The sequence below is a fragment of the Tubulanus polymorphus genome, chromosome 4 (assembly GCF_964204645.1).
Source record: "Tubulanus polymorphus chromosome 4, tnTubPoly1.2, whole genome shotgun sequence".
In the NCBI taxonomy this organism is placed as follows: Eukaryota; Metazoa; Nemertea; class Palaeonemertea; order Tubulaniformes; family Tubulanidae; genus Tubulanus; species Tubulanus polymorphus.
Genome location: NC_134028.1, coordinates 19689979 through 19759713, shown reverse-complemented (window position 1 = coordinate 19759713; position 69735 = coordinate 19689979). Strand labels below are relative to the sequence as shown.

The following is a 69735-nucleotide window of genomic DNA, read 5'->3' as shown; positions in this document are numbered from 1 at the left end:
GATCGCAAAAAATCGTATATGCTCGTAAAAACGCCTCAGGTCGAGCGAATCACTATACTTTGGTGGCACTATGCCCCATCGAGGAACTATCAAGGGCATGTTTAGGATGGCTTTGAAGAAGGGGTCCAGATATTTGGAATGGGTTAATTAATTTGGGGCAGATTTCGAGTGGTTCTGCTGGCCCTCCAACAGAAAATTCAAGATAAAAGATGGCTTCTCATGCCCTTGATAGGGCACATTTGGATTTGGATCTCATTAGATCTGCGGGCTCAACATTTCACCGAAAAACAATGTTTCAGATTTACCTGCAATCCCCTTACGAATGAAATGGTCCTAAGAGTACGCAATGTCCGCAGGGCGCGTAAGACTCTTAACCCTTCCAGACCACTGGTTCCAGATGAATCTAATATCACCTGAATATAGCTGAGAACCAATACAACAAAATCAAACAGATCAAAACTACTCTTCCAATACCCAATCGGCTCGGCGTAAAGTTTCATCAAGAATTCGACCGTATAGATGGCAAGAAATGTTTCATCCATGTAGAAAAATGCGTCTCTCCAGCGATATTTCAAATCTTCATTTGTTTCTAAAGCCATTTCGAGAGAATTCAAACCGATCGTGAACATGATAAATCCGTTGAAGAATATGGAATCGGTGATCGTTTTGATGTATCTGTGAAAATTAGCATCGAATCTAACTTTACGTTTCTTTTCATTTTCATCGAAATCTTCGAATTCCAGACCGTCGCCATTAAGTCCCGGTTCCATGTTTGATGGGATTAAATTACAAACCGATCGACTAAAGAGTTGCTCAGCAACTTAACAACAGTGACAAACAGTGAAAATTCAAAAATGAACTCTAGCATAAATACACTTCACTATGACACATCTTTTAACCAACTGCTTTCCAAAACCCGAGTAAAATTCGCCAAACTTCGCCTTGGTATTGATATGGTCGTCGGTTCGGCTCAACTCTGCGTTCTGGTTAAGTAGTTCAGGCGGCAAACAACAGTACAGATTAATACGCCAAGGGCATTGTCGAAGAAATATCGGATCAAGTATGAAATATGGTAATATAATGCCTCATTGCGAAAGCTCAAGATAAAATGAATAAACGCTTCATTGTTCTGTATTTGAATTATAGCATCGGTAATCCCGACATTCCGACACTCCCGACGAACCGGCAATCCGACATAGGCTACCCGACAATCCCGACATTCCGACATACCGGCAATCCGACATACCCGACAATCCCGACATACCAGCAATCCAACATAGGTCTACCCGACAATCCCGACACACCGGTAATCCGATCCCAGGACCTCTCTACAAGGCATTATAAGGAACCGAACGCCCCGCGATCCCGGCACCTCTCTACAGGGAATTATTAGGAACCGAACGCCCCACAATCCCAGCACCTCTATACAGGGGAATACTAGGAACCAAACACCCCACGATCCCTGCACCTCTGTACAGGGGAACATTAGGAACCAAACACCCCGCGATCCCGGCACCTTTGTAGATGGGAATAGGCCTATTAGGAACCGAACGCCCCACGATCCCAGCACCTCTATACAGGGGAATATTAGGAACCAAACACCCCACGATAACAGTGTTTCTCGACAGGCGATTATTAGGAACTGAACGCTCCATGATCTCAGCACCACTCTACAAGGGAATATTAAGAACCGAACGCTCCAACCTTTCAAATAAATATTTTCAAAACAACTGACCCGGTTGAATATTTAAGTTTATTAATTTTCTAGTTGAATCTATTCAAATTATAAAGTAATGTAGTTTCTAACTAGAAATATTAGATTTTGAATAGAATTCAATTAGAAAATCAATAACTTAAATAGCTAGTTAGTTTATTAATAATTTATTAGAATTCTATTCAAAATCTAATATTTCTAGTTAGAAACTATATCACTTTATAATTTGAATAGATTCAACTAGAAAATTAATAAACTTACAAGCTAGTATCATTCTAGTACTACGTAAAGAATTATAAAGAATATGATATTTATCTAATAGATTCATCATATTACTGTTTCAATAATGATGAAAATTAGAAATCTATATATATATATATATATATATATATATATATATATATATATATATATATATATATATATATATATATATATATAATAGTCTTCATGTCTTTAGTAGTCTTAGCACTTCTCACTTCTCGTACATAAAGAATATAAAAGTAGTTTGAAATAAAACAAATAAGAAAAAATAACTTATATATTATATCTATATTCATTTAAGACTAATAAAAGAATAGGTCTTATATGTAATATTTAATTATCTGATAGATTTATATATATCTAATACCTGATAGAATCTTACGAAATTAGGCTTTTGGGACGTACGGACATACCGACATACCGACATACAGATTAACCGACATACCGACAAACCCGTGCGTGGATTTCCCTTATATAAAGTGGCTGGCATCGAGAAGGGCTGTGTGACGCGTGGATTACCTTATCTAAAGTGGCTAGGATCGAGGGGTTGTGTGGTGCGAGGATTACCCTTTTATAAAGTGACTGGGATCAAGGTGCCGGGTATGCGCGTGGATTACCCTAGAAGTGGCGATGATCGAGGGACAGGGTTTTCCGTGGATTACCCGTGGCTGGATCGAGGGACTATGGGTATGTCGGTTTGTCGGTGTGTCGGTATGTCATAAGAAAAATGCAAAGTTCGTAGCCAAATTACCCCTTGAAAGATTTTTTTTTGTTATATGCCAGTTTGTCGGTATGTCGGTTTGTCTGTTTGTTGGTATGTCGGTTTGTCGTTATGTTAGTACGTAGAAAACTGGCTCGAGTCCAGTATACGGTAAAATAGTCCCTAAGACTGCATTACACTTAGAAATAATTTCTATATTCTTCCGCGCATATCTTGCGTAGTTCTACTAATTCTTCGAGAATCAATATATCCTTCATAGTATCCCACCCATATCTTACAACAGACACTTACATGACAATCCCGACATACCCGGAACTCCCGACATACCCGACAATCCCGACATCCCCCCGACATTCCCGAAACTCCCGACATTCCCGACATACCCGGTACTCCCTACTCTCCCGGGATAGTGAAGTATAGGGGTGCTGGGTGCTGGGATAGTGAGGTATAGAGGTGCTGGGATAGTGAGGTATAGAGGTGCTGGGATAGTGAGGTATAGGGGTGCTGGGATAGTGAGGTATAGAGGTGCTGGGATAGTGAGGTATAGAGGTGCTGGGATAGTGAGGTATAGAGGTGCTGGGATAGTGAGGTATAGGGGTGTTGGGATAGTGAGGTATAGAGGTGCTGGGATAGTGTGTATAGAGGTGCTGGGATAGTGAGATATAGAGGTGCTGGGATAGTGAGGTATTGAGGTTTTGGGATAGTGAGGTATGGAGGTGCCGGGATCGTGAGTTATAGAGGTGCCGGGAGAGTGAGTTATAGAGGTGCTGGGCTAGTGAGGTATAGAGGTGCCGGGATAGTGAGGTATAGGTGTGCCGGGATAGTGAGGTATAGACGTGCTGGGATAGTGAGGTATGGAGGTGCCGGGATAGTGAGGTATTGAGGTGCCGGGATATTGAGTTATAGAGGTGCCGGGAGAGTGAGATATAGAGGTGCTGGGATAGTGAGGTATAGAGGTGATGCGATAGTGAGGTATTGAGGTGCCGGGATATTGAGTTATAGAGGTGCCGGGAGAGTGAGATATAGAGGTGCTGGGATAGTGAGGTATAGAGGTGCTGGGATAGTGAGGCATAGATGTGCCGGGATAGTGAGGTATATACGTGATGGGATAGTGAGGTATAGAGGTGCTGGGATAGTGAGGTATAGATGTGCTGGGATAGTGAGGTATAGATGTGCTGGGATAATGGGGTAAAGAGGTACTGGGATAGTGAGGTAGGGAGGTGATGGGATAGTGAGATATAGATGTGCCGGGATAGTGAGGTATATACGTGCTGGGATAGTGGGGCATGGAGGTGATGGGATAGTGAGATATAGATGTGCCGGGATAGTGAGGTATATACGTGCTGGGATAGTGGGGCATGGAGGTGATGGGATAGTGAGATATAGATGTGCCGGGATAGTGAGGTATATACGTGCTGGGATAGTGGGGCATGGAGGTGATGGGATAGTGAGGTATAGATGTGCCGGGATAGTAAGGTATGGAGGTAATGGAATAGTGAGGTATAGAGGTGATGGTATATTGCGGTATAGATGAAGTATAGAGGTGTTGGGAGTGTCGGGTATGTCGGGATTGCCGGGTATGTCGGGATTGCCGGGTATGTCGGGAATGCCGGGTATGTTGGGGGTGCCGGGTATGTTGGGAGTGTCGGGTATGTCAGGAGTGCTGGGTATGTTGGGAGTGTCGGGTATGTCGAATATGTCGAGCATGTCAGCAATGCCATGAGTGCCGGATAAGCATGACCGAATCACACATCTCCAAAATTAGTACAACTACATCTACGCACTATTTCACCAGATACTTGACTTGATATACTTCTTCTAATAATACATGTACGTAGATTTTTGTCAATGATTCACCAGCCTGACGAAGTGTAGGTTTTATATCAGTTATATCGGGCATATACAGTCACGTCATTGATTTCCAGATAAACTATATTTTATATTTACAGCAGATTTTATACGGTGTACACTCGATCGAGAAGCACGTGATACACTACGGTATCTACTCTATAGTAGTACTGTCTCTGATAGCCGGGTCTAGTAACAACGGTATGTAGTCGCACATGAAAATGATGTCAATTTTTTTTCAGTAAAGGTGTCATTTTGGACGCCTGTACGGTATCTCCTTTTAGGATAGTAGACCACTCCCCCAGTCTGGACTGGCTCCTTATATGGATAGGAGACCACTCTGCAAGTCTGGACAGTGTCTCTCCCAGTCAGCTCCTACAAAACAGTTTCACATGCCAGGGCCACTTTTGCATTGATTAATGACTTTGCGTTACTTATTCAGAATCCAAAATGGCACAGAACACATATGACGTACTGACCCCTATCGTCGACGCCAGTACGGAATTCGCCGTCGAATTCTACCTGCAACAAATGAAAGCTAATTCGGGTAACTTACTACTGTCGCCGGTAAGTATATCAGCGGCACTGGCTCTGTGTTATCTGGGCGCTAGGGGCGACACAGCAGACGAGATGGCCGAGACGATGCACATCCGGGACATAGATGATATTCACGAGTGGTTTAGAAAATTTCTGGCAACTTTGAAAAGATCGTCCGGTGCTGATTCAGCGTACCAGCTGAATACTGCTAATAAACTATTCGGGGCGGAGAGGTACAACTTCCTCGAGGAATACCTCGCTGATAGTTTGAAATATTTCGGCGCTGATTTGGAGCGGTTGAATTTCGCTGACGAGTTGAAATCGAGAAACGTCATCAATAAATGGGTCGAAGATAAAACGTCCGGTAAAATCAAGGACCTTATCCCGCCCGGTACGCTGTCTGAATTAACTAGACTCGTACTGGTGAACGCCATCTATTTCAAAGGTAATTGGGACAAAAAATTCGATGTCAAGGCTACGCGTAAGGGCGAGTTCAAGGTCAACGAAACCGAATGGAAAGTAGTCGATATGATGCATCAACAAGATCGATTTCCGTTCGGATTCGATCGAGAATCCGGCTGCGAAATACTTGCTTTACCTTACGTGAAAGAGGAGCTGAGCATGTTTATCGTTTTACCTACGCGAAAGGGCGGCCTTGCCGAGGTCGAGCGCCGCCTATCGGTCGAATTCTTGGACAGGTTGACGAAGGGCGTCGATGTGGGGAAAACGAACGTGATGGTCTCGCTGCCGAAATTCAAATTCGAGAAGACGGTTGAGTTGAATGATGCGCTGGAGGCTATGGGGATCAGGAAGTTGTTCACGGAGGGAGTTGCCGATCTGAGCGGTATGGACGGTACTAGGGAACTGTACGTCAGTCGTGGCATTCATAAAGCATTCATTGAAGTGAACGAAGAAGGTACGGAGGCCGCGGCGGCCACCGGAATTATGGTGGTTAGTTATTGCATGCCGCCTGAATTCAGAGCTGATCGTCCGTTCATGTTTTTCATTCGTGACAATCGTACGAAGGCCTTACTGTTTCTTGGAAGGGTGACTGATCCGACTTCCTAAAAAATATTCAAACGACAAACTCCTAACCAAAAATCTATCAGCCAGTTCCATATTCAAAATGAACACAGTGTTCTATCAAAGCTTTGATAAGACCTATAATAAAATCGTGCCAAAATAATTGATAAGACGAAGTCAATATCACGGGTCTGATTTTGGGGGAGGGGCCTGACTGGCAAAAATTTGATTGACACGTATTATGTAATAGTGAAAGACCTGGGCCCAGTTTCCCAAAAAAGTTTAACGAGTGTAATTGCTATTGGTTACTTAATGTTTTCAATGAGGACAACAATTCAAACGTAACCGTTTTTTGCTTACAATTTTTCGTGAAACTGGGCCCAGGGGCTAAGCCAGCCTGTTATCCTGAGTTTGAAGACATCATCAGGACCTGGGGAGTGTGGAGGTCCCCCCTCCCAGAGAACTTAAGGTTTTTACAAGCTCCAGATGCGTTTTGAGCCGCACTGATCCATAATATTTCGAAAAAAAATATGCTCTGGTGTTGTGTGGTATAGGCTGTTTCCGCACCTGGAGACGTCCTCTGGCAGGCGAGCATGTGACAATTAGTGCACTATACTGAGATCGGTCGAGCCACAGTTACGACTGTGTGGGTTTAATTTGACTCTTATTAAAGTCGATTATTCTGGAGTCAAATTTGAACTCATAACCGTTGAACTGGGGTTCGGCTAGTTCCCATAAACTGACTGTGTATAGTTCAATTGAAAAAATAGCCACCATTTTAAGAGAAAATAACAGAGCATATCGACGTTTCATGAGCGATTTTGAGTTGAAACGTCTGAATATTCTTTATGTTTTTCTCATGATTGTGGTTGTTTTTGGCTCTAGATGTTTTTGCTTATTACTGGTAATTGTATCGATTTATACGTATATGACTAATTATTGTTTCATTCTAAATAGATTCAAATCATTTTTGTTTTACATCAATATTGAAAAGAAAATATAGTGTCTGATTGTAACCAATAAAGCATTTCATAAAAATTGTGCGTTAGAAAATTTTAGTTTTTGATTTGGGGATTTTTGAACAAAACATTAGGACAGCAGCAGCAAAAATGGAAAAAAACAGCTCTTGAGTTAAGAATAATCTTTAGATTCATGTTTTTTTTTCAATTGTTCCTCCCAGGACATTTTTACGAGTAATTCGCTAATTACATGTGTTTAGGTATACCATGAAACCGAAATTAAGTTTCAGGGTTAGGCCACTTATCGTTTCGTTCCAGAGTAGAACCTCGTTATAACAGCCTTGGATATAGCGGTTTCTACACACCCTTGAAAATTTCATCCAAAATCGGACAATTTTAATAATTTCATACTGAACATAACGAACTATCGGTTATAACAAGCAGATTTTCTGGTGCCCTGAAGTTCGCTTTAACGAGGTTTCACTGTATATAGAACTATCGGTTATAACGAACTGATTTTCTAGTGTCCTGGAGTTCGTTGCCCTCATTTACGATGTCGTCCAACCCGATTCTAATGAGGTGTCTTGCGGGTTTTTCGTGACCTGAAAAAACAAACGCAAAAAAATGAGGCACTGGCTTCACTACTACGGCAAGCGAAGATTACGTGAGGATCACCAGATGTCGCTAGTGGTTAAACAAAACGACTAACTGTAGACTGGCAACTGGTCGTCCGCAGTTGGATGTTCTTACTTCTAATTTAATTATCATCCTTTTCAAAGCTTTCCAACACCACCATGCGACTTAACTATTTTTTACAATTGTCACGAGCCGAGCTATAGGTAGCCAGTGCCTGGAACAGTTTCAAACTCTTAGCCCCGTATTTCAGAGCTCAAACTACTATTCCAAATTCTTCTATATCCTAAAGTAAAAACACGGAATTCAAGGGTTTATTTCATATAACCGCGTAAATCCAGGGGAAATCCAGCTACGTACGTATTGCAGTAGTTTTCGCCCACCCAACCCTACGAGCAATTATCTAAACGTTTAGATAATTGCTCGTAGCCCAAGCTAACTTATACCCTAACTTTTGAAATAATAAAACTTTTATACATTAGGAGCATTCCAGTGTCAGGTATACCAGTACATTGAAGCCGAATTGCACAGGGTCCCCACCGTGTCTAGTGCTATCACTCCAGGGAAAATAGTTCCAAGAAATCCTCGATTTCATTATCAATCTGTCTCTCAGTACCCAGAGATTTCATACATATAACAGGTAGGCCTAACCGTCATTTATTCTATTTGTGTAACCATGGCAACTTATATGGGAGCCCTACTGTTGATTTGAGGTACTACTTTCGGGGTCCTGTTCTACGCGTCTCGAGGCATACTGACCTAATAATTGTGGTCTCATACCTTCACCCAATCGGGAAATTCACAAACGATTGGACAACAAATGTAAAGTCGATTAACGATATAGAAATTACAGTCATACCCACCTTAATCAGGATCGGCTTGATCCGGATTTTGGTCTTATCCGGACAATATTTGCAGTCCAATTGTTCATTAATAAACAACGAAAATGATTTTTTGTCAGAATTTCCGTAAAGCGGATGAATTTTAGACCTAATATTTGAACGATTCTAAATTTTGTCGAGGCACTTTTGGGCGAGTGCCAAATCTTCTTCCAGTTTTTTTTTCAATATCGATCTTATTTCGGGATTTGGTTCTTCTTCGTGGAATCGTTATTTCATCGGGTCGATTTTAACGCCTCGGTGATGATGATCCGGGCTTTTTCTTCGCGTTGTCCTTTTTGCTGAGTAACATGTTCTGGTTAGTATTCGATTTTAAGTCGCCACACGAGAGCTTGGACCGCGAGGAACCACCTGAATTACTGCAGACATTCCATTTTTAAGGTGTTTTTTCACCAGACCGACGAAGTGTCTAGGTTCTACAGGTATCCCAGAAATGACTACAAAATAAAGAATTGCTCTCCCTACTTTCATTTTTAAGATAGATACACCAAACTTATACCAGACATTGGTGAAAGTGGTAAGTCTTTTTTTTTTGTTAATCAACAATCATTTTATTTCAGACGATTTACAAGATATGCTCAATATGTGATCCCTGTAGATTTTTTACTACAACTTCTTTTAACAAAATTGTCCACCACATTTCTCAATACATCGACCCCTATGGTTGCTATTTCCTGCCGAATGTTTATTTTCAAAAGGTCAATAGTTGTTGGTGCGCCTTTATAGATATTGTTTTTGAGATATCCAAAAAATATAATCAAGGGGATTCAGATCTGGTGAATAGGGGGACCAGCCATTCACTCTTTCCAAAATTGGCTGGCGTAGAACATCTAATGTCAGTTTTGCAGTATGGGCTGTGGCCCATCTTGTTGAAAGCCTGCATGCATTTTTAATGTTGTTCCCTAAAAGACGCCTGGGCTTCTGAATGAAGAATTTAGTTAGCATACTCCTATAGCGTGCTCCATTTATGGTAACAGCTTCTCCATTCTGCTCATAAAAATTGGGTCCTTTAGCCATTTATGACCTGGTGAACCAGTTGCTTCAAACTTTTTCACCAGGTCATGAATGGCTTTCTAGAAAAGAGGTTTGGATGTGAAACAAATTATCAACTTTGAAGGGCCTAATGATGCTAGTTTCACTCTGGGAATTTTTTTTGAAATTTATCACTTAAGGGTAACAATAGATTGTTGTCAAGGAGACATCAATCTGGTCACCAGGGCAACAGAAAAATTTACTGATGCACCTTCTGACCAAGTATCAAAATGATTGATCAATGTTTGTAGATTCTAGATTCTTTATTTTATAGTAATTTCTGGGACACCCTAAAGCCGGGCGTATAGGTCGACCTTGTGACGCGACGTAATCGTCGGTTGCGTCACAAGTAGGGGCGTAAGTCGGTTGCGATGTGATTTCCAGCGACTGTGTGCGACTAAGTTGCTCCCAAATGACTAGTTGAACAAAGTAGAACAAAGTTTAACAAAGTAGAACATGTGCGACTCATTGCGACTGGCGTCGCTGCGAGTCGCAACCCGTCGCTGACAGTCGCAAGGTAGCGTTGGTCAGTGAGTCGTTGCGACGCGATCGTCGCTGGCGGTCGCAGTGAATCGCGTCGTAGTGAGTCGCAAGGCCGACCTATGCCCGGCTTTAAGCTATATCAGACAGTCACGTCATTGATTTTCTGATAAACTACATTTTATATTACAGCAGGTTTTACAGCGTAGCGCTCGATCGTGAAGCAACACTAATACACCGTGGTATCAACTAGGCCTACATAGCATGCATGGTACTGTATAACAGCTAGGTCTAGCAATAACACGGTGTAGTCGCTCATGTAAATTTTTCATCGCAATTTGTGGTGGGTATTCTATGAAAAGGGATCTTTAATGCATGTGACAGGTATTTTCGATCAGCCAATTGTGACACAATTGACGGCCGTCTTAGTGTACTCATTCATACGTAGGTGGAAAAAGGTTTTTTGAGGAAAATAACAGCAGGTTAAAACTTATAGCCTTTATATTCGATTATTGTAAGCACAGTCATAGGACAAATATCTTCGCATGGAATACATGGGATCACCCAATTCTTTGTTCTTGACACCAGGGAGAGTTAGATATTGAATAATTTGTCTGCTTATAATGGTACCTATGCATATTTTGTAACTACAATCAATTGCAAACGTGTAGCTCATAGCGTGTTCTATTATATTGGTGGGTTTCAAGGTTTTTGTATATGGTCACCAGGGGGCATTGAATAGTACTACAACTTAGTATTCCCATATTATATTGGTACTACGTAGGCATATTTTGTAACCACAATCCATTGCAAAGTTGTAGCTCATAACATTTTCTATGATTATGGTGAGTTTCGAGGTATTTGTTTTTGTATATGGTCACCAGAGAGCGTTGAATAGTAGGATTAACTAGTATTCCATATTATATTGGTACCTCTGCATATTTTGTAACCACAATAGCAAAGTTGTAGCTCTTGACATATTCTACCATAATGGTGGGTTTCAATGTCATTGGTTTTTGTATATGGTCACCAAGGGGCGTTGAATATTTAAACTGTTAGAACGTTAAGCATTTGAAACCACTTCCCAAGTGGGCATGAAGAACACTCTCCCTGTCTGGATGGTGTCTCCTAATGGTTAGAATACCACTCTCCCAGTCTAGGCGGTGTCTCCTTATCAGGAGGAGATCACTTTTCCAGACTGTGTCTCCTAACGGGTCAACTCCCCTTGTCTGGACGGAAAGGAGACTAGTCTGCAGAAGTCTCTCCCAGTCAGCCCCTTCAAAACAGTCTCACATGCCAGGGACATTTCTGCATTAATTGATTTCTTTGTGTTTACCTTTACCTTTTCAGAATCCAAAATGGCAATCAACACCGTTGACGTACACGCCCCTATCGTCAAAGCCAATACGGAATTCGCCGTCGAATTCTACCTGCAACAAATGAAAGCTAATTCGGGTAACATACTATTGTCCCCGGTTTGTATATCGGCAGCACTGGCTCTGTGTAATCTGGGCGCTAGGGGTGACACGTCAAACGAGATGGCCGAGGCGATGCACATCCGGGACATCGATAATATTCACGGACGGTTTGGCGAATTTCTGGCAACGTTGAACAATTCGTCTGGTGCTGAATCAGCGTACCAGCTGAAAACTGCTAATAAACTATTCGGGGCGGAGAGGTACAACTTCCTCGAGGAATACCTCGCTGATAGTTTGAAATATTTCGGCGCTGATTTGGAGCGGTTGAATTTCGCCGACGAGTTGAAATCGAGAAACGTCATCAATAAATGGGTCGAAGATAAAACGTCCGGTAAAATCAAGGACATTATTCCGCCCGGTGTGCTGTACGAATTCACTAAACTCGTACTGGTAAACGCCATCTATTTCAAAGGTAATTGGGACAAGAAATTCGAGGTTAGGGCTACGCGTAAGGGCGAGTTCAAGGTCAACGAAACCGAATGGAAAGTAGTCGATATGATGCATCAACAAGATCGATTTCCGTTCGGATTCGATCGAGAATCCGGCTGCGAAATACTTGCTTTACCCTATGTGAAAGAGGAGCTGAGCATGTTTATCGTTTTACCGACGCGAAAGGGCGGCCTTGCCGAGGTCGAGCGCCGCCTATCGGTCGAATTCTTGGACAGGTTGACGAAGAGCGTCGGTGTGAGGAAAACGAACGTGATGGTCTCGCTGCCGAAATTCAAATTCGAGAAGACGGTTGAGTTGAATGATGTGCTGGAGGCGATGGGGATCAGGAAGTTGTTCACGGAGGGAGTTGCCGATCTGAGCGGTATGGACGGTACTAGGGAACTGTACGTCAGTCGTGGAATTCATAAAGCATTCATTGAAGTGAACGAAGAAGGTACGGAGGCCGCGGCGGCAACCGGAATTATGGTAGATAGCTATTCCATGCCGCCTGAATTCAGAGCTGATCGTCCGTTCATGTTTTTCATTCGTGACAATCGCACGATGGCCTTTCTGTTTCTTGGCCAGGTGACTGATCCGACGTCCTAAAAAGATCTAAACCACAAACTCCAAAGCATAAATTTATCAGTTTTCGGTTTTCAGTTCCATGTATAAATCACAAATACTATGAACAGTATCATATCAAAGCTTTGATAAGATCTATTATGAAATTGTGCCAAAGTAACGGATAAAGACGAAGTTAATATCACGAGTATGATTTTGGAGAGGGGCCTGACTCGCGAAAAATGATTGACACGTAATGTAACAATGTGAGACCAGGGGCTGAGCCAGTGTGGGGTCCTCCCCCACACTCCCTTATGGCCGTGTGATCAGGCGTTTGTGAGGACGCTAATTTTTCCCACATTGATCCATAATATTTCGAAGAAAAAATCTGCCTTGCCGTTTTGTATCTCACGAGAAGCCTGCCGCTCGACAAGCGGTAACGGTATAGGCTGTTCCGCACCTGGAGACCTCCTCCGGCATGCGAGCATGTGACAATATTGCACTATACTGAAATCAAGTCGAGCCACAGTTACGAATATTTGTGAGTTAGATTTGAAGGCTAGTTCCCATCATTTGACTGTTTGAATAGCCATCATTTTAAGAAAAACTTAGAAAGGCAGTGACCTTTCATGAGCCATTTTTAAAACAACTTTAAGATTTGAAAATGGCTCGGAATCGAGTTGAAACGTCAATTACTCTTTATTTTGTTTCTTTTATTTTCCTCCCAGGACATTTTACGCGCCACTCACTGAATAACTAAACTAAACTTTAACGAACAGAATTTCTGGTCTCCTGAAGTTCGTTGTAACGAAGTTCCGGAGAAAAGATCTCGGCGTTATTTTAACTCCAGTTAGAAAAGCGATACTTACAGCGATTGTTAAATGGCCCTCATTTACGATCTCGTAGAAATTGATTCTAATGTGGTGTCTTCGCGGCTTTTCGAGACCTTAGTAATAACATAAGCAAATTAGGCACCGGCACCGCTAATATAATAAGCGAGGATTACAGGAGGATCTATCAGTTGTGTTGTCGCTAGCGGCACTGGATAAGCCGGGTCCTACATTTTTCGATCCTGTGATCAAATTTTCAAACCTTCCTTTAGACAGACCTCGTAGAATATGCCCCGCTTGTAATACTTAAGGTACATTTTCTGTTTGACTTTGATGAACCCCGAAAAAACTGAGTTTGAATATCTTTCATACCCATGATATTTTGATAAAACCCAACGGTCCAATTGGCTAAATTCATTAAAACCGGCCTAGATGTAGATAGATCCCTCCAATAGTATGTATTGTAAATAGTTAATGTATATATGTTTCGTTACGTTATTCTTTACATTTTATCACTTGAGTATAGTTTTGTAAATATTTATATATGTGTAATAGGAATGGTAAGAGTGTAAATAAGATTGCAAATCGTAAAAAAGGGTCGTTCATTATAACGTACGCATTGTAGATCGTCGTCTCTATCAACAATAATAAAGTAGAAAAGGGCACTTTTTTATAAGATCAGGCAGAAAATTTTCAACAGAAAGACACCATTCTTTAGGATTTTATCTTTATTGTATGGAAACAACATGGATGTTTGCCCCTGTTTCGCTCCCGTTTGAAATTGAAAGAACGTTTTTGGCCCACTTGGGACTTTAGTCCCAGCAGGCTATTGCGTTCACTTTTCGTCCGTCATCCATCCGTTCGTCCGTTCGTCCGTACATAGACGGAATCCAGTTATTTTGGGAAGTTTTGAAGACGCTTCAATGTAATGTCTTGATATTTGGTTTAGACATGTAACTACCCTAGACACATCTTCAGCCCAAAAACTGGCCCTGTCAGAATCAAGATGGCCGACTGGCAGCCATTGTTGTTCGCCAAAATCAGCACTTTTACACGTTTTTGAAGTTTTTAAGGAAAATTTTGAAGACGCTTTGATCAATGAACTTGATCTTTCGTGTATATTTGAATCTACCAAGGGCCCATCAGCATAACAAAAAATGGGTCGATCGGACTCAAGATGGTCGTCCTATTAGGATCTTTTTAGTTTCCAAAAATGTCAATTTTGGCCGGAATTCTGGGTCCTTTAGCTTCCTACTGTGCCATTTCTCATTGCAATTTGTGATGGGTATCCTTTGGAAAGGGATGTTTTATACCTGAGACAGGTATTTTTGATCAGCCAATTATGACGCAATTGGCGGCAATCTTGGTGTCATCAGTACTCATTCGTAGGTGGGAAAAAGTTTTTCCACATTTAATTGATACATAAGCGTATTTTGTTACCACAATCAATAAGAAACTTGTAGCTCATAACGTTTTCTATGATTGTGGTGAGTTTCAAGGTCATTGGTTTTTGTATATATGGCCACCAGAGGGCGTTGAATAATACAATATCTTAGTAATATTATATTCGTATCAATGCATATTTTGTAACCACAATCAATTGCTAAGTTGTAGCTCATGACATCTTCCTATGATTTTGGTGAGTTTTAAGGACATTTTAGTTATTCTATATGGTCACCAGGGGCGTTAAATAGTAGAATAACTTAGTATTTCCGTATCAAATTGGTAACGAGGCATATTTTGTTATCACAATCAATTACAATCCTAGCTGCCATTTCTATGATTGTGGTGGGTTTTAAGGTCATTGGTTACCAGGGGGCGTTATATATTGAAATTGGTTAGATTGTTGAGCATTTGAAACCACTTCCCCAGTGGACATGGCGTCCCTGAACCCCTATTTCTCATCGTTGGTTCGGTCGTCGATTTAGGATTTTCAACCGTGCAGTTTTAAGCGGAAATTTTTATGGTACTTTATTGTCTAAACAGGAATGACAAATGGGTTTGCTATTCTATGATATCGTTAAGTTTTGTAGAATAAGAAAGGCATGGCCGTAAGGCTTTGCAGAAAAGCAAGAATCATATAGCAAATACTGCGATCGATTCAGTGTATTCTTCTTGCTATTCAGAAATATCGCGCCATTGTATTTTGGCAAAACCTTTATCTAGATAATGCAAACTGAAATCATTCAATTCAATTCAATTTCATAGATTTATTTGGATAGAATACAATATGTAAACATATATACAATCTACACAGGCCTAGCAAAGCCAGAAAGGCCGCTTAACGCTAGCACCCATACAAAAAAAAAATCATATTAGCTGTGCTGTTCGCCCCTTAAATTCCATCACCCTCGCTTGCCAGGCGTTGTGTTAGCTCCGGCGGGAAAGCGTCCTTGGCCGCCAGCGGTGAGGATTGACCATTGTGGGCTTCGCAAGCGGTATAAATTGCGACTAGTCCCGGCCGGCATTAGGGGCAGGATTTAGGGGCTGCTCGGACAGTGTCAAGACAACTAAAAAGATCTTTCCAGAAAAAGGCGAATTTTTTTTTACTTGCCTCAGAGTTGCAAAATCTATTTGCAAGTATTTATTTTGCAAGTAAATCAAATGCAGTAGGCCTGAGACCCACCCACCAACTAACTCAGTTTTCGTTAAATTTTCGAAGTCACACACGTGGCAGTGCTTTAGAGTGACATGACACATGACACGTCAAAATCCGCATCCCTGACCAAAGCCACGACGCGCGGCATTTTACAATAAAAGGCAGAATTCGCCTTACGTGACCGACGGCATTGGGCGCGTCTCCGGCCCTGGATCAAAGCCGAGTATCTTACTCATGTCAATGGCCTCACAGCGCTACAATCTATGATTTCTTTCATATTTCGATCATCAAACATATTAACTTCAAACATGCAGTTCCATTTGAATAAATTCTCTGAGGTACGTATTAACCGGCTGGGCCTCTCGTTACGCCGTGGGCCGCCGTCGGGAATCGCGAGAGTTTATGAGACAAGAGTTGGTCTCGTAATGGGCCCCGGACATTCAAAGCCTGCAGATTCGAATTTAGAACGAGAACCAATAATAGCTTATTTGTTTTTAGTATTAAACTCCCGGTTAAACTGGCCCGGGTGCCAGGCCGTGTTTCAGGCAAACTCTGGCATGTGACTTGCAGTCGCGCAACTGAGATCGGTTACGAAGGGAATGGATTTTAGGCGCGCGATTTCCGTAAAGGTTGACGCTCATATTACAAATATTGAAATTTATTCATCGTCATATCATCAATCGAAGAAGTCGGGACTAATGAAGAATGTCTGGAGGAAGATTTAAAATTCCATCATCAGAGGAAATAAATAAAACTAATTCATCACAATATCAGGTTCGTCCCTCAACCTCCCTCTACTCGAGCCAAATTCATCAGGCCGATGCGATGGATTGTCTTTTCTTCTGATTCTGAGTGAGAGTGGATCTTTTTATTAGACTTTTTGAGGGCTCCTAGGCCTATCCGAATTTCTAAAGAATTTGTTCATATGTAGGCAGGTGATATTTTTGCCAGCGAGGCAGCCATTATTCCTCATGCCGACGACTATAGAGTGTTAATTGGTAACCCTAACCCCACAGGGGTTTGACGATGGGCTTGGATTTTATTTCCGGGTTGTTGATAATCTTGCGAGAATGGCGCTAAATATGAACTGCGAATAAATTCTAAATATCACGGAAATACCTTGTGTTTATATTGTTTATTTATCCGCTATAAAGTTTCGATAAACGATTCGTCGTTAAGAATCATTATCAGACGGTCGTCAGACGGCTATATGAAATAACAAGGGATGAAACGCCAGGCCTCCGCTGTACTTAAATTTTCAGCCAGAAGGTTGGGACAGTCACGTGACATTCTGATGACGTCATCGCATTTAAAACTTCAACACGAAAAGTTAACATATTCACAGACCGATATCAATTGTCAGATTATGATTCATATGAAATAAATAACTTATAAAGAATAAATTATGATGAAATATATAATTCATAGTCAAAAAATGCATTTGAATGTAAGTTATTCTTAAATATTTTTCGTATCATAGTTTCTATCTAATATGCTTCAGGTTCGCGTTCAGTCAAATAAGAAGCGTTAAGTCACGTGACTGTCCCAACTTTCTGGCTGGCACAACTCTGAAGGCGTTTCATCCCTTGTTATTTTATATAGCCGTCTGACGACCATCTGATAATGATTCTTAACGACCAATTGTTTATCGAAACTTTATAGCGGATAAATAAACAATATAAACACAAGGTATTTCCGTGATATTTTGAATTTATTCGCAGTTCATATTTAGCGCCATTCTCGCGAGATTATCAACAACCCGGAAATAAAATCCAAGCCCATCGTCAAACCCCTGTGCCTAACCCCTAGCCTATTGTAACCCCAGTGGCGGATACCGTGAGTAGGCCCCTACGGCTTTAGTCTGAATACCAGTCGTTGTTACCGGTTCCCTACAACGTCTGACTCTGAAGTATCATATAGAGGTTAAATTCTGTTAATCGCAATGCAACAACTGATTTTAGTGTCAAATCAAACCTTTGTACTAAAATAAATAAATTAGTAACTTTGTTGACTTTGAAAACTTGTTTTATAATAATATTTTTGATGATTTAAATCGCAAACCTGAGAATTTATTGATTTGATTTGAATTGATTGCCACAATCGGGATTTCCCATACAGACTAAATGAATAAAATGTGAAAATTCAATAGGCCTTTATGTCTCCAAAATTACTCTAAATGTTATTTTTTGTTGATAAAATGCATAAATTTTGGTCAATTTTAACCTTAAGAATTTGAAACAAGAATAATATCTGCATTGGCATCAATGTCAGTCCAAGTTCAAGTCCGGATCCGTGATTTACACTCCCATCATGCACCACGAAAAGCGGCCATATTTGTTATGTTGCTTCACTTCAACTATTTTTTGAGGCGACGAGGCAAAGGTTTTGAGCTACTACGATCGTCAAAAGCTACTTAGGATTACAAATTTATGCACAAACAATAGTTAATTTCCATCTGATTATAGAACAGTTAGTTTTAGGTCAGTTGATGGTGTTTTAAGGGGTGAAATAGACGCTCAAAGCCTCGTCCTTCAAAATGAGGGACAAAAATTAACCTTATAAGAGCACTTTCGCCCTAGACTTTGTAGAACAACGGCTAGGTACTAGACTACTACGGCTTGAGCATATTCTGAATACCAGACGTTTTTTACAGTCAATGACGTACTAGACTACGCGGTACTTAAGATTTTCCCCACAACATTTTCAATGTAGTTAATATTTGCCTGCATGTAATATTTCTGTCTCCAATACTTGTCGCACGTGTGGTACCTAACTGGTAGTGAATCGGTGCACCACATACAGACACTCGAGGCATCCATCTTGCCAATTAAAAAAAATACTAATCCCTGTTTTAAAATTGCTGAAATAGCGTCTGAGAGCACCTAAAATTTCTTTGGGGAGAGAAATTATTATGGGAGAGGGGTCCCCAAATCTGCGCCAGGGGGTCGGGCCTTCGGCCAGTTACTTGCGAGACACAATATTACTTTTGAGTCATATTCAGATTTGATCCCTGGATCTGTCACTGAACCCTAACCCTTAAAGCCAATTCTATTTTATGTTTTTATATATTTTATTAATATAGTATATCCAATTATATATATATATATATATATATATATATATACATATATATATATATATATATATATATATATATATATATATATATATATATATATATATATATATATATATATATATATATATATATATATATATATAATATCAGCATAAAAATATCCACTTCCGTAGATTTAATTGAATCGATTAAAAATGAAAGGTGAACTTCTCATCTTAATTCAGCCTTCCACGTTATTCAATGCATACAAAACCGAAAAACTAACAATAGAAAAGGGCAAAAGAAGTGGTGAAGTGAAGAATGTTGAGAATGTCAGTAGTGCTGGTGGTGACGCGGTCACTGGTGACCAGCAGCAGCTGCAGCAGTCTGAGGTTCCAGCTTCATCTAATCTACTCAAAGACAGGTACAGATATCTAATTGTATGCCAACTATCGCACCATTTAACCTTTGACCGAGTGGTTAGGGCGCTCCACTCTGGGAAAGCCAGGTTGTGGGTTTGAACCCATACATTACTAACTGATGTGTCCCAGGACAAGACACTTATCCTCATTTCCTCTTTTAACCCACAAGTAAAAAGTTACCTGGTCTGATAGATGACTCCTGAGCGCCTATAAGTAGCTGCTCGGATGTGTCTTCAACTCGGGGAGAGATGACTGGATAAATGGTTAGAGTTTATAGGCTGGGGGTAATAATACCGATTTGATGGAAAGCGCCGTTGAACATTGTATCACAACAGTGAAAAGGATACTATATAAATCAAATTGAATTACTAAATCAATTAATTGATGTATTCCTGAATGTTTTTCAGTAAACAGATGAAAGCCACAATTCAAACTCCATGTAAAGTTAACCTTACAGCATCCGAAATAGTAACAGTAGCACCAGCACCTCAGAGTTCAGCAGCAGCAGCTGCTTTGGGTCACTCGAATTCGCTGTTAGTCAGTGTCAGACAGAGAGGAAATCCTTTATTAAAACATGTTAAACATGTACCGTGGTCGTTCGGGGATATAATCCCTGATTATCAGATGGGCAAATCTAACTGCGCTTTATTCCTCAGGTAATTGACCCTTCGTACCTTTATTAGTTGTTCATTCCCTATCTGAGTCTCATACAATTTATCGATTGATTTGATTAATCTTTAATTAACAGCCTGAGGTATCATAATCTAAATGGTAACTATATTCACGAGAGAATGAAGGAACTGGGTAAAAGTTATGATTTACGGATTTTACTGGTACAAGTTGACATAGTAAGTATTTTTATCTGAAATTATGGCTAGAAATGATACCTTGTCTCTCCTAATCAGCTTGGTCATTTTTAATAACATTTGAAATCACTACATTTCATAGGGGTCATTCATTTATTACATGCGCAGGGCAGTGCAATTGCGTACTGTCATGCTTAATGCATACGAAAAAATGGCCGATTTTGTGTACAGAGGGGAAGGGGGGGTTGAAAAATTCAAATTTTATGCGTACGTAATAAATGAATGATCCATAGCTATCTGTTATTGTTAGCTTGATCATGATCTTGAAAAAGTACCTGGTAGCTGGCCAGGTCAACTTTTAAGCTCAGCAGAAATAAGAAAGGAGGTATCATTTTTTAGCCTTTTCAGAATGAGATCAGTTAACTTAAACAATATACCACTGTTTTCTATTCGCAGAAAGATCCACACCATGCTTTGAAGGAATTGACTAAGATTTGTATATTGGCCGAGTATACACTGATACTGGCGTGGAGGTACAGTTTAACATGGGGGGACCCAGGTTTCAGAAAGTAACACTGGAAAATTATTTCATTTTAGAATCTAAGTGAATTAGTAAAATCTTCTATTTTCCCTGATTCTCATCTCAGCATCTGGCCAATACTGAATAATTCAAGGAATAGAAAATCTTTGATAATCGAGGGTCATCAATTTCCATGAATTTTTAAATAGCAGCTAAATTTTTAAATGTTGTGTTTGTTTGTTTGTTTCAGTTGTGAAGAAGCAGGGAAGTACATAGAAGCGTATAAAGTGTATGAACATAAACCAGCAGATTCATTGAAAGAAAAAACTGATAAGAATTTTTTATCTAGGGTTAGTGTCTGTTATTCTTAGCCACGAGCCCCCGGGGTCTGCGGGTATCTACTATTCTGAAATTCAACCGTGATTTTCCACTCTCTTTCTCTGTGTTTCAGATGACTGATTGTTTGACGAGTGTGAAATCAGTGAATAAAACGGATGCATCGACTTTAATGTCGAAATTTGGGGTTAGAAAAGACACCAACCTATCTAGGCTGTTTTTTTTTCTAATTGATTGGATTACGGATCCGTCAATGAACTTTTTTTCGATTTCTAGGTATAAAAGAAATTATTTTCATTTATTCTTTTCCCGCCGCCCCCTTATCTTCAAGCATAGATAGGAAAATAGAAGTAAATACTTGTGACTTGCAAAAAATGGCGGCATCAGGTATGTGAGGCGATAAATATACAACATTCGGATATCATTATCCATGCCGGCCATTAAGAAAATTTTTTCTTTTTAATCCCCTTTCCCAAACACTTGATTAGTAATTTATCTTAATCACGCAATTGAATCCAATGTTTTGAGAAAAAATGATTTACTGAAAAAATCTTTTTACTACTCTCCGATTGTTTGAAGTACATCAATTCCGTAATCCAACTTAATGAAAAAATGGCCCTAGCTAGTGGTGTATTTATTTATCCAATTACTGTGAATTCGTCTTTAAATCTAATACAGTAAGGGGTCATTCATTTATTATGTACGCATTAGGGGAGGGGGAGGAGTCAGTGCAATTGGGTACTGTAATGCTTAATGTTTATATATGAAAGAATGGCCGATATTGCGTACAGAGGGGAAGGGGGTTGAAGAATTCAAATTTTATGCGTACATAATAAATGAATGATCCCTTACTTCAATTTTATGTTTATTTTGTAGAATTTCAAGAATATAGCTCAATCAGACCGTGATACACTGTCAGCCTGTCCCGGGCTCGGGCCTCAAAAAGTGAGTTTTTCCTGAATTTCAATTGTATGATGAATTTCGAAATTGAAAGTAAATATTTTGAATTCATTTTTTTCAGGCTGATAGATTGTATAAAGTGTTTAATATTCCCTTCAAGAAACCGGTGAAACGATTATTACAAGTGCCCGGGTCCGGCCCGATACCGCCCCGGTGAGTTCTGACTGGGCGGTGCTGCCACCTGTACACTACACCGCGTACTGAACAAAGATGGCTGGAAGCCGGTTAGACAAAATTGGAACGATTTACTCTCGAGTTCAGGGCTTATTGCGAGCCGGTGCTCTGAAAGATGTCGACAAACCGATCTGGTTCGATGTTTACGAAGCCTTTCCGCCGAAAATCGAACCGAAATACAACCGAATTTTACCCGAAAACAAAGTGAAAAATCTGATGGTTTCCGAGGATTTCTTCCGAGCTCGATTCAACCGCGTTTACGGCAGTCCCGGAATTATAGATTTGAACGATCAGAAATCGGAAACGATCAGCGAGAGATTCGTGAATGAATGTTTCCGATTGTACGAGGACGGCATGTCGGAGACGCGATTGTTCAAAATGGTCGCCGCGAATTTAAAAACCGTTCACGGGATCGAATTGAAAACCGTCAAACAACAACAACAGGAAAAACAAGAGAAAATGAAAATCGAAATCAAAGCGAAACAGGATAAAAATATGACGAGGGGAACGCAGCGTTTCGACGAACAGAAATTCAACGTTTCGGCTCAGGATTTATTCGGTGATAAAAGGCGGCAGCCGGCTGGGTCCCGGTCTCCCCCGAGGAGTGCCGCTGATTTACAGATAGACGACGAGGATGGAGACTTTATGAGTGAAGACACAAACATTGATTCTAATCGATGAAACTTATTCATACAATATTTATAATTTCATGTATATGATGAATCGTTATTGTAATAAAAAGTAAAATAGCCACTTTGTAAAAAGTATTTGTAAGTTACCCTTGAGTTTGAACTTGATTGGGATTGTTTCACTGAAACCTATTTTCATTCAGTATCTGAAACAGTTGTTTACTCGATTTTAAAACTTTTATGACACCCTTTCAATCTGGGTGACCTGTTGTGAGAATTTAGGACACCTCGCTTGCCTTTCGTTTCAAAATCTGGCATCTTGCAGCCGTTTTTAGGTCAGAGAGAACCTCTCATTCTCAAGACTCTGGATTGGGTGAATTGTCATGCTGAAACCGAAACCCAGGACAGCCCATTGGTAGCTAGACTGTTAGAATCTAATGGGGATAACCCTTATGATTATAAGGGTAGGCGTTTTTACTAGAATCGCCAGTAGCAATGCAAGAGGACATCCCCTGTTTTTCAAGATATATGTGACATCATTACAATGCGATAGATGGCGCATTGTGATAGATGTAGCCCGTCTCAGAACAAGCGTTGGGCTAGTTTGTACTATGTCGTTTGAAATCCTATTTCTCAGAGGTTATCAAGCTAATTGGAGTATTAAATTTTAGACCAAAATTTCATAAAAGTTCGGATAGGTCTAGATTTAACGTTAGAATTTTTCTACGGCTAAAATTAACCTTGAGTTTAAGGTCGTTTACCAACAACAACCATATGAGTCATTCTGCAGATTTTCCAGAACCTACCCTGAGAGGCCACCGAGGCCAGATGGCTTCTCAGGGCAGGGACCTGCCCTGAGAGGCCAGTGGTTTGAATCAATAGAAAATGAAAACCCATTCAACAGAGTGAGCTGAAATGGTGGCAAGGTGATCGGGATATTCAGATTCAAACTAAAGTTTTCGATCATACAATAGAAGACTACGCTGTATTCTATAGAAATAAATTGAGAAATACAAATGCTTTTAATCATATTAAGCTAAAACAGTTAAAAATTCAAGACGATAGGGAAACAAAAGTTACCTAAAATCAAAACATGAATTTTTGTTGAAATATATAAGAAAATATAATTAAAATTGGTATTTTTCAGAAACAAATTAAAAAATACTAATATTTTTCATAGAAATAAAGAAATGAAAAAACTTTTCTCTGTGGGAACATTTCTTATCAAAACTTCATAAAAAAATTTCATCTATAACTTAATGAAGAAGAAAATCACAATTATTCTCAGGAATAGAATTTTGCTGCTATGTTAGGTAATTAATGATAACGATGATACAAGTTTTTGTAAAAATTAAATAATATGATTCCAAGCGGCGCTGTTTTTATCTGTAATCTATAATTTACGATTAACGTGCTATATGTTCCTTCTAATTTCTTTGCACTTCACTTTCTTGTGTTACATTTGCATACGTATTTCTATACATTGTATGCATCAATAAATATGAATGCACTTGTGTTAAATAACAAAGTCCTTATCGCATCGTAATTAAACTGGCTATCGGCTTGCTCACACATTAATGGGTGGTGACGAAGAGATGAGGAGAGCACGCCGCAATTGCTCATTACGTCAATATAAAACATTCGACACATTTTCTAAACTCATTTTGGTAACATGCGTGAGGCCTAGCCTAGATTGCAAGTGTAGGAAAAATCTGTATTATCGAAACGAAACTGGCCTCTCAGGGCAGGTTGATATTGGAAGTTAAACTGCAGCAGCTCTCGGGGCAGGTTGATTTAGGCAAAATGAAACTGGCCTCTCAGGGCAGGTTGATTTCTGCAGAATGAAACTGGCCTCTCAGGGCAGGTTGATATCGGAAGTCAAACTGCAGCAGTTAAACTAGACTCTCAGGGCAGGTGATATCTGCAGAATGAAACTGGCCTCTCAGGGCAGGTTGATATCGGAAGTCAAACTGCAGCAGTTAAACTATACTCTCAGGGCAGGTGATATCTGCAGAGTGAAACTGGCCTCTCAGGGCAGGTGATATCAGAAGTCAAACTGCAGCAGTTGAACTGGTCTCTCAGGGCAGGTTGATTTCTGCAGAATAAAACTGGCCTCTCAGGGCAGGTGATATCAGAACTCAAACTGCAGCAGTTCAACTGGCCTCTCAGGGCAGGTCGATTTCTGCAGAATGAAACTGGCCTCTCAGGGCAGGTTGATATCGGAAGTCAAACTGCAGCAGTTGAACTGGCCTTTCAGGGCAGGTGATCTCCAGAACTCAAACTGCAGCAGTTGAACTGGCCTCCCAGGGCAGGTGATATCTGCAGAATGAAACTGGCCTCTCAGGGCAGGTTGATATCGGAAGTCAAACTGCAGCAGTTGAACTGGCCTTTCAGGGCAGGTGATATCTGCAGAATGAAACTGGCCTCTCAGGGCAGGTGATATCAGAACTCAAACAGCAGCAGTTTAACTAGCCTCTCAGGGCAGGTTGATTTCTGCAGAATGAAAGTGGCCTCTCAGGGCAGGTTGACATCGGAAGTCAATCTGCAGCTGTTGAACTGGCCTCTCAGGACAGGTTGATATCAGAAGTCAAACTGCAGCAGTTGAACTGGCCTCCCAGGGCAGGTTGATATCGGAAGTCAAACTGCAGCAGTTGAACTGGCCTCTCAGGGCAGGTGATCTGCAGAACTCAAACTGCAGCAGTTAAACTGGCCTCTCAGGGCAGGTTGATTTCTGCAGAATGAAACTGGCCTCTCAGGGCAGGTTGACGACAGTAGACTACGTCTATAATTGCACCCGCAGGGCTGATCAGATTAGATTCAATTGGGTATGCCTTATTGCATGTGGCAACTATAATTATACCATTGTCATTAGATAAAGTATAAAACTGATTAAAGTTGGCCTGCTCACAGGTAATTAACCTAACGAAATATGACATATGATCAACCAACCCTTACCCCGGAGAAGAAAAATATGATCAGCAGAATTACAATAGAGTTTCTGCAAAAGCAGTAGGAACCCTAAACTAGTATCTAGCCGTTGTTCCTGAAACAACGTCTAGGGCGAAAGTGCTCATATAAGGTTAATTTTCGTCCCTCATTTTGAGGGACGAGGCTCTGAGCGTCTATTTCACCCCTTAAAACACCATAAACTTACCTCAAACTGACTGTTCTGTAATCAGATGGAAGTTAACTATTGTTTGTGCATAAATTTGTAATCCTAAGTAGCTTTTGACGATCGTAGTAGCTCAAAACTTTTGACTAGTCGCCTCAAAAAATAGTTGAAGTGAAGCACCATAACAAATATGGCGGCTTTTCGTGGTGCATGATGGGAGTGTAAATTACGGATTCGAACTTAAACTTGGACTGACATTGATGCCAATACAGATATTATTCTTGTTTCAAATTTTTAAGGTTAAAATTGACCAAAATTTATGCGTTTTATCAACAAAAAATAACATTTAGAGTAATTTTAGAGAGACATATTGAATTTTCACATTTTATTAATTTAGTCCGTATTGGAAATCCCGATAGCGGCAATCAATTCAAATCAAATCAAATCAATAAATTCTCCGATTCGCGATTTAAATCATCAAAAAATTTATTCTAAAACACGTTTTCAAAGTCAACAAGGTAACTAATTCATTTATTTTAGTACAAAGGTTTGATTTGACACTAAAATCAGTTGTTGCATTGCAATTAACAGGAGTTAACCTCTATATGATACTTTAGTAGCGTCAAACGTTGTACGCCGTAACAACGACTGGTATTCAGACTATAGAAACCCCCGAAAAATTCACTGTTGAATTAGAATATACAGCATATTGAAACGCACTAATATCAGTGGACGACACAAATTGTTTATGTAGGCCTATAGGATATTTGAATAATTAAATTGATGCTTTGAAATTTATATAATCACCATAACTTTTGTTGTCGGTTAACTACATAACTTTTTGAAAATACATTTCTTATTATGAATGAATTTTGATTGAAATATTACTTTCATTTTATTTGTTAAGTGTCGATATATCAATACGTTTAATTTATTTCATTTTAATCCATTTAATTTCGACTCGACAATGTGCATGTCAAACATCGGCGAGAAAGTTCGCCGTTTCATCAGAATTATAGCCGAGTTTTCCATTTATACTGCTTAATTGCGCCAATGGCCTCTCAGGGCAGGTTCCTGCCCTGAGAAGCCATGTGGCCTCTCAGGGCAGGTCTGCGGATTCTTAAGAATGACCCTTCTCCCAACAACATCTGATTCAATTCAATTCAAAAATTTATTGCATCCGTATAACGACAAAATTACATAGGACAGACACGGCAATAGAATATTAATACAAAGAGACAATGACAAATGATAACATAACATAAAAGGAGAGAGACAAATTTGAGCTATTTACAAAGAACACCACTCCCCGCCGGTCACTTTTTGAACTTGAAAATACAATCTGATTGAATTGAATTGGTCTTATGACATTTGATTGGGAAAGTAAATAAATAGATGACCAGCCTCTGATGTCAGTATTTAGAGAAATGAAAGATATTTTAGATGAGAAAACTCCATTGATAACTCATAGGAGAAACAGTATTGGACTTGTAAGTGTTGATACCATTGAAATGGTCTGAGATGAGAGAGTATTTTTATTAAATCTCCTTTTGAACTGTTGAATTATTGGCACACACAAATGCGAATCCATCCAATCTGAATTAATCCACTCTGGAATACGGTTTTTCATATAATTAATTGATCAGATCAAACACCTAGAGTCCACCCCGTAAGACCAACAAGTCGCCTGCTATGCCGTGGCGCATTACCAAATAATGGACGCCAAGCCCTCAAAATGACCATAAGAATTCTGTATTAGAATTCTGAGAGAAGATTAACACCCCCCTCTGTTTGCTGGGCTTGGACGGAGCCACCACTTGCGATTCCCATCTCTGTCTGCTCTGGTGGCTTATCGGTCACAGCTGTCACTGCTCTGGGATGAACTTGTTTATAATCCCCTCATGAATAAATCTATCTAATCCAGTGCAGCACCAGTCCTGTTATTAAATATTCCCGCTGTTGTATCATAATAGTATGACTTACTCCTGGTGCTATGGTATAGTGTCTAGCGGTTGTTCCTGAAATGACTTGTATAGGCCTATTCGTAGAGTATTACGGCTATACTGCTGCTGCTGGATTCTAGCTGAACAGTTTCGATGTATTTAGCTATGACTGATTTAAAAAGAATCTCCGCACAAAATCAAACGAATCACGTGGCTGATAATAATTCTGACCCCAGAAATCAACATGGGACGCGATGGGATAACGATACCCCGCCTACTGGATCTAACTCAAATTCTAACCCCGCTCCTGCGAGGAGATCCGCCGGACTGTCTAGGAGTAATGGTGCTGATATCGGATCTTACCCTAACCCTGCTCCGCGGAGATTTATATGGAGTAGACTTTGTTGTTGCAAAACGAAGGAAGAATTAACTGAAAAATCGTATTTGATGGTGATTAATAATTATCATGATTAATTATCATATTAGTAGGCTAGTGTCTAGCCGTTGTTCCAGGGTAACCCGTACATCATCTGGTACCCGGTATTCATACTATGTTTAAAGTGTATTTCCAGGTTTTAATTTATATATATTTTGTTTTTTAGGCACACACGGTCAACTCGGGCAGTAGAAATGTAATACACCACCATGGTAACATAGAGGAGGAGCACGAGGAGGACGACGACGCTTCCGGAACCAGTTCAGAATCAACGACTCAAGAGAAACTTCTCAGTCAACAATATGAGGTTGTCCACACACACGATCCACAATCCATATACAGTAGACTCCACTCAAGTCGGAATTTTTGGGACCGCAAAAATGTGTCCGACTTGAGTAATATCCGAGTTTGATGTTGTGTATTACCGGTACATAAATACAGTGGAACCTCGTTACAGTGAACTTAACGCGACCAGAAAATCTGTTTGTTATAACCGATAGTGCGTTCATATCCAATATGAAATTAATTGAATTTTCTTACTCGGGACGAAATTCTATATTTTTTGAATCCGATGAATCGTTGTATCCGAGTTCGTTATTACGAGGTTCCATCGTAGTGTCACAAAAAATATTGAGTAGAAGGATTATTCGAGTTGATCGGAGCCGACTTGGGCGGAGTCTACTGTAGTCCTCCTTCGATATTTCACTCCATGGTCAAAAGCGTTTAACGAATTGAGGCAACAACTGGCGAACTGCGTCCTGGTTTGATTCGCTGTTATTTAATCGTTGATGATTTACATTATTTCTTTGTAGAGTTTGGATTATGATTACTGTGAAAATAGTTTGTATCAGAAAGAACAAAGGACTTCTAATTATCAGGTATGATCCCAGTACAATCCATATCTACTGTTCTCACCCGAAATTCAACTAGGCCTATACAGTGTGTCCCAGAAAATTGTTTCTCTGGAATGATTGAATATGTCAATAAAAAATATTTTGTTATGGATTAGTAATCAGTAGGATGTCTTCTTTACATTAAGGATAATGGGTCTAGTAGACCACGCCCGCCTGGTTTTCAAACACTAATTATGAAGCAACGTGCAGTCAATACGGCATAAGTCGTCGTCGAATAAGTCGTATCATCACATCTCTCGTATGATTATTTTGGTCTCAAGGGTAGATTTCAGCGATATAGGATCTACGACCGGGAACATGACGAAGCTTGCTGGAATCTGAGCATCGTGTATATCGTATTTTCACGAGTTATTCGTGGAATTCATATAAAACCACGACTTAAAGATAATTCGTAAAAATACGACTTACACATGACTCGTACATCACGTAAGTCGTAGAAAAATCGGCAGTCCCGAGAGCTACAACTTATGCAGGGTTGACTCCATTTTACTTCAAAACCAAAATTGATAAATGAAATTAGGCTTTTTACAAATAATGGTAAAAGCACCAAAACCAAGTCAATGACTCTGGCAATAAAGAAAATCTATTTCTCAAAAGAACAGTCAAAAATAGAATCTACGTAAAAGAAAATTCCAACAAGAACAAGCAAATGTCCATTTGAGTACAGTGCATGACACAATAAGTTACAGTCAATTTGAGACTTTAGGATTTCAAGGTGTTATTGTCATATGATCAATAGAAAACAATTAACAACATAATTATGTATCACTCAATTCAATTTTCCGTAAAATGGAATTTTTTGCAAACGGATACCTGCCCTTAATATATACCCGCTTTACTATTTAAACTGCCTAATTTTATTTATCAAGTTTTGTTTTGAAATAATTAGTGTTTGAAAACCAGCCAGGCGAGGTCTACATGACCCTTTATCCCTAAGATGAAAAGAAGATATCCTACTGATTGTTACTAATCCATCACAAAAATTCATCTATATAGATTAACTAGATTAATAGATTAACTAAATATTTGATCATTTCAGAGGAACCGTTTTCTGGGACACTGTATCGTAGTCCGTTTATTAATCGATGAGACCTGTTTTCTGGGATACTGCGTACTTTTTGGGGAACATACCTTATTTAGATCTTAACAGAATACCAAATCATGAAAACGATTGAATATCTGATATAACGCCTATACCAGTTCTGTACCAATTAGAAGGATTGCAATGTTCAAATTCAAGAAATTTCACAAAATGTAAAATATTTTGTGTGATTTAACTTGATTAAAAGACTTGTTGGCAATCTTTCTAATTGGTACAGAACTGGAATGACATCGCATATTCAGTGGTTGTCCGTAATTTTTGTGGTCAGGTTATGACCTAAATGAGGCACCGGGTATATACCCGAAAAAGTAAGCGAAATAGTCCCGGGAAAACAGGTTTTAAAATCATCCATTAATAAATGGACTAGGCCTAAATGTGGAGTTTATGATTGATTGATTGTGTATTGTATTCTGTATTCTAGGCAGTATTAAGGTGTCAGATGGCCCGCTGGTGGGTGGCATTTATGATTGGTGTTTTCACTGCGATGATCGCTGTTTTGATCGATGTTGTTATCACTGAATTGTCAAAATATAAATTCTCATGTATCAAATATTGTATCCTTTACTGAAATATCTGCGATTTGATTTGAGATAGTTAGTTATGTGTTATCAGAACCCTTCACTCGGTGCACCATACACAGATATTGATAAATGCGTGCACGATGGATGTTTGTCTGTACCGTTTCTCATCTGGTTTGGTATAAGCGTGATTGCGGTGGCGATTGCGTCTTGCTGTGTTGTATTCGGAGAGGTAAGTGAGTTTCAGAGAATGTTTCAGGGAGACGGTGATGCTGCTGATGCTCATTGATGTTTGTTGTTTTACAGTCAGTTGCCGCTGGAAGCGGGATTCCACAAATTAAATGTTTTCTAAACGGTGTAAAAGTGCCTCACGTCGTCCGGTTTAGAACGTTAGTGTGTAAAGTGGTCGGAGTGATGATGTCGGTAGTCGGCGGTCTAGCTGTTGGCAAGGTAGCTGTCTATATCAATTTCTATTGTTGATCGCAGTTTAGAATTTTCATTAACCAGTAGTTCATTATTGTATTTAGGAAGGTCCAATGATTCACTCAGGTGCAGTTGTTGCTGCTGGTGTCTCTCAGGGTAGAACTACTACTTTTCAATTCGATTTTAAAGTAAGTTGAAGTCTTGATCACTGATTATTCACCCATATTTGAATCTATATTTCGGATTAAATTTTTTCAGGTGTTTGAATATTTCCGCTCAGACACGGAGAAGAGAGATTTTGTATCTGCAGGTGCGTCTGCTGGAGTTGCAGCTGCATTTGGTGCACCTGTAGGTGGTGTATTATTTAGTTTAGAAGAAGGTGCTAGCTTTTGGAATCAAGCTCTAACTTGGAGAAATGTAAGAATCAGTAGTTCCAGCTGTTGTGTATAGATGGTAGCAATAGGTCCTTTTGATCATATCTTGTATTTTTTCAGTTTTTTGCATCAATGATTTCCACTTTCACCTTGAATGTTTTACTAAGCTATTATCACGGTCATCCGTGGGAACTGTCTTATCCTGGTCTTATCAATTTCGGAAAGTTTGAGGTAAGTTATGCATTGATCAGTTTAAGTCTAGTGGTTTTTAGCCCACTTTTTAGCGGGCTATTACGTTCACAATCAATTAAAAAATCGCAGCTGCTGACATGTTCTATGATTGTGGTGAGTTTCATTGGTTTTTGTATATGGTCACCAGGGGGCATTGAATATTGAAATTGTTAGATTCTTATGCATTTGAAACGACTTTCCATGTGGGCACAGTCTCCCTGGACCTCTAGTTGAAGTTTTCGAGGGAAATTTTGAAAAAACTTTGATCAATTAACTTGATTTTTCATGCATGCTTGTATATCCAAAGGGCCCATCGGTATTAGTAAAATTGGGTCAATCAGACTCAAGATAACCACCCTGTGACCTTTTTTGTGCCCAAAAATTTTTGCCCAAATTCTGAGTCTTGTAGCTTCCTACTGGTTTGCCATTTTCCACTGTTTGTATTAATGATCAGCCAATTATCACGCAATTGGGGGCTATCATAGTGTCATCAGTACTCATTCGTAGGCGGAAAAAAGTTTTTTGAGGAAAATGTCAGGTTTTCACTTACAGTCTTGATATTTGATTATTATTGTCATAAGATACATCTCACGTAGAATCAGAATCGCCCAATTCTTTGCTCTTGCCACCAGACCAGGGGCAGTTCAATATTGACTAAACAATTTGTCTATTTGTATTGGTACCTATGCATGTTTTGTAACCACAATCAATTGCAAAGTTGTAGCTCATGTTCTATTATTGTTGTGATTTTGGTATATGGTCACCAGGGGGCGCTAAATAATACAATAACTTTGTATTTCTATATTACATTGGTACTTATGCATATTTTGTTACCACAATCGATTGCACAATTGTAGCTCATGACATATTCTATGATTGTGGTGAGTTACGAGATCATTGGGTTTTGTATATGGTCACCAGGGGGTGACCATATTGAATATTGAAATTGTTAGATTGTTGGGCATTTGAAACCACTTCCCAAATGGGCATGGTGTCCCTGGACCCCTAGTTTGTAATTAAATGTGTTTTGCGTTTATTTTTTTGTAGAGTTTGAATTACAGTGGAGTCGAGATACCTATATTTATATTAATGGGAGTGATAGGTAATTGTTGATCTCAGTTTTGATCTGAGTCAAGTTTAACGGTATTAATGTCTCAGATGTTTTTATATTTCTAGGTGGCTTATTGGGAGCGTTGTTTAATCATATCAATCATAAACTGACTGTTTTTAGAATTAAGTAAGTCTCAATCATCGATATTAGTTGGGGTCATTCATTTATTACGTACGCATCAAGGGAGGGGGGAGGGGTCAGTGCAATTGCGTACTGTAATGCTTACTGTATATGAAAAAATGGCCGATTTGGCGTACAGAGGGGGAGGGGGGTTGAAAAATTCAAATTTTATGCGTACGTAATAAATGAATGATCCCTAGAGGTTGTTTCTATCATAGTCTGTTCTACAAAATTTGATATTGATTCTATGGTCTGTGCTATAATAACAATTGATGTTTATATTTTCAGACACGTTTATCATAAATGGACTCAGTTACTCGAAGCTATGATTGTGGCTGGTTTAAGTGCTACTGTAGCATTTACTTTGATTTATTTTTCGCAAGATTGTCAACCACTTGGTAAAGATGACAATGAGCATCCTATACAGGTATAGAATCATCCCCCCTCCCCCACCAACTGGTACCAGCCCCCTCCCGGTACCACCCCACACCAGTTGGTTCTAATTGTTGTATATTCTTACAGATGTTCTGTAATGATGGCGAGTATGATGCGATGTCATCACTGTTCTTTAAGACACCAGAGGGCAGTGTTCACGCATTGTTTCATGACCCTGCAGGTAAGAGAACACCTGGGGGTGATAAAAGACGCATCCTATAAACTATACTGTAAATTTTACCATGAACCGTCATCAAACCTAATGTGCTATCATTTCTACTGGTGAATTGAGCTGTAATTCTGTATTGCTGTATTCCTGTATTGTAGGATCGTTTCAGCCAGTGACTGTAGCTGTATTTTGTATTGCGTATTTTCTACTAGCCTGCTGGACGTACGGTGTATCTGTACCTAGTGGTTTATTTATACCCTGTTTACTGACCGGTGCTGCCTGGGGTCGTCTTATCGGAATACTAGTGCAATATCTCGGGCCGAATCTAGTGAGTATTACCCCCTCCCCCTCCGTCGCGCTCTAATCCAGGATTATTAATAGATTGTTGATTATAATGTGTATTTGTAGGCTTGGGCTCTCCCTGGTAAATACGCTCTATTAGGCGCTGCTGCGATGTTAGGCGGTGTTGTCAGAATGACTATCAGTTTAACTGTAATACTCATCGAGGCAACTGGAAGTATCACATTCGGTTTACCTATAATGATTATATTGATGGTTGCCAAGTGGGTCGGGGATTATTTTAATGAGGTTTGTATTATTTTAATCCTGGTTTAGTGTTTGTGTAATGACTTTATTATTCATGTTTTTTTTTTATGTAGGGTTTGTATGATATACACATACAATTGCAGAGTGTACCTCTATTACTGTGGGACGCTCCGCCGATATCTGCTAATATATCCGCTACGTAAGTGTTAAACCAGGTTAATGTAAATATTATATAAGGGAAATTCTGTCTGTAAGGAATTTTGTTGTATATCTGTAGAGAGGTGATGAGTCATCCTGTGGTCGTGTTAAGAACTGTTGAAAAAGTTGGAAGAATTGTAGACGTTTTGAAGAAAGAAACTCATAATGGTTTCCCGGTAGTCTGTGATATCGATCCTGAACAGGTATAATGTTCATGTTATTCTGCCTCTTTTGGTGCTATATGATGTTCTATGTACTGTTCTATGTTTAGAGCGCCCCCTGTGTACAGTACAATATACAGTGTACAATGTATTGTTAATGTGTTAGTGTTTACTGGCCTCGCGTATCTGCGTTAGATAGTACAATTTACTATGTTTTCTAGGCCTTCTGTGCTCCCTACATCCTCGGCAGGTATTCAAACCTGGGCATCGCCACACTCAGCCACAGCACGAACCCCTGCCACACTAGACCAGGTGTGCAGATGCATGCGTTTATAGGCCTACTGTGATATACTGTATGTTTTCCTGGCTCGCAGTTTTTCTGGATATCTGCAGTGCCACCTCTAGGCGGTACAATTTACTATGTGTTTTTATTTAGGGGATCTGTAGTGCCCCCTGTAGGCTGTACAATGTACTATGTGTTTGTGATTCGGAGTGCCCGCAGTGCTGTTGGCGCCACCACGTACTATGCGTTGTGTTTTGGGGGTTTGCTGTGCCTCCTAAACTCCGTACTTGGTACTATGTTTGATTTTTCTAGGCCCCCAATGAATCTGGGTGTTTTGGGACGTTTCAAGGTTTAATTCTCAGAAATCAACTGATTGTTCTGCTAAAGATGAAGGTACAGTTTTGACTTGATCAATCAAGCAACTATTCAAATCACTAGCGGCTCCCCTCGTCAACGATATTTATTTTGACAGGTATTTCAAGAGACTATGACCGGTCATGAGGCTGCGAAAAAATTAAAATCTAGTGATTTTAGGGAAGAATATCCGAGATTTCCATCCATTCATGTACGTATTGATCTTGTGGCTTGTTAATTCAAACATTTCGCTTGATTTCTGCTGTTTAATGTTCCATATTTCAACGTTTCAGCAAATTCATATATCTCGACATGAAAGAGAATGTTATATAGACCTGCGTCCATACATGAATCCTGCTCCTTACCTTGTATTAGAGGTATGTTTCTTACAACGTTTATCTGTATTCATATATTCATACAGTGGTCAATATGTATAGCGTGTTGATACAGGACATGTGTATTTGTTGTGTATTTCAGACAATGTCTCTGCCGCGATTGTTTAAATTATTTCGTGGTTTAGGGTTGAGGCACACTGTAGTTATTGATCATCAAAATAATGTAAGTACCATGCCTGCTAATACCCGCTCCTCTGGCCTGTGTTGAGCTTTTTTATGGGCAGTTCTATTTCAAGAGAAAGGGCACTTTTCACCATAAAAAGGAGGTCTTTCTCATTGGAAAAGGCCATATCTTGAATATGAAGTGTCCGGGAAACTGAATAAATCATTTTAGAATGGATTACTTTATAATTACAAAAAAAAATTATAATTATAGCCAAATTTCGAACTTGACCCAGATTTTTTGACACAAACTTTTTGAAGGGCACGTTTTAGGGGGTTTGTTTGCTAAAAACCTGAACCCCCCTCGGCATGGACCTGGGCACCACTGCTGTCCTTTAGCCATTTATGAGCCTCCTTTCCACCTTGCTATGTTTTCAGGTAATTGGAATTGTAACGCGTAAAGATTTAGCCCGATATCGAATCTGGACTCACCGAGGGCGGATGGGACTCGAGGAGCTACAGATATCACATGGTTAGAGGGTTACTGCAAACATTCACTGAGTTACTGCAAACATTCTGTTCATCGAAACTGGCTTTAATGTGATTTTGTAAGATACCATTGATTTGTGTAGAAATGTGTTTATAACTAATATTTAGCAACGGAGTATGAACTGCTGCTGTCTGTATAAGCATCAGTAATTCATTTAGATTATATTCAATTTTATACTATTCATTTACATTGAACAAATTTCTATATGTATACATCAATATGTATATACCAGTATATATTGTGTTCAATCGCTTTATAATAAAAGAACATTTATACACAATATTAATCAATAATACTTAGTAGGCTACATTAGAACAGAATGAGGATTCCCTCTCGAGCAGAGTGAGTTACCTGCGTAAATGTCGGGTCCTGGGAGTACTTGTGCAGAAAATCTTTGAAAATTAGATGCACAGATCATGAGCAAATTCACAACTTGGGGTGAAACTTTCAGTTTTAAAATCATTTGATTTAAAATACAGTTAGTGTGGAAGCATGTGCATCTATAGAACAAACACAAATGAAGAATTGTTACCAATGAGTGAATCTTTTGGGATCAGCGCGCAAATTTTCTCAAATCATATGGGTTGAACTTCGTCAATGAGCAATCCAACATCTCCTAAGACGCTTCCTGTGAGACCCCATTTTGCGCAACCCTTCTAAGAGACCGTGAATGGGTAACGTAACGCCAGAGAACTATCAAGCGATGAAGCCAGTGCCGACGGAGTGATTAACCCTCATAAACCAGGCAAGGTTCGGGTAGTCTTCGAAATATTTCGACCAAAAAATCTGAAAAAAATATCACAAAAATTTAGATTTAGTGCGAGAAGACAAAAATAATTTGTTTTCTCGCGTTAGATTATTGTTTTCTCGCGATGAAGTTTAGTTTTCTCGCTATAACATTTGATTTGGCAGGGTCGGGAAAACAAACGTTTGTACCGTAGTCGTTTTGATAATTGCGATGACAGCTCGGTCTACGTCGATCCCATTCTTGTGTTCCTGAGGACGATGATGGCTGAAATAATGATTAAAAGGGATACTGGTAATTTGATACGACGTAATGAAGTATACATCAAACTTCATGAATTTTCAACAACCGTTCGTACCGGTAGTTCCATTCAAGTTGGTTGACTGGCGGTCATACGGATTATCGAAATGCATCATTATTGATGCAGCCTTCATATTTACATGCTGTGGGCCTAAATATGTAGGCTGCATCTGTGTAGGGCATCATGAATGAATGCAACGTGTATTGCAATTCTTATCAATGTTTTATTAATGAAATACATGTAGTTATATCGAAAATGGCTAACTTGTGGCCATTTTGGATTAAATGAAACTTGTTCTAAACTCTGGATGCAGTTTCTTAGGCGTAGCCTTCACCGTTTTCGACCAAAATTAAATGATCCCTATCTATTTTGCTTAACATTTCTATCGGTTGACGGTGGAACCCGGTAGCTTTAGTTTCATTAATGTGAATCACGAATTATTGCCTAAATAAAGTACACCTTTGAAAAAAAAAGAACTGCCATAAAATATCAAGCTACAACTCAAGAGTAATACAAATAGTCCAATATCATGCAAATATGAATTATAGATTCTAGTTTTGCCGACATACCCTTTTTGAAAAGTCACAGCTTTTGAATTAAGAATTGCCATTTAACGGTATACATAAATGAAGGTAAATCTTATAGTTTGTATTGCCGAAAACTTACAATTGAATATTCCTAACTACCATTCCTACCAAAGAGGCCTACAGATGGTAAATTATGCATTTTAAGCGAAGTTAAGTGGCTACTTCTGACAGAAACAGTCGATAAACGCCCCGCGATATGGGCCCCACGGAGTCACAGGTGGTCGCTGGCAGGTTGATCCTCGCGCGGTTACAACAGTTACTCGTGTATTTGACAGCGACGAGACACGCGTCAAACAGATCACAACGAGTTTGAAAAACTACGTCGTGAGAAAGAATTTAACTGCGAAAATCAAAACCGAATTCATTCCGGTTTTAATTGAGACAGGTGGAATATATTATATTTAGATATATAGATATATTACAGTTATGTGTGGATTTAGATTCTATTATTCAAACTACCGATAGTTTTTATTTCTGTATTTTTGATTGTGAATCAATGTTCAACGCGTTGTGAATTCAATCTCAGCTACTGAATATTTCTTGTGTAAATAAACTAAAGAAACGAAGAAATCTAAAGAAAACGGATTTTAAACATGAGTTCGCGCAATACGAACGATTCCACAGGAATAGCGAACCTGAACCCGGATTTAACTCTAACACCTGTAGATGTCGTACATCCTGAAGATACTCGGGGTGATCTAGCGTTGGCTCCTCAGTTACTGACTGCTGACGAGAAGGGGAGGGATACCCGTAGACATTCACTAACTCTGATAGCGTCACCGCTGGAGATGAATCTAACGGCTGATCCACAGCGAGAGGCGACGAGTTTGACCAAACTGAAATCGTCGGCTCATATGACTAAAATATTCAAAGCTATCAATTACAAATGGTTGGACGAATCAGATTTAGAAAAAGAGAGATTTACAATTCATCAGGTGAGTAGAGTAGGGGTGCAGGAAGTGGGACGCGGGATAAGTGGAGAAGGGAAAAGGTGCGTAGTAGACAGTACTGTACTACTAAGGTGAATAAAAAGATCCCATACAAACCCCCTTAAATACGAAATGCCCTTTCACTGCTCAGCGGAAATATTTGTGGAGATTATAATATCATATACTAGTAAGTTTAAAACCCACTAAAAAGAATTTACAAGATTAAAATCGAATTTCATTCATCAAGAATTGAAATTACACGACGCTTCGAAATTTCGAGGTCATCTGATCGTTTCTTCACAAATACGATTTGATTTTCAATTCTGTATATAGTGGGTTTTAAACTTACTGTATGTTTTCCACGTTCGGTTGTGGCTGTTCTACTATCATATACAGTCAACCCCCGATATACTGCCCTCCCATATATCGCCAATCCCGCCTACCGCCAGGTTTTCTCAATGTACATCTCTATACAAAAACATAGTAAATCACCCCCGATAAACCACCATACTCTCTATACCGCCAAAATCGTTCCGCACCGATGTGGGCGGTATATCGGGGGTTGATCCTAGTACATTTAAAGTATAAATCGGTGACAAAGTGGGGCCGATTGATTGAATGTATATATATCAATACATTTCATCAATAACGAAATCAATTTAGACCAGTCGCGGTCTATGTATGCAGATTACGTAATAAACCATTTCGCAGTTGCTAGCCGCCATTTTGTTAGGGCACTTTCGTCCTGATCCTGTACTATCTGGTTATTTCTCTGACTTTTTTGAAAACTATTTGTGTTGCGTGTTTTATCATATTTCATTGGTCCATAGATGGATTTTGATAGCTTTAGAGCAATCTAACCGTGTGAATCTCAATTTTTCAGCAATGCCGAAAATTAATTTTTTTAATTTGCAACAAAGCGACATGAGAGCGATATAAGAAAATGTGCACGGTTTTTGCGAGTTCAGGGTGCTCAACTTTGAAGTGCGTTATTTTTAAAAATGAGTTTTTTCGAAAAACTTCAAACATTTCACGAATCAATTTTTATCAATTTATTCAAATAATTTTCAATATTTTTCAAATGTGTCATTATTTCATCAATATTTGCTCAAAAAACATTTTATTTCAGCTAAAGAAACTGACGATGAATAATTCTTATGTGTTTGTTTCTAATAATTCTAATGTCTTTTTCAAAGTTTGGGTAAGTGATAACTAAATCAATATTTATCAAAGATTTGAAATCTTATTTCCAAAAAGGTATGTAAGTATTTGCTATGCCACAATGTTCCACTTCGTTGGTGGAAAAAGTGCCTTCCTTTTCAGTACCAATGACTATGCTTGCTAGCAATGGGCCTGATCGCGCGTATTTAGAGAGTGATGGCGGGTAGTGAATAGAGTCACCACGCATGACTGATAACGGCACTGATATATGATTATGGTCACCCATTGACCAGATAAAATTTCAAACTACCTCGACCACTACTTACGTATTAGCGTATTAGCGTATTAGCATGCTCAATTGGAATGCTGGAGATACTATAGGTTTGAGTCCTGCTGAGGTTTAGCTTAATCATGAGAGCTATGAGTTAGAGTTACGGCTGATACGTTCACCCCGTTGGCTAGTCACCCTGCTGGTTGATAATACCCGGGCTGACCCCGGCGCTAGAGTTTGTGTTTCCCACGAGTCACTAAGAGCCCATTATGACTACTAACTTTAAAAGAATGAGCTGATTGTAATGAAAGGATTATTTTTCATGATTAACAGTTCGATAAAGAGTTAATGGTGGTTAATACCGATCTGTCTTTATACGTCATTCATCAGAGTCATTAACTTTTATTACTTTATTCATTGCTTTACGAGTTGATTTTGAGCGTGGGAAAATTGTTCTTATCATATATATATATATATATATATATATATATATATATATATATATATATATATATATATATATATATCATATATATATATATATATATATATATATATATATATATATATATATATATGATAAGAACAATTTTCCCACGCTCAAAATCAACTCGTAAAGCAATGAATATTAATGATATCATATATCATATATCATATATATATATATATATATATATATATATATATATATATATATATATATATATATATATATATATATATATATATATATATATATATATATATATATATATATATATATATATATATATATATATATATATATATATATATATATATATATATATATATATATATATATATATATATATATATATGATATATGATATATGATATCATTAATAGTTTAACGCTAATGGAAACCAGGGTCGTACGTTGCACATTGCGACTTATGTCCAAGTGGTCTTATATCTTAAGATTGGTCTCAGTAGTTAGATAAGCTATAGAACTAAGTTGGTCTAGACTGCTAGGTCATGACTGCGCAACTGCCCCGGGATCATCATTTATTGTTAATTAAATCCATTTAAAACTTTGATACTCTGGATTAAATGTTTGAGCACTTACTTGTTAGCTTTCGCATACTACTGTATGCCTTACAAGTAAAGTGCTCAAACATTATCCAGAGTATCAAAGTTTTAAATGGATTTAATTATTTAAAACCTGGATAGATGAATCTAAACATCAATCATTTATTGTTAGATAGTAAAACTGATAAATATACGTTTATTGCTAAAACAAAGTAGTTTATTACTAAACAATGTAAATACAAAACATTTATTACATTTCTCGAGCTGAACAAAACTCTCACCGCTAATTCGTGGTACCTTTGATAGGTCCTTACTATCGAGGAACAGCTATGTGTAGTTATGATGGTTGTAGTTTTTATTTATAACTTCTGTATTTTCGTCCTGTAGGGTCGGCAGTCAGTCCCGGTTCTACTCTACATTCGATATGTCCCCCTTATATACTGTGGTCTGTTTTGACTACAGCTGATGACCAAGTTTGAACACATTTCCCCACATTCCATTAATAATCCAAGTGTTACGTAAATACCAATCCACCCTATTTGAACAACTAATTCCTCAACTATTTCCCCAGAAACATATGTGGTCACTAAATAGAATTACGTGATCTGACGTGAGTATTACCTACGTCACATACTCACATGAACTGTCATGTGTAAATGACCCAGTGACCTAGTACCAAGTTTCAGCTTTTTACCCCAAATTCCTAATAACAATATATCTCAGTCTCCTAACACTCCCCCACATTTAATTTTTTTTCGTCCCGAAAAACCCAGTCAAGTCAGATGACCCTACAGGACATAAGTGATACATTCGCATACATTACATTATTCCAATTACATTCAATGTCACATTATTACATACCAATTATTATATTATCACACATCAGTTATTTCCATTACCTTTCAATCATTATCATTATATCTTAAAGTTCGCTTACATCTTTTCAGGTATCTAAGCTATAATTTACATAATATATTCAAACACCAATTTAATGTAAAGAAGAAAAATTTTTTTTTAAAATTTCTTTTTTATTCATTTTTTTTCAATAATCTAATAAAAGTCTTATCTTGTTCTACCATTATGGATTATTTCGTCAGATAATTCTTTTTTGTTTTATATTTAGGGATCGACTGCAACAAGTAGCATCGAATTTTCGGCTTTTTCGCACTCGCAATAATGATCGTCGAATTTTTTGCTTTTTTCTTTGCACTACCGATCGTCGACCGGCTTTTTTTCTTCTCGCTAGTACTGTAATAATGATCGACGAATTCTTGGCTTTTCTTCGCACTACCGATCGTTAAATTTTTGCTTTTCGTATACTATCACTCGCAATAACGATCTCGAACTTTCGACTTAATTCTTCGCACTATCACTCGCAATAACGATCTCGAATTTTTAGCTTTATTCTTCGCACTTTCACTCGCTATAACGATTTCGAATTTTCGGCTTTTCATTTATCATAAGTACACTAAAACTTCGTATTCTGGCTACCTGCGAAGATCACACCGCAGCTACTGTACCTACACATCTCGAACCAACACAATGTACACTCGTATTTCCTGATCTAGCTAAACGTCACCATCTTTCACATCCTCATGCGGAGTTTCGTTCACACACACGCATGCCTTGTGATGCATCCCACCAGGCTCAGTATTAGCAGTGAAGGGTGGCCTCCACAGTAGACCTAGCAACCCAAAAACTCCCCCACGAATACACCGAACGATATACGAGCAATTCCCTTTTTATATGAATTGTATAATAATGATAAAATCTATTCTAAGTAACACCCTACCCTCGTTACGTGTGTCGTTAATATAGGCTCAGTCATCATTCATAAGCCGGCAAATCGGGGTAAAGTTTGGAATCCTTCTGTAATAACGGTCTCAAAGCCATAGACCGTGTCCCGTCCGGGAAGACAGCATGGTCATCCCATCGAGGCAAAAATTTCAGACAGGAGTTTGCTTTAGGGTCTGAGATCAAAGGTGTTAAGAAGTCATAGTGTCGGACATACAACCGTAACCCGTTTGTATTTTCAAAAATTCTCTTAAAATGTTTAAATGCAGATGGACGGACAATTACTTCTTCTGGAAGGGGGAACTGATTGCATCCAGACGATACGTTGACAGCAGTAGCCCATCTAAACCTAATGCAACGTCTAAAAATGGTATTCGAAAAGCTAACTCCTTTTAGGGCAGGAGGCATAGTCAAAATAATGTCTCCTGGACATGCGCATATCTCAAGTAGAGGTAATAGTACACAATCACTCCCGTTCGATACTTCTATGACAATCGTAGATGGACAGGTTCTAAACGATTTACATGACCATAGTAGGGAACATATGTACCTAACATCATCATATATATATATAATGAACTAAACAATAAATAACCGCAACTAGCATAAACGTATCATAGAGAGGTCTATATTGATTTCTTTCAAAGTTTGACTGACTTCAGTTTTAGTACCGATAAATTCAAATGTTCTATTTGAGGAGACAACAACCGCTTTTGCCATGGGAACATTTTGAGCCATTGCAGCAGCTGCAACTGGCAAATAATTTCGGGTAGACATTCTTCTTGTACAAATTAAATACACTGACAAAATTATTGAAAGGATGGATAATATAGTCGGTATTGAAAACATCCCAACTGAAGTAGGTGAGGAAAGGTATACGGTAAAAATGTCCCGGGAAAAAATGTCCCGGAAAAAATGTCCCCGGAAAAAATGTCCCCGGAAAAATTGTCCCATTTGTGAAGTAGGAAATATAGTCTGTGAATTCGAAATCATCTCTCTGATTCTTTAACGCGTCGGCTTTTGAAGCATATAACTTATTTTTGTGAGCATGTGTCAATTTCTTAAAATCGGTAGAGAATGTTGATTCCTTTTTCGCAACCCTTTTCCCAATTTCCCTCGGTAAGTTTTAACGGAGGCACTTCTATCAAGGGGTTTTCAGAAAGTTCATTTCCTCTTACTTGTGCTAAGTCCTTTGAATTGGAAAAAAGAGTATGCAATACTGGAAGGTTTACTACATGAAGGACGGTGGTTTTCGTAGCGGCACTATCAAATGCACAACCAGTTAATTTGAAAGGAACTCTAAACGATGAAGCTATGATAGAACAAAAACAAGGAACTTTCATGACACAAAGCTTACAGGCCGTGATTGACTTTACTCTTCGGTTTGCACAATGCATTGTCCATACAGGGTCCATGGATGATAAAAGATAGCGACCATCTGCTGCTACCCTCCAGCATGGACGTATAGAACGTCCATGGTATTACCTAATACGTCACATACTCACATGAACTGTCATGTGTAAATGACCCTGTGACCTAGTACCAAGTTTCAGCTTTTTACCCCAAATTCCTAATAACAATATATCTCAGTCTCCTAACACTTTCGCAAAATATGATAAAATCAATTTCCTGATTGGAAGAGATAAATGAAATAAATGATTCGACAACAGTTAGATACATGATATGACAGTGCGCTGTTCATCAGTGTGTTGAAGCTGGCAGAAGGACTGTTCCCTATAATTCTGTTTCGTTTTCAGTTTATTGCTTGCGTATAAAGTGAATATAATGGGCACAGATAAATAGTATATTTCAAATTACAATGACAATGACAAGATGGTAGCATACATAAATAATATACAATAATATACAAAATACAGACATTTACCAACACGTACCCGTCCAGATATACATATATACATATTACACAATAATATTGATAAGTTCACATAAAACCGGCCGGCTTGTCCGATATATACTGATAACCCGTATACAAATTTCTTCACACTGAAAATTGTTTGCATGGCATATACGTATAAGCTTGGTCTGTTTAAGAAATAGCCAGGGAGATAACGTTCTCTCGTTTGGTTATCAACGTCGCGCTGGGTAATAAAATAATACTCGTCACCCAGTTTATTTCTATAGAATTTGGTGCAAATTCGACCTTCCCTGTTTATTTTGTCATAGCGACCGACCAATTTCGATTGGAAACTTATGGTTTGAGCATCTAAATGTACACGTGGAAATGAAATGACGTGATGATAAAAAAGAAAAATACTCTTCTTGGCCCCGATCTAGCTCAATATTCCCATACATCGAGCATTTGGATGGGTTGATATCGATTTGCCATTTTTGAATAAATAGGTCTTGCAGGCGACCAAGGTACTTTACACTTGGTAAATTTTGATAGATCCCGAATTCACCGAGGCCGCAATTTTCAAGAATTGATTTAGCAAAAGTCATCCATTTGGAATTATAATGTTATTTAATAAAACTTGATGAAGTTTACCAGCTACATCTCTTGTCTTGAGACTAGATTGCCCCAGAATTTTATTAACCTTACCTTGATTATTATTTCAAGCGGGAAACGACCTAATTCCCCGTATATCATAGCATTTGGGGTTGACCGTTTGAGTTTGGTATATTTGCGAAAAAGGAGATGGACTCTTTCAAAACATTGCACATATCCTCGAAACCCCAAACCTCAGCCCCAAAAGTTGAAATTGCTGCAACCATAGAGTCAAATGGCTGAAAAGCTACATCCAGATCTAGTAACTGTTCTTGCACCTTTTTAAATACAAAAAATATAATTTTCTTGGCATGTTCACACATACTTTTCTTACACTTCCTAAAAGACCAAGCGTAGTTGAATATTATCCTTATAGGTACCGAAAATCGTTTACAGTTTTTATTTCATAACCGTCTACGTAGAAAGTTGGGTGACGTTTCGAGCTTTTCGAATATCATCACTTTCGTTTATATCGGTATTGGTAATTAATTTTCTAAATTTACAATAACTAGAAGTTACATCGAGCCTCTGCTGCAGATTAGCTACACGTGCATTTCCAGATATCGAGATATCGAGAAAGTTCTACTTTCATCTAATTACGATCCAGATTTCAGCGAGACTATACATGCGATGGTCCGGTAAATATTTCTCATATCCAAATTTAAGTCTGAATATTCTATAATTAACACGTGTCACTATCTTGAAATTCTTCACTCAATGACTGAATATATCTATCTTTTAGAGGTTGTTTTACAATGTTTTTAAAAAGATCGTGGATTGATTGCCATGGTCTTGTGACACACTGATAAATATAAATATTGTCGTGAAAGGTTCGATTCGACCAGAGGGGACAGATCCGAGAGAAAGAAGCAACACGTCTGGTTACTACGAAACCTTGGAAGTGACTGATTTTATTTCACATAGATGGAGAATAAACATAAACAAGATGTCATCCACAGTAAATATATAAACACAAACCAGATGAGCGGCTTAGTAACCGAACTTTCGAAACACTCCCGGCGGCGGGAAGAAAAGATAGGATGTATAATCAATTAGGAATACCTATGAGGTTAATAAGCCTACGTAAAAAATGAGAAATTAATCAATTTCCAATTTCATATCAGAATCACTTGTAAATGCGACGTTATTCGTGCGAAAGCGGATTAATATCTGCACAAGATCATTTATTAATGAAGGACCGCTTTCGAGACAGTCGTTCAAACTAGGATTATCCCCTTGTTTACAACTACAATCATAAACAATTCTAATCGGTGTTGTGATTGATTCCTTTTTAACCGAGTGGTGGGGTATGTAATGGCCCTGGCTCTTGTCATCATTTTCTACTATCTCAATAAATTCGCGTGAAAGTTGCTCTGCTATTATCGCATTATATTTCTGCCTCAGTTCTGGAGACAAGCGTTTAACCATAGATCTAGTTCTAGCGGTACAAATATCAAAATTGGTAGGGAGCGGTGGATAATCTTCTTTCCAAGGTAAATTCGCTATATATTTACCACTGGTATCGCGTTTAAGGTAATTGTCTCGATACGTTTCAAAATTCATTGTTTCAGATTTAATCGTTTCCTTGATGCCAATTACTTCAAGATCCCAGTAGTTAGATAATTTTGAGAATTCATCGTTTGAATGTATAGTATTCAAAAGACAGGTAGTATGGAGTACCGATGTATTCGCGTTCAAATTGATGGGTCCTGATAGAAGGAACCCGAGTTTGGAACTGACAGCTGTCGGGCCAGCTCCTCTAACCACTTCATTCTCTACGATCGACCAGTAATAATCAGCACCGATTAATAGATTAATTTCACAATTGCTGGTGTTGACGTACGGTGCTAATGGTAAATTTCGAAGGTACGGGTGATTTGTCACAGCAAGTTTTACATTGTTCTGAATTGGTGGACATATTTCCGGTACAACTAATGCACGTAAACCAATTTCGCCTTTACGCGTACGAAGTTTTAAATCTATACTCCGTAGAGTACGTGCCCCAGGCGAATTGTCACCAAAGGTGGAAATATTTACATCTTGCTTTTCAAATTTGTCCAATCGGACACCTAATTCATTTACCGACTTTTTAGTGATGAATGAGCACTGCGCTCCTTCGTCAAACAAGATATTTACCGTGGTCGAATTCGAACCATAATTTATTTGACCAATAGCCGATTTCAAGAGAACAGGACTTGAAGTTGGAGCTATATTGACATGAATATTTTTTGATTCAATATGCGTATCAGTATTTCGATCTATATGAATAGCAGTGTGGTGTTTGCCTTTGCAAACCTTACAACGATATTTCGATTGGCAAGCTGTTACCATGTGATTGCCAAAACAGTTATAACACTTACGATTTGCCTTTATGATGTCTTGTCGCTTTTTTGGGTTAACGATTATATCGCATGAGAACGCCGTATGTGGACCCTTGCAGAACGCGCAACTGTTGTTTTTCGAGGCCGGATTTTTCCTCGTTTTAGTGCTTATATGAAGAGCGGATAATTTTTCATTATCGAAGTTGACGCAGCTCGCTCCTGCCTGTGTAGCTTGTATTTCCTTTCGGATCGCGTCGCGTAGTTCTTTAAGTGTCCAGGCGCGGTCTCCGTGCTCCCGTGAAATTTGTGTTTTGACGGGACTCGGTAGCTTATCGAAGACTACCGGAACGAGTATGTCACCGAACGCATCTTCCGATTTCCCGAGCGCGCGCAATCCTCGAATATATGTTTCCAAAGAATCGTAAAATTCGCGTAGACTCTCGTGATCCTGCGGTGGCTGCAAATCTAATAAAGCTCTGATGTACGCGTTCACGATCTTGTGAGGTTGACCGTATCTTTCTACTAAGATCGTCAGAGCTTCTTTGTAGTTAGCGCTAGTTATTTGCAGACCTTCTATGGTACGCGCTGCTTCGTCAGTGAGTTGTGCGACCAAATATTGAAACTTCTGGATATCGTCCAAATGCGGATCGCTATCGACGGCTGAGATGAAATTATCGTAGAAAGTAGACCATTTCAAAATGTCACCATCGAAATTTGGGAGAGCCAATTTTGGTAGATTGACTTTTTTACTGCCGGTTGAGGTAGTACTGCTTCGATTGATGGTACTTACAGATTCGTTTAGCGATTGTGGTTTTGGTATCTTCGCTAGTAGATTATCCAAGTTCAGTTTGAATCGACCGAGTTTGATTTGTATCTCAGTGAGATAATCATCTGATTCAACTATAGTGTTAGTTAACTCGGTTTCATCAGCGATTTCATCCATTAATTGTTGGTCTAATTGTCGTAAATATTCGAATTTTGTGAACAGCGCGTCGATTAAAGTGGAGAACGGTTGAACAGTTTCCAGAGTTCTTGAACTTTCATCGACGAGTAGAATCTCTGCTAGTTTTTCTTCCGTTTTTCCGAAAATCTTCGTCATTTGGCCCCGTTGGGCCCTTCTGATTGCCGTTAGCCTTCCTTCTGACCCCATCCTGGTCACGGCACCAAAATGTCGTGAAAGGTTCGATTCGACCAGAGGGGACAGATCCGAGAGAAAGAAGCAACACGTCTGGTTACTACGAAACCTTGGAAGTGACTGATTTTATTTCACATAGATGGAGAATAAACATAAACAAGATGTCATCCACAGTAAATATATAAACACAAACCAGATGAGCGGCTTAGTAACCGAACTTTCGAAACAAATATATATATATATATATATATATATATATATATATATATATATATATATATATATATATATATATATATATATATATATATATATATATATATATATATATATATATATATATATATATATATATATATATATATATTCCTTGGAATACTCAAATTTAGCCACAATCGCGCGCGGTTTATTTTCTGTCCCATTTTCTTCTTTCCAAGACGATGCGAACGCGCAAATTGAATCGAATTGACTGTCGCTTTTTCGAATTTTAGATCGGTAACGCAGTACTCGGTATCTTCCGGATCTGACCTTTTCTCAATTCCGTAGAAAATGAGGTTGTCTCTCATACTCCCCCACTGCTGTTCGAAGTAACTCATGATCTTTGGAGACGATCTCCTCGTGTTGCACCACGACTTCCTCTGGGTTTCAGACTTAGTATCTCAACATTTCGTTTTCTCTCTTTAGCTGAATTACGTCTCCGTGACAGAATTCCAGAGACTGTTTCACTTCGGTTAGATCCTTCTGGGGTACGTCTAACTGCTGCAACTTCGAGAGCTGCAACACGATAGAGTCCAATTTGCTGTACATGTCATCCTCGAATTGATTCGGCGATGAAGTCGTAGTGTTCGTGGAACCGGCCTTCGATGCTGGTACGCGGCCGATGTCGCGGGTTTTTTCTGCTCGATTATTTGTTTTAGTTGCTGCCTGCTGCTGCTGCTCGCCATGATTTTTACTAATGGATTTTTGAGTTTGAAACAGAGCGCCGAAAACACGTCCGTACTCAGCGATGTCCGGTCAGCAATTTAGCAACAGTATTTTCCAATAACTAATTACTGTTACTGTATATCTCCATATGGCGTAGATGATCAGCGCTTCAAGATCTGTCACCAAAACACAAACTCTTCTGCCGTTACGAATATAACTTTATTTCGTTCGGCAAACAAATATAGTTTTCGGCTAGCTGGTTTATCCCTGTCACGTAGGTTCCAAAACTGATATCATGAGTATCGCCACCTTAAGTCGAGATCTCAAACTAATTCTAATATAGAGTATCGCCCTCTATAGTACTGATACTGAACTGAATGACGCGTTCGCACGACGTCTTGAGCTGAAGTAAAGAAATATTTCCCGTGACCTTTATGGAACCTATTTCATTTCATTTATTGAAATCTATGTCGATTAGAAAGGATTCTTTTGTCCACAGTCTCAAGGTTTGTTTGAGAGAAAGGTAAAGTGGTTTTTGCCGTTACATTTAAATGTATTGCATATAAAGAACAGGTTCATTTGTTGTATATTCATTTGTTGAAGTGCAGTAAAATATATTAACTGAAATTCATTTAATGCACCTGTATTTAAGCAGCTGGTTCTAGACCTACTCCTGGAAATAATAGTTCGTACGCTCTCTGAAATTACTCGTGAGCTGTGGAGGGATTTAGTATTGAAAACTTGCTTAAAACATTCGTATTGTGAAAAGCTAACGTTATCAGAAACCAGCACGGATTAGAATGTTAACGTAGGGTTATTGAACAATTAAATAAATCCGCGAGTGAAGAGAAGATGAAGTCATTCGCTAAACAAGGAGCCATAGTTTTACAAGCTGTCAGGTGGCAGGGCTCCCTCAGTAAACAACAGCGCCACCTAGCGCCACTACAAGGGGATATAGTTTATAGTTTGAGAAACCATTATTTCGCTGTAAGTATTACACCGATAATCAATTTGGCTACAATAGGTAACTAAACAGCTGATACTACGCATCAGGAACTCAGGGCCGTGTTTGGTGGGGGCAGTTTCCCCCAGACATTTTGGAAAAAATGCCCGTTTTACAAATGGTTCATTCGCCAATAATCTAGTCAGATGCATGTTGCACAACTATGGAACATAATTATTACGTCATTAATAATCGGAAGTAAAAAACTTTATCAATTTATGAAAATAGATATCAAATACCACAAATACAGGTGTGTCTCCATGCATGCATATAATTATTTAGGATTCCAGGACCTTGTGCGTAGACGTCGCATGTCGCAATTTCATACTGCATGTTTCACACGGTCGGAATCCTTACTCTGACAGGGGAGGTGGGAGTGTATTTGCTCTGATTAACCCCAGCCGTTCACGTTTATCTGTATTCAAGCGGGGAATATATATCTCCTCGCTTTCTCACAAAGATAACAGATGAAATGAAGGTATCCTTGCTGTTTAGAATTATATATTACATGCACAGTTATACCTCGATTAAGAAAAACATCTTAAAAAACATCCTTTCGCAATTAAAAACTTTTTACATAATGAACATCGGGGCGCATCATCAGGAAAACATCGTAGGCTATAGAATAGGAATCAAATCACATGCGACATTTACGGTTCATACTACGATACCAATCGCTGTAGATCGATTCGTAAATAGACATCGCCATTGCACTGTACGCCGCGTTTAATGCATATATCGCCGTACGTAAATAATTGAATAATTGTCTTATTCCATCGCATGGAAAAAATGGTCAGCAATTTTTTGTTGCGATGGATCTTTATTCCTCCCATTTTTCTTTTACCGTTAACTCAATTCGTTTCGGTGTCGGTGCCATCTAATAGAATATTTTAATTACCGTGCCTTACTGGAGGGCGACACAGTGAGGCTCATCGGACCGATGAACGAAGTCTTCGGTATAGTTTTATGATGGCGAATCGTAATATGATTAAGGAACGAGTTACTCAACTTTAACGATAGCGGTAAATCGGGAAATATTGTAATAGATTATTTGGATAGGATTGTACCAGGAGATTACGTTTGCGGTGGCGGTATGCGAGGGGCGGTAAATCGGGGTTTTTTCTGTACATTTTAGATACGAATGTTCAATTTCCCATGCAATCCAGGCGGTAGGCAAGGTTGGCGGTGAAGGGGGGGCTTTAAATCGAGGTTTGACTGTAATGATAAATATTGTTACACTCTTTTAGTTTATCTATTTTTGTACGTATTGATTATGATTCATTCAGAAATAAAGTTGATAAAATGAAATGAAATGACAATTTCCAAATGTCTGGGGGTTTTACAACTTGTCGTCAAATCAATCCAAATCAACTCCGTAACGAAAAGTCTCATCGGCGCGGGAAAATATGTCTGTGACGTCATTTTGTATTGCTGTGATGCGAGGCATTCGCGGAACGATGTCTCCATTTCACATCTCGATTTGACATCAGAACGGGTAATAATAACGAATTAAACTACTTTTTAAATGGAAAGGGTCTTCCGTACGTTTATGTAAGTTCAAACCCGTAACACAGATATTTCTGTGAAATGGAACTTTAGCGCACATGTTTTTCGTTCTATCTAAAGAAAAATGAATGACGGATGTATTGTCTCATGCTCAACCCGCTGACGTCTGAGTTATTGATGCCAAAGAACTCAATAAAATACTTTTAAAATACTTTTCAACTCCATACATTCAACTCCATGGGCCGGTTGTACAGTTACGGCGTTTAGACTTAAGACTAGTCTATGGCCAATTTATTGCTATAGCCAATCTAACCACTTAAGATTGGTTTCAAGATTTAAGACCACTTTTGGACTTAAACCACGAATGTGCAACTTGCCCTTTTACGTATATATGGTACGGAGGTTTTTTTTCGTTACGGAGTTGATTGAAATGCTCCTCCCCCACTATTATTTTCTGACGGATTTTAAGAGTAACTTTGATCCAAATAAGTTTGCTCAACTGTGGGGATGATTGATATGCCCCCTCCCCTTTAAGTGATCTTAAATTCGAGCCCCATATGATCCGGTAAGTTTGTTTAACTTGAATACGCTTTATGAATTGGATTGTTAATGCTGTAGCTCACCTCATCAATGACAATTGGTTCAATATTTGCTCTAAAAGGTCTTTTAGAATGAATTGAATACATATTTCTCTTACATTTGAACAATTTTCAATTTTTGATAGAAGTTCCGTCTCAGCTCCGTAACTGGCTCAACTCCGAATGATTCAATTGCGTTTTCTCTTTCAAACAATCAAATAAACCCATGATGAAATACCCTTGAAATGTAAATAAATACTACTTTGTATATACATACCAAAATTACTATTTTTGCAAGTGAAACTAGATGCCTATTGATAAATTATAGTAAAATCATTTTGTTGCTTAGCACCATCGGTAGGGGTCATAACATCTCTAAAGTGTATGGAAACTTGACAAAATATAAGATTTTTGAATTTGGAATGAATTAAGCATAATATATTTGTGCTAGAAATACCTTATTTTCGAGAGTTTCCATTAGTAACGTTATGCCTCATGGCCGTTACGGAGTTGATGTTTAACCTGACATGTCATGAATTATGAGGATAGAAGCTGCATTAAGGCAGTTGTAAAAGCATCGCTGCTGAATTCAAAATAGCAAGGGACATTTTTCAGCCCAAAAAAAAAACAAATCTGGAGTTTTAAGGAACGAAGTCAAGTTTTCAATTCCATTCATGGAAATGACAAGATTATCGGAGAATGACCCAAATGTCATTATATCCTATACAACAGCCCTAGCTACCGCCCTTGATAGCATAATCAATTCAATTCATCTTCAGTAAGAGTAAAAAGGAAAATCATGAGTCACTCACGCCGAACTTTTACTGAGACAAATTAAGACGCTTGCCTCATCTGCCTCGCCTGCGTCACCTGCCGCGCCTGCCTCACCACCCTCGCCTGCTACATGAATGACATTTCTTTCTATCTTAAAAATAGATTAATAAAACGCATATATTCAACATATAACAGGGTCTATTATTGACTTACAGTTAGGTAACAGTTAGGTAACAGGTGATATATACATATATTCCAATGTATTTATTTCGCTTGAGAGAACTTTCGACAGAATTTCACAATACACCGGCGGTTGCCACATTTCAATTTATACATGTATTGTACATGTTTGATGTACCCCTGGGTTTTACAAATAGTACAGTAATAAGGCTAGTACTAATCTTTAACAACTGCGAGACCTACTGACTGAGCTAAAAACAGTTCTGATCATATGTACATCAGAAATATTTCTAAAAATGGCTTACGATTTATCAGACTTAGATAATCGCTGTTGGAGACAAGCTAAATACATATTTCGAGTTTCGAACAATGTTAAAAGATATAAAGTATCAGAGGATAACGCAGGACCTATACACTATGACGTCACATATGATATACGAGCCTATGATGTAAGTATCCACATAGAAGTATCCACATGTAAGTATCCAAATCAGAATGCATTTTACGCAGAAATCAGGCTTCAGGCAATATATAATAAATTCAATTATAATCAGCATTAATAAATTAATTAATTAGTTTACAAATGTTTGAGCCATGCTGCTGATGGAACGCCTTACAAATGATTGTTGGGAAGATATGATTTGTTTGTGCAAAGTCTTAGCAATGCTGTGTGAATGAATAGAATCGAATTGATTGTAAGTGTTTATGAAGAAATAGATATATGGATATATGTGAAGTTATTTCATTGTTTAAAAACCGTGATTCTGATATTCAATCATTAGAGTCCATTTCCTACATAGCGGTTATTCGTTGAAAGTAGGTTTATGAATATTATCCCAGGTGTATCATTATTACCGATCCTTACAGCTTTTAAATTCCAGGTCAAAATTTTATACCCAATGAACCCGTCAAGACGCGTACGTACTAAAACCTCGGATCAATTCATTACAGTTTCTAGTGAATATTTGAGAACAAATACATATTAGGCCTGCAATAAAATTTGAATGAATTTTTTCGAAATTCACCTGTTAGTTCAATAAGTTTAATATTTGATTTACTGAAATCACTAGACCACGAATATGTTCTTCAATGCCCATAAAGTCCTTGTGACCTTTCATTTCGCCTAAACTTGTGGTGAAACTATTAATAAATTTCCTCTGATAGTTTCACCACGGATTCAGGTTTAGTTTCAAGTAGTAAAATCGATCGTACTGCGGATCATCGCGCCATATTACAAATATATAAATACATGTAGTTCAAACGCGGTTCACGAGGCAATAAATTAGTGGGAGAAAGGGAGAGATGGAGGGGGAGAGAAATTCAGAGAAAATTCTACCCAGCTGCTACTCGAGGAAGGAGGGTGAGTTGTGAGGAAAGTATTGCTACTAATGATACCTTCATAAAACAAACACTGCAGTAACGTGAGTAAAGAGTCTCAGAGACTGCTGGAAGGGGGCTCGACGCGTTACCAGAACATCAGATCAGATCCCAGAGTGCTGGACGTTTAGCAGATATAGTCTAGTGTCTCGAATTCGGGTCGCAATTCCATATGAGATGTACAGTAAAAATGTCATTATGTTCGGAGATCTTTCAGAGGCAGATCGTTTTAAACATACATTTATCAAAGTAAGTTTATTCATTTACTGAATTAATTGCAGTTGGAATTTTTAAGAAATATCCTGAATACGGTTTTTATACATAATGCCACTGTTTCCATCCGACTCGAATGATCAGGACATAAGTAGTTATTCAAAGTGGATGGAGTCAGCTAGTTAGGCCTACATTGGCTCAAATAGTTTGATAAAGAATGAATCGACTTGATTGATTCGAAGTGTAGCTTCGTTGTCAAAGTCGAGAACTCGATATTTCATTATTCATCATTTTCCGGGTTATTTAGCGGTCGTGTGTTTTAGTATATTTTTTGTTTCAATAAATCATCGTTTTTTATACTTTTGATCAGTAAATAGTGGGTTTCATTATATCGTGCGCCCTCCACGTCGAGTGTGGCTATTCTACTACTACGTACTTCATCTTGTCTGTCGGTGGACTTTTTATCTAGATGATATAACGAAAATATGATTTGAGAGGGTCAATATGGGTTTGTGTGTATTCTTTGGTTTGATAGATATAATATATGCACATGTGTGTATGTAGTATAAGACACATTGTCCTGTAAAACACAGGTCAACCTATAAGCGTGGACATAAACTATAATCTAGTTCATGGACATATAAACTAGACGATTATAGTTTATACGTATGTATGTGAAGAAACAGTTAGCAGAAAATGGAATGGAGAAAAAATGCACTTTCTTCAGATGTTAGCATACGTCGAAAGTGTATAAAACATCAAATGAAATAGTAAACATTTCGTTGATTATTTACATTGAAGTATCTAACTCTGCGCGGTGGAATTGATTATTTGCAGGCGGCTCGTGAAGGATTATTAGATGTACTAAAATCACATATAAAAGAGAATCCAGCAGCAATAGATTCAATCGAACCACAATCTGGATTATCAGCTCTACATCATGCAGCCAGATACAATCGAGTTAAAGTTGTGGAATACCTACTCGAGAATGGAGCCAGTAAGTTATATAGGAATTGATTACTTTCATATCTCATTTTCGGTAAAGGGTATTCCAATTATTTCGATTATACATAAAATAGCCTGTACTAAGTTTGATATATTTTGAATACACAGTAGATTATGAATACTTTACTTAAGTAAATTAATGATGATTTGTTTGTGATATGTTAATTACTTTCTCTCTGTGACGTCACACGCAGACCCGGATGTTCGCGGTAATGAGAATTCGACCCCGTTGATGTTAGCTAGTAAATATGATTGCCGTGAAGTGGCGCAAATTTTATTGAAATTCAAGGCTAATGTGATGGCAGTTGATGCTAAAGGTAAAACTGCTTTTCACGTGGCAGCTAGGAGAGGTTTTCAGCGAATGGTTCAGGTATTGTATAAAAAGTCTCAGGCAGTGACTCTGTCATTTGAGATAGTTCGTAATTATTGATTTTCTAATTTGCTAGATTTTATTGGAATCCAAAGATCAGGGTATAACCAACGCTAATGTTACCGACGATGATGACAGTACGCCCCTCCACGAGGTGGCACTGCATGGTAGTCCAGAGACCTGTAAGATCCTGGTAGGTCAATCATTGATGAGCTCGTGAAGCATTACTGCTATTTGATTCACTCATGGACTCTAAATAGGAATCAGTTTTAGAGTTCATGATTCAATCTAATTGATTCACACTTCATTTATAGTTGGATAAAGGCGCTAATCCGTTGGCTAAAGATATCAATGATATGACGCCATTGATGTTAGCATCAGGTGAAGGTCATCCAGAAGTAATGAGATTATTGATCGATGCAGGTACAAACTCCCGGCCCACATAATAAAACTATAAAACCACTAAATACTATAAACGCAGTCTCAAATGTTTTTTGCTTTAAATGAACTTGAATAAGCTATTTTCATCCATCTACACACTGTCGATTCGATTCCAACGATATATATTTGCAATTCAAGTCTTTTGAAACAGCAGCCTGTTTGAATAAGCTTTTGTTCCGGATCGTGCCGTTCCTTCAAGGAGGCGCATATTTTCGTCCATGCTAGAGACATCACCATCTTACTAGAACACATAGGGGCCCTATCGAAAAGCGCATTTATTCATATATGCGAAATGTAATTATGAACAAATAAGCACAACGTTGATATAGAGAAAAATGTCATAGTTTTCCAAGGATTCATTTTTGAAGATTTTTAATTATGTTTCAGTAACTGATTCGAAAGATTATAAACCGGAGAATAAATGTTTTTATATCGGTAAAAAAGACAATGAAGGCAATACTAGTTTACATTACGCTGTACAAAACGGAAATTTAGAGGTCAGTATGCAATGTAATGTGCAAATTTCAACATCAGTTTGACCTTAGTTTTGTTGCTGTTTTTTTATTGAATCTCGCTGATGTTCCATTCCGATGATTTCGAACAAGTTCGTCCCTACATTCTGCTGATTCTATTTTGACATTACATTTTGTAGTGTGGTAGGCTACTACTGAATGAAGGTGCCGATGTTAATGTTAGAAAGGTACGCATGAAATATTCTCATTGATTTCACTCAAATTATTTGTGTTTTATTTCATTCTTAGCTTGTAGTTTTCTGGAGCTGTATTTCATTAATGCTTTATGTGTATCAGTTGTATAGTTATTGCATGTATTTACGAATGTATTCTATAGGGAAGTGATTTGGAATTAACTACTTTAAATGAAACCACGGTAAGTTTGTAAATGCTTCCGTTTTTAACCTGACAGCTGGCATCTCCTAAGCCCCTCAACAGAGTTAGTTTTGCGCACTCTCTACGGCTCATGCATATATAACTACTTTTATATCAAAGGGCAATGATTTATTCCTAACAAGATCGTTTTTACATTTTTACTACAGTAGCTGCACAATCCCCCGCTCTACATACACCCCCCCCCCCATGTCTCATCTTTACAACTACAAAAAATCCGTAAATAAGAAGATTCAAAACATCGCTGGGTTAACATCCCCCCTACTGAGAATTTGAGGCAGGGAAACACTTTACTTCTATCAACCCCACTTCCTATCCCCACCACCACCACCATAACTTCGACTTGCTTGCTGTGGAATAAATACAACTGGAATATAAAAACGATAAAAGGGATTTCAACCCAACAAATGATACCCAAGGTTAAAAAACAGCGATAAATGTATCGTGAGCTTAATAAGACAAATCGTCATTCATGTCTATGTTAATTAATTTTTCACAGGCGAATCTAATGAGCCCGTTACATATCGCAGCAGTGAACGGATTCTCTGAGTTAGTTCAGTTGCTCCTGGATTGGAAAGCGGAAATAGACCCTCGTGATTGCGAACAAATGACTCCTCTTCATAAAGCGGCTATGTATGATCGTGTGGATATCATTAAAATACTCATGGATCAGGTAATTCACGAAATCAGGCGTCTTGTCAGTTGTTTATCAAACACCAACCAAGGGTATACCAAAAGAAGATCAAATGGCAATCAGTCCGGGCTCTACACTTCATAACCACAATAGTTCAGCTGAATAATTGTATTGAACACAGGCTACGTAGTTATGTCGAGATCCACGAGACTGTTTTCTTCCGTCAGTTGGGGTTCAACCACCTCTCTCCCTGGTTGAACGTACACGCAATTATCTCTCCTAGGTTGAACCACATCTGTGGTGTACCCACGTGCTGTCTGGACAGGTGGGATAATTATGAATCATGAAGGAATTTACTTGTACAGCGCATGAATAATTGGGTGCTATTAATGCGTTTTGCAGGGAGTGTGATGTTAATTATCCATTGTTCGTTGTAGGGAGCGGATATCAATGCTAAAGACATCAATAATCTAGGTCCGTTGCACGTGGCATGTTGGAAAGGTCAGACGGAAGCTGTTGAGTTTCTATTGGATAACGGAGCGCAAATCAATTCATTAGATACATCTTTAAAAACATGTCTTCACTGGGCTGTAGAAGGTGAACATAGTATGACTGTCATGTCTATATTAGCCGTAAGTTTATGGAGCCTGGTGGTATTTGAGGGGGTCGGGCGGCGGGGAATGTTTCTCTAACCGATGCAGTGTATTTATGCATTTTGCAGAAGAATGGTAAATCGATTTTAGACAGAAAAGATAGGAACGATCAAACTGTTTTACACTACGCCGCGTATGTGGGCAATAATTCGGTACGTGTTTTATCAGTATCCCACTGTCCGCTCCTTTAATGCAGCAGTCAAACTGCTGACTGTACGCACCCCTTCGGGCGATTACCTTTTCAATGTCGAAGCCTAAACACATTTTTTCACAAATGTCGAATGTTTGTCTATTGATGGTTCAGACATGACACCCTAATTCATTACCGATGACAAATGTCTGGGGTACTGCCACAGGGGGTGGCGACGCCTGGACGAACGGCTTTTTGGGAAAACGGTGAATGTCTATCGAACGTCTAAGGGTGTGAACAGACAGCAGGTTGATGGCAACCAGTCTAGCCCCCGATATATTGATGGTGTACTAAGGGAGCATCTCAAAATTTCGATAGCTACTTCAATTAGAATAACTCGCGGAAGGAGGTTGGGTGGATTCATCACGACTGCCGAACTATTAAAACCTATTAAGACTGTTATTCTAATTGACAGATCTATTGAGATTTTGAGATGCTCCCCATCCACGAAAAAACAATTATCAAAAACAAAATATGAGCATATCTAATTATAGAATAATCCCCAAAATTCGCAATTGTAATTGTTGTTTCGAAACGCCAATATCGATAACATACTGCACATCTACTCGCACGGGACCTATAGCTATCAAAGTACATAAACATTATTGTAACGGTATTTACGGCGACAAAAAAACGAACGGAATTCGTTTGACTTTAATTTTGTTTATAATCTTATCTATTTTCTGCTTATCAAAATTAAACATTTTCTGGAAAAGATTTATTTCAAACATTTGAAAAGAGTTGAATTTTAACTCTATACTGTACTTTGACAACTGTCCCGATGATAGACTTAAACCATATTTTCTGAGGGGATCGAATCCTGGGGCGAGCTGTTCAAAATATGTTATTTATTCGATGTTTAGTTGTTACGGATTCTACTGGAAGCTGGTGCTGACGCTAGTGTTAAAGATACTGACGAGAAAACTCCGTTGCACATCGCGGCTGAATCGAATAATTTAGCTTGCGCTGAGAGTTTAATAGAAGCTAGCAAATCGGAATTAAACGACGATGACATCGATGGCCGAACTCCGCTCTTATTGGCTAGTATTAACGGGCATCGTCACGTGGTTAAAGTATTGCTGTCTTTGGGGGCAGATACATCATCAAAGTAAGTATCAAACTTTCTTAGATCAATGGAAAAGTATGTTAGAATTAATCAAAAATCTCTATAATTGATTTTATAGAGATGATAGCCGCTGTACTGCATTGATATTAGCCGCTCACTATGGCAACACCCCGACTATGATCACATTGTTAGATCATCATGCTAATGTAAATGATGGCGATAAAGTAAAGGTATGTTAATCATATGTCACGTGGTCTGATCACCGCATGCGTAAAACACTCGTTTTGTTTGTTTGCTTATCTGTTTGTTTATTACGCATACACGACAAGCTGTATGACCACTTGCCTGATTAGAACTAAATCCACTCACAGGCGCGGATCTAGACTATCGCACATGCAGCACGTGCGGTAGTCGCAGTTTTCAAATGCCCTTGAAAATTTTTTGTTTCGGGAAAAAAGTAAAGAAAAGGGCACACAATTTGTGCGCCATAAAAAATAATTGCCTTTCTGTACTAGGTCTAAAGCAAAATGTGAATGAAATAAATTGCCAAAAATCATAAAAGGCAATCTAAGGCATTTTTTACTCAAAAGGGCACTATTCTAAAAGAGACATTATTGTTGCTAAAAAAGGGCAAATTTCGCCAAAAATCTAAAAAAGGCACAATCAAATCGAATGCAAATTAATGGCATGATACCAATGAATGCACTCAAACTCAAACTCGCTCGCTGGGCATTAAATACTGGCCCTTTTCAAAGTTGGTGCCCTTTTTTCACTGTGCTGTAGTCACTGTATGGCCCTAGATCCGCGCCTGACTCGGCCATGCGCTCTTTAGGCTGGCTTATGTCGAAAAGCAACGCGACGCCTACTGACTCCTACCGACGCAACCGAGAGCAACTGCGATCGCAGCCCAGATGTCGACTGCGCTCCGATTCCCCAGCAACTGCGGCCGATTAGCGGGATATGAGATCCTCCCAGTTGCTTCCCTGCTTATGTCGGTTACGATTACTGGCAACTGCAACGGCTCAGATGGTCACGTGACCGAAGATCTAGAAACGAAATCGGTAGAATTATCGTGTGAGCCGCCATCTTTATATGATGTCACTCGCACATTATATTCAAAACAGAATAAGAAAGATAAAGATCTTAAATAAATAGCTTTTCTAATAGAAATATATTTCTTAATTATTCAAAATAATTCAAATTTATTCTCAAAATGCTTATCACGCGACCATCTGAGCCGTTGCAGTTGTCAGTTCGGAGCGCAGTCGACACAAGCTGGGCTGCGATCGCATCCGTCACAAGTGAATGTTGTACATGTTTGTATTTTGTAGAACACCTCATTACATCACGCCTGTTCGAGTAATCACGCTGATGCAGTTCGGTTACTATTAGAACGCCATGCTGACGTCACATTGAGGAATTCGCACGGCCATTCGCCACTAGACGTCGCAATAAACAGCTTAGCCAATGAGGCTGCATTGGCGCTACTTAAACATAAAAGGTTTTTATCATTTTGAACATAGTTTGCAAATTCATATTCTGACTATTAGGTCTTATACACCACCCATAATTTCCTCGGTGGACAGGTTGCTGGTGAAAAACAGTGAGAAGCAACGCATCTGATTGGCTCAATGTATATATAGACTGTCGGAACAAAAATAAACCAAATATACTATCCTTACCGGATCGATCGACCCCTTGTGTCGTATAGCCGAAATAACACGATTAACACGTTCCCAAATGTTTTGATACTTTCTCAGTTTTTATCAAAAATATTGCCAACTGGTGCGCGAATAAAGCGTTTAGAAGTATAATTGACACGTTTGTACGATTTTACGCTGTAAATTTATCATTTTTCAGGACTTAAGGACCAGAAATTGGCAATATTTTTGATACAAACTGAGAAAGTATCAAAACATTTGGGAACGTGTTGATTGACGTTACACTTACACATTTTGACAGTAAACTATGCCATTCCATGAAAGTACTGACGAACAAATAGACGAAACGCTGATTTTTCATATAGTCAGCAGTCATCTTGGTTCCATCAGTTCTCGTTCGTATATGGGTTGGTTTTTAGGAAAATATTGACATGTTATAACTTAGTCTTGATGTTCGATATTGTAAGCATTACCGGGACATATCGCCTGGACATATGCCTGTACATGGAATTGGGCTTACCCGGTATTGTTCTCCCCAACAATATTGAAACTGAGCTGAATTATGATACCTTATATTATATCAAATACAACATTTCAAATTGAAAATTAAGCATTTTTTGTGATCACAATCAATACCAAAGTTGTAGATCATGATGCGTTCCTATGAAATGGCGATTTAAAAAGTCATTTGTTTTGCATACATTAACCAGGGGGCGTTGAATTGTTGTTTTTCAATTCATATTGGGATCTATGCGTATTTTGTTATCAAATTCAATTGCAAAGTTGTAGCTTCTTATATGTCCCATGATTGTAGCAAATTTCAAGGTCATCGTTTCTGTATACGTTCCCTAGGGGCGTTGAATTTTCAAATTGTCATATGTTCAAACATTTTATGGTGTCCCTAGCCCTAGTTAATTATGTAACAATGATGCGTTTTTCCAACAGTTAGTGTTGACTTTATAGTCGAACAAATCAATCAAAATCCTACCAAACAAATAAACAACATTGTTAATCCCTATATCAAGATCCAAAACAATATATTAGACGGGTTTTTGGGATAAGTCGATTGTTACGCACTCAGTGGCCCGTCCGTGTTAGTTTCCTCAGTTCTCGTTCATATTCGGAGATTGTATACAATAACCTAGTCTGTTATGACACGTTCTACGATTCTGGTGGAAATCAAGGTCATTGGTTTCCCCATACGTCCATCAAGGGTGGTCAAATTGAGAAATTACATAGTATTTCCAATTTATTGAGGCTCATGCATATTTCTTTCACATTCATCAACTGCAAAGTTGTACGTACATACTTAGCTTATGACTTGTTCTATAATTTAAGATAAGTTCATTCAAACCTGGCATGGGAAGTTAAATGAATACAGAAAAAAGTTACATTTTACAGAGAATCAAAATCAATGTTCTAAAAAGAAACATATTTAAGACTGATTGATACGAATTTAGCTAAAATACGAATGAGTAGCCATACATTTTCTTAATCGAAACGGGGAGGTGGCAAAGACCTCCAGTGGAGAGACAACAGAGGAACTGTAGATTTCGCAATGGAAATGATCTTGAAGATGAATATCATTTTATTCTAAAATGCCCTATAGATTTCACGATTTACGAAAGAAATTTATAAAACCTTATTATTATAGATATCTATCTGTACATAGATTTATTCACGACACGATAGTTATTGAGCATAAAGAATGAGAACGAATTTTCCCTGGAGCTTTGGTTAGTTTGTGCTTTCAAACGAAAGAAATATCGCAAGTATAGGGCAGCTTTCGTTTCTGACTAAAAATGTAATTGGGATAGTGTTGAGAGGTACGTCGGGCGCGAAACCCAATTCTAATTAGATTGAAAAAAGTCATAGAATATTCGTCATGATTAGCTTATTTTTCTCTGAAATTAATAAAAGTTAAGAGCACATTGTTATTGATTTTGAAAACTGTATCTTGTACTGGTCATGCAGTCTATGGTCAATACTTTGAAATGGTCTAGCGTATCAAGAATACACCCTGCACCCCTAACTGGTGCCCCTGATAATGTGATTGTTTATATATTGTAGTTGGAGAAAGTCAATGTGTATCAGGGATAAGAATGAATATACACCGATGCAGAGACTGATTGAACGTTTACCGGAAGCAGCTAAAGTAGTAATGGACCACTGCGTCCGCGCATCAACTGATGATCATGAGGATAAAAATCTTGAGGTATTTCACTGTACACCTCACCACCCTCCTCCTCCCGTGATGCTCTCCCTGTCCTATTCAGGGGTGGCTTTCGGGGGTGTGCGTGGGTTTTCTAAATTAAAAAATTGCTCTTACAAAACATTTGGCTTCTCAGACACGTGCACTTCTTTTCAAAATTCCTGGATGCACCCCTGCTACTAATTTACGATTTATAGATAGTCTACACGACCTACCTGCCCCCGCCTCCCGTCAGAATAAAACTATAAAGATTCACATTTTTCAGGTGACATTTGATTACACGTTTTTAGATCCGGGACCTGATGATCCGATGTGTCAAAAACAAAGATGGTTTGCTATGAATGTATGTAGAACATTCAGTCCTATCATTTACTAATTATTTGCCTATGATTTACTCATTGTTTACTGATTGTTAATTAACAGGCAATGGTAAAGGTTAAATCCACGGATCTATTATCTCATCCTCTCTCCCAGAATCTACTCTCAGTTAAATGGTAAGTCTATCATAGCCATATCTATAATGTGTTCGGAATGGAATGACTTGTACAAACATCCATATTCTGCTTAAATTTCAGGGTGAAATGTGTTCGGTATCTCTTCTACAGTAATCTGTTATTCTATGTGATGTTTGTATTGTTATTGAATATCTACACGGCTCATGTCGTTGGTTCTCCTATAAACACAACTCTATTCGACGAAGTCAATCATTGTCCAATTTACCTCAATGAAACTGAAATGTTGAACTCCACATTAGTGGATTTTTACATGAAGGTAAGATATATCCAATTTTCCTACTTTCATGAATGATTTGGTGTTTCAATTCTAATGAGGATTTCGATATTTTAGAATGACACAATCTTTGTATTTGCCTTGCAAATAGTTTGACATTTAGCTATTTATTAATCAAAGAATTGATATGTGATATTTGACAGAATGGTCAGATGACGTGGGAAATGCGTCAGGATCATGATTATACTTTTTTCGCTGTTGTTGATGTTCTGTTGCTGGTGATGATAGTCACGTTCTTCGTACGCGAGGTTTTCTCACTAATTAGACAGGTAAAAAATCGCTCCAAATAACGTTTATTAACGACAATTAACGTTTTTACCAAAGAATGTTTCAATATCTATCGATAATCTCTATTTGTAGAAAATGTCGTATTTCCTTGATGTGTATAACTACCTGGTGCTAGCGCTATTAATCAGTACTTGTGGATATATATTTCCACCAATGACTAAACCGTGTTTGATGCAGTGGAGATGTGGATGGATCGCTATGTTCCTCAGTTGGTTTAATTTCATCATGTACATGCGCAGGTAAAACCACCACCCCTCCTCCCCTCGCTTCCTCCCTCTCCTCCGAATATTGTCAACCAGAAGTAACATCATATGAATGGATTGACATCAACACAATCGAAACCTCGAGCGGCTCCTCAGCCGATGAGTTTGAATCAGCGATGATGCTGCCATTCAGATCACAATGCAATCCGGGCAACTTTAAAGTGTGGAAAAATAGATACGGAGAGCACTAATATTTTTCAAGAGGGGAGCAACGTATTTCATAGAAACCTTAGACACAACCATGAAACATAAAGTAGGACATATACTATGGCGGCACTCTCACGATGAACAATTCAAGAGAGGTACTTTAAGTATCTACATCACAAAGGACACTACGGATGAATGAATGCATGAATTTATTTTGCACTGAAATACCTTTTTGATGGCAAATAATGATAGATTATGAATAGAACAGGCTGTTATATGTATTTGAATGTTTAAATTTTCTATTCACAGGGTTGATTGGTTGGGAATTTATCTGATAATGTTCACGGCAGTTTTTAAATCAGCGATAAAGGTAAATGTGACTGGGTTGACATCCCAACCCACAGTGTGGGGTATATATTGTCACTTAACATCTATATCCTCATATCTCTGTATTTCAGATGTTGGTTATTGTGTTCTTTTTTATTTGTGCATTCGGAAGCGCATTTTACATCGTTATGGGAAAATTGGTAGGTTGTATCTCAAACCGAACCGTCCCTCCTCACTTGGGAGCTCTGTGTCTGGGTTGTGTTGCATCCTCTACCGCCCCTCACTCTGATTGATATATTCTATATTTTCAGGCTGTATTCTCTGATTATATCAGTAATGTTGTGTGTATCGCTGTGAATACAATCGGTGAAATCAATTACATCGATAATTTCGTCGATGTTGATTTGGGGCCATTTGTACATGACGCAAACATTTTATTATTAATGTTTGTCATATTGATGCCTATAATTATCATGAATTTGCTGGTAATTACATTATAAACAGCCTGCTAGTCGTGCTGACCTCTGTAAAGCAAGAAAACACGTCCAACCAATTTAAATCAAACCAATCGAATAACTCCTAGTGTTTCATATTGGTGTTTTTGATTTATTTCAATTGGATTTCTTGTTTTTGCGCATGGCTGCATGCCCATTTTTTACACTTTATCGGATTGTTGTGTTTTTTGTTTTGGAGTTGGCGCATAGGTGCAGCAGCAGCAACATTATTTAATGATAATCCAGGCTTAATTTCTTCGCTTAATTATGCAAATCCCGGCCTGAGCTATAGATAATACCAAACGATCATGCATAGATGGACATGCCTTTAGTGTTGCCACAGCGACTCGGGGTGAGGGGTGGCGGAGAGATAATTGAACCCACGGGGGGCTCGATATACCGGGATGAAATGTATGTGTATGAATATATAATGATGTGTATTTTCAGCCGGTATTTGAGACGTTTGAAGAAAACACGGTGACTGTAATGATTATGACTCTAGGCGAAATCAATTATATGGATAGTTTTGTACACTCAGACTTGGGTCCGTTCAAACACGATGGTTTTATTCTATTAGTTGTATTCGTTATTGTGATGCCCATCATGATCATGAATCTATTGGTATGTTCATAACTACGACCGCCAGAACCATCTGAACCATTACACCTAAAACCATCTGAACCACTTTACACCACTTTACACCAAAACCTGAACTACCTTACATCCAGAACGACCTCACCATTCCTTAACCCACGGTTAACTCTTAATTTGGAATGTTTAATAATGGAATGTGTTTGGAATGCCCGTTTAACACCATGCTGCGATGCTTATATGCTTTTAGCCAATTGATGACCCAATAAGTCGCAGCGGGTTGTTGCATTTCACTTTTCCATCCGTCCATAGGCGGAATCCGGTTCGGAAATTTCAACGGATTGTCTCCATATTTTGGTTTATACGATCATCCACATCTGCAGTCCTTTCCCAAAGTTCAGCCTGAAATCTGAGACCAAATAGCTCACTAAAAGGATTTGTATTTTTCTGAATAAGAAATCGTGGTGGGTAGGCCTATTCTTTGATCTTGACATACCAGATCAGACGATCGAGTTTTCTGATCAGTCAATGTTGCACGCAATGAATAATCAGTCCTCAATCGTAGATGGAAAACGGTTTTTGAAGGAAAAAATCGAAAGGTTTTAACTCATCATCTTGACATTTCATAATTGTTATCACTGTCATAGGATTCATCTCCTCACATGGAATTGAGGTTACCCAGTTTTTTTCTAATATTTGTAGCTCGTGAAATTTACGATAGAGGTTGGTTCCAAAGCCATTAAGTGTCTGTTTATAATCACCAGGGGGGCGTTGAATAACAAAATTTCCATATACATTGGTACTTAGTGATATGCTATGAAAACAATTAATTGCAAAATTGTGGCACGTGTCATTTCCTACGATTGTGCTATTCCAAAGTGATTGGTTTTTTTATTCGATCACGGGGGCGTTGAATAGTGGAATAAAATGGTATTATGTATATTTATTCGTATCTGTAGGCATATGTTTCTAACGACAGTCAAGTGTAGAATCCTAGTTAAGAGGAAAAGTTCTATTAGTATTGATTTATTTGTTCACCATAGAGGGTGATGAATATTCAAATTGTCAGATTGCAAGCATTTTATCAAGTGGGCATATGATGTCCCTGGACCCTTAGTTTTGATTTAGTTAGAATATATATATATATATATATATATATATATATATATATATATATATATATATATATATATATATATATATATATATATATATATATATATTGTGTTTTGAGACAATTTGATTTGGGTTTTGTTAAACTGCATGGTTCTAGTTTACATACGTGCATTTCTACTTCAATTATACATAGTAGAATATATACATTGTAATATCATATCGTTCATAGATCGTGATAAATTGAATTTTTATATTTCAAATTTTATGATTAAAAGTTAAATCGATGTAAATGATTAAGAATGTCGTTATGAATGATTCTGTATTTGTTTGTAGGTCGGTATCGCTGTGGGTGACATTGATAAAATTCAGAAGAATGCATATTTTAAACGTCTAGCCATGCAGGTAAATCCTCCACCGCGCCGCCCTCCCTCGATCATAATCAACTGGATAGAAATTATGATAAGATGTTTGTTCTGTTTTTAGTTCCAGATGATCAGTGATATTGAAACCACATTTCCTCGTTCACTTCAGAGAAAAGTACATTTCAAAACTCACACAATCAGACCTAACTCCGACATGTCTTGTTTCTCGAGGGTAACTACAAACTCTCTCAGTATCGAATACATTAAGATTAACTGATACGGGTCCTGGACCTTTTTTAGTCGCAGTTTTTAAACAGTTTTTAGTCAATATTCTGACTTAAGAGTCAAGTTACTGTAAATGAACTAATTCTAACAACTCTGCAACTGGGCCGTTCTTGCTATCTAATTGAAAATTCAAATCTTACGCGAATTGTGGAACCAGTGCTGAACATTGAGCTGGGCCGCGAACCGTAGTTGC

At 38.5% G+C, this 69735-nt stretch overlaps 8 protein-coding genes across 10 annotated transcripts in view; 6 read left to right on the top strand and 2 right to left on the bottom strand.

The window, feature by feature from the left end:
* The window catches only part of LOC141904380 (cation channel sperm-associated protein 3-like), a 4834-nt gene extending 4064 nt beyond the window's left edge, over nucleotides 1–770 (bottom strand). The window contains exon 1 of the mRNA XM_074792965.1: nucleotides 306–770. Within this exon, the coding sequence (XP_074649066.1) occupies nucleotides 306–770 (465 nt within the window). The remainder of the gene's footprint in view (nucleotides 1–305) is intronic.
* A 3885-nt stretch (nucleotides 771–4655) lies between these two features.
* On the top strand, nucleotides 4656–7118 carry LOC141904056 (leukocyte elastase inhibitor-like). Its single transcript, XM_074792505.1, has 2 exons — nucleotides 4656–4748; nucleotides 4990–7118. Exon 2 carries the CDS (start codon nucleotides 4998–5000, stop codon nucleotides 6150–6152), a length of 1155 nt encoding a protein of 384 aa, XP_074648606.1. The 5' UTR covers nucleotides 4656–4748; nucleotides 4990–4997; the 3' UTR covers nucleotides 6153–7118.
* Nucleotides 7119–10320: 3202 nt separating this feature from the next.
* Nucleotides 10321–14096, top strand: LOC141904588 (leukocyte elastase inhibitor-like). Of its 3 annotated transcripts, none has more exons than XM_074793202.1 (2): nucleotides 10321–10453; nucleotides 11461–14096. In XM_074793202.1, exon 2 carries the CDS (start codon nucleotides 11469–11471, stop codon nucleotides 12621–12623), a length of 1155 nt encoding a protein of 384 aa, XP_074649303.1. In that variant the 5' UTR covers nucleotides 10321–10453; nucleotides 11461–11468; the 3' UTR covers nucleotides 12624–14096. The 3 variants fall into 3 exon arrangements, with proteins under 3 accessions (XP_074649303.1, XP_074649302.1, XP_074649304.1); XM_074793201.1 differs by lacking the exon at nucleotides 10321–10453 and adding an exon at nucleotides 10466–10554; XM_074793203.1 differs by lacking the exon at nucleotides 10321–10453 and adding an exon at nucleotides 10489–10592.
* Nucleotides 14097–16641: 2545 nt separating this feature from the next.
* LOC141903597 (DNA excision repair protein ERCC-1-like) lies at nucleotides 16642–22309 on the top strand. Its single transcript, XM_074791785.1, has 9 exons — nucleotides 16642–16781; nucleotides 19311–19489; nucleotides 19895–20143; nucleotides 20236–20335; nucleotides 20750–20826; nucleotides 21064–21163; nucleotides 21265–21336; nucleotides 22026–22094; nucleotides 22171–22309. The coding sequence occupies exons 1-9, from the start codon at nucleotides 16713–16715 to the stop codon at nucleotides 22264–22266; spliced, it is 1011 nt and encodes a 336-aa protein (XP_074647886.1). The 5' UTR covers nucleotides 16642–16712; the 3' UTR covers nucleotides 22267–22309.
* On the top strand, nucleotides 22189–23029 carry LOC141903598 (small ribosomal subunit protein mS23-like). The gene has a single exon (XM_074791786.1). It carries the CDS (start codon nucleotides 22320–22322, stop codon nucleotides 22962–22964), a length of 645 nt encoding a protein of 214 aa, XP_074647887.1. The 5' UTR covers nucleotides 22189–22319; the 3' UTR covers nucleotides 22965–23029.
* Nucleotides 23030–27387: 4358 nt separating this feature from the next.
* Nucleotides 27388–36651, top strand: LOC141903082 (H(+)/Cl(-) exchange transporter 7-like). Its single transcript, XM_074790980.1, has 22 exons — nucleotides 27388–27514; nucleotides 28570–28710; nucleotides 29216–29281; nucleotides 30841–30973; nucleotides 31060–31169; nucleotides 31244–31387; nucleotides 31465–31548; nucleotides 31619–31777; nucleotides 31855–31965; nucleotides 33013–33067; nucleotides 33142–33202; nucleotides 33485–33623; nucleotides 33719–33812; nucleotides 33959–34128; nucleotides 34209–34388; nucleotides 34460–34545; nucleotides 34624–34747; nucleotides 35301–35381; nucleotides 35461–35553; nucleotides 35636–35719; nucleotides 35820–35900; nucleotides 36278–36651. The coding sequence occupies exons 1-22, from the start codon at nucleotides 27434–27436 to the stop codon at nucleotides 36374–36376; spliced, it is 2376 nt and encodes a 791-aa protein (XP_074647081.1). The 5' UTR covers nucleotides 27388–27433; the 3' UTR covers nucleotides 36377–36651.
* A 10179-nt stretch (nucleotides 36652–46830) lies between these two features.
* Nucleotides 46831–49203, bottom strand: LOC141904379 (uncharacterized). Its single transcript, XM_074792963.1, has one exon. The coding sequence runs from the start codon at nucleotides 49201–49203 to the stop codon at nucleotides 46831–46833; it is 2373 nt and encodes a 790-aa protein (XP_074649064.1).
* A 5246-nt stretch (nucleotides 49204–54449) lies between these two features.
* Nucleotides 54450–69735, top strand: part of LOC141904378 (uncharacterized) — a 15892-nt gene continuing 606 nt past the window's right edge. The window contains exons 1-24 of the mRNA XM_074792962.1: nucleotides 54450–54602; nucleotides 56581–56740; nucleotides 56943–57118; nucleotides 57195–57311; nucleotides 57433–57541; nucleotides 57947–58056; nucleotides 58212–58259; nucleotides 58964–59137; nucleotides 59536–59730; nucleotides 59820–59903; nucleotides 60805–61049; nucleotides 61126–61237; nucleotides 62339–62508; nucleotides 64739–64883; nucleotides 65146–65223; nucleotides 65304–65374; nucleotides 65456–65651; nucleotides 65813–65938; nucleotides 66030–66196; nucleotides 66677–66737; nucleotides 66826–66894; nucleotides 67636–67809; nucleotides 69229–69297; nucleotides 69379–69489. Of these exons, the coding sequence (XP_074649063.1) occupies nucleotides 54450–54602; nucleotides 56581–56740; nucleotides 56943–57118; nucleotides 57195–57311; nucleotides 57433–57541; nucleotides 57947–58056; nucleotides 58212–58259; nucleotides 58964–59137; nucleotides 59536–59730; nucleotides 59820–59903; nucleotides 60805–61049; nucleotides 61126–61237; nucleotides 62339–62508; nucleotides 64739–64883; nucleotides 65146–65223; nucleotides 65304–65374; nucleotides 65456–65651; nucleotides 65813–65938; nucleotides 66030–66196; nucleotides 66677–66737; nucleotides 66826–66894; nucleotides 67636–67809; nucleotides 69229–69297; nucleotides 69379–69489 (3120 nt within the window). The remainder of the gene's footprint in view (nucleotides 54603–56580; nucleotides 56741–56942; nucleotides 57119–57194; nucleotides 57312–57432; nucleotides 57542–57946; nucleotides 58057–58211; nucleotides 58260–58963; nucleotides 59138–59535; nucleotides 59731–59819; nucleotides 59904–60804; nucleotides 61050–61125; nucleotides 61238–62338; nucleotides 62509–64738; nucleotides 64884–65145; nucleotides 65224–65303; nucleotides 65375–65455; nucleotides 65652–65812; nucleotides 65939–66029; nucleotides 66197–66676; nucleotides 66738–66825; nucleotides 66895–67635; nucleotides 67810–69228; nucleotides 69298–69378; nucleotides 69490–69735) is intronic.

Excerpts from the sequence above, each read along its gene's own strand:
- LOC141903082 (XM_074790980.1), top strand. The coding sequence starts at position 27,434 with ATGTCAGTATTTAGAGAAATGAAAGATATTTTAGATGAGAAAACTCCA. Across the intron at positions 31,778-31,854 it reads AAGCTCTAACTTGGAGAAAT|TTTTTTGCATCAATGATTTC; the intron begins GTAAGAATCAGT and ends GTATTTTTTCAG. Across the intron at positions 35,901-36,277 it reads TTATTGATCATCAAAATAAT|GTAATTGGAATTGTAACGCG; the intron begins GTAAGTACCATG and ends CTATGTTTTCAG.
- LOC141904588 (XM_074793201.1), top strand. The coding sequence starts at position 10,482 with ATGCATGTGACAGGTATTTTCGATCAGCCAATTGTGACACAATTGACG. Across the intron at positions 10,555-11,460 it reads CTTAGTGTACTCATTCATAC|AATCCAAAATGGCAATCAAC; the intron begins GTAGGTGGAAAA and ends TTACCTTTTCAG.
- LOC141903597 (XM_074791785.1), top strand. The coding sequence starts at position 16,713 with ATGTCTGGAGGAAGATTTAAAATTCCATCATCAGAGGAAATAAATAAA. Across the intron at positions 20,144-20,235 it reads AACTGCGCTTTATTCCTCAG|CCTGAGGTATCATAATCTAA; the intron begins GTAATTGACCCT and ends TTTAATTAACAG. Across the intron at positions 21,164-21,264 it reads ATAAGAATTTTTTATCTAGG|ATGACTGATTGTTTGACGAG; the intron begins GTTAGTGTCTGT and ends TCTGTGTTTCAG.
- LOC141904056 (XM_074792505.1), top strand. The coding sequence starts at position 4,998 with ATGGCACAGAACACATATGACGTACTGACCCCTATCGTCGACGCCAGT.
- LOC141904379 (XM_074792963.1), bottom strand. The coding sequence starts at position 49,203 with ATGGGGTCAGAAGGAAGGCTAACGGCAATCAGAAGGGCCCAACGGGGC.
- LOC141903598 (XM_074791786.1), top strand. The coding sequence starts at position 22,320 with ATGGCTGGAAGCCGGTTAGACAAAATTGGAACGATTTACTCTCGAGTT.